The sequence below is a fragment of the Pyrus communis genome, chromosome 3 (assembly GCF_041283825.1).
Source record: "Pyrus communis isolate YQ-2024b chromosome 3, ASM4128382v1, whole genome shotgun sequence".
Taxonomy (NCBI): domain Eukaryota; kingdom Viridiplantae; phylum Streptophyta; class Magnoliopsida; order Rosales; family Rosaceae; genus Pyrus; species Pyrus communis.
The window spans coordinates 14,869,853-14,941,941 of NC_142567.1; the positions used below are offsets into that span (position 1 = coordinate 14,869,853).

At 38.1% G+C, this 72,089-nt stretch overlaps 1 protein-coding gene across 1 annotated transcript; it reads right to left on the reverse strand.

Moving 5' to 3' along the window:
• Positions 1–3,365: 3,365 nt before the first annotated feature.
• Positions 3,366–51,925, reverse strand: LOC148697996 (uncharacterized). The gene is made up of 3 exons (XM_088690353.1): positions 51,883–51,925; positions 4,186–6,599; positions 3,366–3,371 (listed from the first exon to the last, which is right to left on the reverse strand). Exons 1-3 carry the CDS (start codon positions 51,923–51,925, stop codon positions 3,366–3,368), a joined length of 2,463 nt encoding a protein of 820 aa, XP_088546479.1.
• Positions 51,926–72,089: the final 20,164 nt, after the last annotated feature.

Sequence of the window (72,089 nt, forward strand, 5' to 3'; positions counted from 1 at the left end):
CTTAAGCATTTACTTAATCATGGTCACTACTCATTAGTTCACAAATAACCAATTACAACATGATTTTGAATGTAGTAACATGCCTTAGAGAATTTCCTCAATTCCTTACTAGATATGCACTCAATTTTCACACAGATTTTCTGACTACACACCCTATACTAGTTATATGTGAGAAGATAGATGTAAATATGAAAACGAATGCTCACATATATGTATGACAAAGAAAGCACTTTTCGGAGTTAATAACATGTTTAGATATGATCTCATGAATGGAACGCTACTACTTAGATGCGAGAACCAGTGACACCATATGCTCGTACCAATTTTAAACTCCACAAATTGAAACACATAACACTCAAGATTAAAGTCAAGGGTTGTAACGGGGCTAGGGGTATTGGCTAACAAAGAAAGGTAAAGGATAAAACAAACGTTCTTTAAACAATAGTAAGCAAAGCAATGAACTTGATACTTAGAATTCAGTTTAGAGTGCAGAAAATAACTTTAAACACAAAGGGGAATACACGTGCATACTTAGGGTCAAATGCAACGTTTTGGACCCTTTCTTCAATAACCAACAACTTAGAGCTCATTTTATGCTCTTTCAACTCCTTTTCATACTTTTCACAACTTTTTCTTTTTTTCTTCTTATTTTCCACGAAATTTTTTTTTTTTTTTTTTCTTTCTCTCTCTTTTTTTTTCTTTTCTTTGCCGTGCCTCATTCAAGACTTTGGCACACCCATATATCAAGAATCCTTCCCCCACACTTGTTTTCTATAATGCAATGATCAAAAGGAATTCATCTTTGAGTTATGCTTTTACTATGCTTCAAGAACAAAGGTATGGGTGGTCCTACTCTAGGCTAGGTGAGGATAATTGTGGGTTAACAAAGAAAGTAGGCTACACAAGGCTCAACGGGGTTAAATCCTACAAACAAATGAAATAGGGAACTATGGCAATTTGGCTATGGTGGTCACTACTAACTTCATCTTGAATATGTGTTATGCAATTCAATAACATGTTTTGAATGAAATTGGCATGAGTTCTAGTATTTGGAACTAAATGATGAAACGCCTTCTAAGTAGTAACCAAGCAAAGAATAATGAGATCATGCAACGACTTTAGAAAACAAGAATGCACAGATTTTAACTCTCGAAATAAACGTTTAGGCTCAAGTCTCACAAGGTTGTAGCATTAGTTTGAGTTCCTTCCTTCAAGCATGTTACAAAAACTGATTTTTCTTTTTTTCTTTTTGATTACATGTGAAGTCATAAGTTATAACCACAACCAAGCATAACAAAGAGTAAATCAAACTTTCATCCATGTTAGTTATTCTCTTTAACAGTCATGCAATTACAAACCGAATCCTCATCATTGTGTTGGAAGGTACCCTAAGACACAAACAAACACACAAAAACAACTTAAAAACAACTCTTTTTGGGTTTTCAAAACAATTTTTTTAAATTTTTTCTGGGATTTTCGGATTTTTAGAACAACAAACTCTAGAACACTCTAAAACGGCTTAAAAACACTTAAAAACAGCAAGAAACAACATTTGAAATTATGGGTGACAAAACCCTACGAATTTGCATCAAAACACTTTGGTTACCCCCCCCCCCCCACACTTAAATCAAACATTGTCCTCAATGTTTCAAGCATAGACTCACACAAATAACAAACAAACAAACAAAACAACATCTAACAACCTAACATGGCAGAAACAAAATTAACAACAAAGAGAAGAGTTTAGGAACGCAAATCTGGAATTGGAGTGCTTTCTCGGTCTTCCTTTGTTGAATGCATGGGTTGCCTCCCAAGTAGCGCTTGCTTTAACGTCGTACAGCCGGACGAAGACCTCATTCACTCCTTACTAGGGCCCACGGCTTCCAAGGGTATGTCATCCACGGCATGCTCCACAAAGGTGTCATAATAGGGCTTCAAACGATGCCCGTTCACCTTGAATTCTTGTCCCGTTTTCAAGCTTTGGATTTGGACTGCACCATGAACAAAAACATTAGTAATAACAAATGGTCCAATCCACTTAGAACGTAACTTACCGGGAAATAAACGTAAACGGGAATTGAATAATAGCACTTTCTGCCCAATTGAGAATGATTTCCCACGGATCATGTTGTCATGGAAAGCTTTGGTCTTTTGCTTGTAAATGCTTGCATTATCGTACGCCTCGTGCCGTATTTCATCAAGCTCATTCAATTGGAATTTCCTAAGACTTCCCGCTTCATCTAAGTGCATGTTGAACTTCTTGACAGCCCAAAGAGCTTTATGCTCCAACTCCACGGGAAGATGGCACGCCTTGCCATAGACAAGTCTAAAAGGGGACATCCCAATGGGGGTTTTGTACGCCGTACGATACGCCCAAAGTGCATCATCTAACCGTAAGCTCCAATCCTTCCTTGTTGGCCCAACGGTCTTCTCAAGTATTTGCTTGATCTCTCGGTTGGAAACCTCGGCTTGGCCATTCGTTTGAGGATGGTAAGGTGTAGAAACCTTATGGGTGACATGGTATTTCCTCAATAACGCTTCAATGGTCCGATTGCAAAAGTGTGACCCTCCATCACTAATGATCACTCGTGGCATTCCAAACCTTGCAAAAATGTTAGTTCTAATAAAATCTGCAACCACTTTAGAATCATTAGTCCGGGTGGCCTTGGCTTCCACCCATTTTGACACATAATCAACCGCAAGCAAAATATACATGAAACCATACGATGAAGGGAAGGGACCCATAAAATCAATACCCCAAACATCAAAAATTTCAACATTTAGGATAGAAACCTGCGGCATTTGGTCCCTTGCACTAATACCACCCATTCTTTGGCATTTATCACATGTTAAGCAAAACGTTCTAGCATCCTTAAAAATACTAGGCCAATAAAATCCACATTGTAACACTTTGAGGGCTGTGCGTTGTGTGCCAAAGTGCCCTCCACATGCATATGTATGACAAAAACTCAAAATTGAATGACATTCAGAATCATGCACACAACGACGTATAATCTGATCGGGACAAAATTTCCATAAGTATGGATCATCCCACACATAAAATCGTGCATCATGCCTAAGTTTATCACGTTGGTGCCTAGTGAACTCACTTGGAATACGTTTTGACACCAAAAAATTAACAATATCGGCATACCAAGGTGCACTAACCTTAATGGACAGCAATTGTTCATCGGGGAATGTCTCGGCAATGGGTAAGGCCTCTTCATTGTGCACCATTCGGCTTAGGTGGTCAGCCACCACGTTTTCACTTCCCTTCTTGTCCCGAATCTCTATGTCGAACTCTTGAAGTAGCAACATCCATCGAATTAGCCGTGGCTTGGCCTCCTTTTTAGTGAGCAAGTACTTCAGAGCTGCATGATCAGTGAAAACAATTACTTTAGTACCAATTAGATATGATCGAAATTTATCTAAAGCAAAGACAACGGCAAGAAGTTCTTTTTCCGTAGTGGAGTAGTTCAACTGGGCATCGTTCAACGTTCGTGAGGCGTAGTAGATAACATGCGGCCTCTTGTCCTTTCTTTGTCCTAAAACTGCTCCTAAAGCATAGTCGGACGCATCACACATGAGCTCGAAAGGTAGACTCCAATCCGGTGGAACAATGATGGGTGCCGTGGTCAACAACTCCTTAAGTTGGTTGAATGATGCCGTGCACTCCTTGGTGAATTCAAACGTCACGTCTTTTTGTAGGAGACGGCAAAGAGGTTGTGCAACCTTCGAGAAATCCTTGATAAACCTACGATAAAATCCTGCATGGCCAAGAAAAGAACGAACCTCTCTAACCGAAGTTGGAGAGGGTAAGTGACGTACAAGATCTATTTTCGACTTATCAACCTCAATACCGTTTTCAGAGACTATATGACCTAAAACTATGCCTTGTTTAACCATGAAATGGCATTTCTCCCAATTAAGAACAAGGTTAGTTTCAACGCAACGTTTTAAGATTAAACTAAGATTATGCAAGCAACCATCAAAAGAATCACCAAACACGCTAAAATCATCCATAAATACTTCAATGATTTTCTCAACATAATCAGAAAATATGCTCATCATGCATCGTTGAAATGTAGCAGGTGCATTACATAAACCAAAAGGCATGCGACGATATGCAAAAGTACCGAAGGGGCATGTAAAAGTGGTTTTTTCTTGATCTTCGGGTGTTATGACAATTTGATTATAACCAGAATAACCATCAAGAAAACAATAGAAAGCATAACCGGCTAACCTCTCAAGCATTTGGTCGATGAACGGCAGTGGGAAGTGATCCTTCCTTGTTGCGGCGTTTAGCTTCCTATAATCGATGCACACCCTCCAACCGGTTTGAATGCGTTGAGGAACAAGTTCATTCTCGGCATTTGCAACCACAGTCACTCCAGATTTCTTCGGAACACATTGCACGGGTGAGACCCACTTACTATCCGAGATTGGATAGATTACTCCACAATCCAAAAGCTTGATTACCTCCTTCTTCACAACTTCCATCATCGGAGGGTTGAGACGGCGTTGAGCCTCTCTGGATGTTTTGGACCCCTCCTCTAGAAGTATGCGATGCATGCATGTAGTAGGGCTAATTCCCTTGATGTCGGCCAAGGTCCATCCAATTGCTGTTTTGTACTCCTTAAGCACTCGTACCAATTTGCTCTCTTCTTGTGCCGTGAGTGAGGATGAAATAATGACGGGCAACGTGTCATCCTCGCCCAAGAAAACGTACTTCAAATGACTAGGCAACGGCTTAAGTTCAAGTGTAGGTGGCTGCACAACTGAGGGAAGCATTTTATTAGCCGAAACTGAACTTAAAATAGGGTCCGAATACTTACCCGATTGTAATGGCAATGACTCAAGGGCAGCCACCATCTCAATAATATCCTCATTAGGGGGCACGGCCAAGGATTCCTCATGCATGCCGTGGGGTTCCTTGGTGGTTGTTTCTATGTTTTGCATGTTCCTTCCTTGTGCAATGACCAATTCAAGTGCATCATCCTTCAAATTGTCTAAATAGTCCTGCGCCAAAGAGTTAATTATATCAATAGCAAAACATGAATGATTCTCACTAGGGTACTTCATAGAATCAGAAAGATTGAAATTAATAACTTCCCCATCAAATTCCATGGTCAAAGTGCCATTATATACGTCAATCTTCGTACGAGCAGTTTTCATGAATGGCCTTCCGAGGAGGATGGGCAACGAAGGGGCATGGTCCGATTCATCCATCTCAAGTACGTAGAAGTCCGCCGGGAAGATCAAATGATTAACCTGCACTAACACATCTTCCAAAACTCCCTTTGGATAGGCATTAGATCTATCGGCTAATTGTATGATCACACCATCGTTTTTTAACGCTCCTAGGTTCATAGATGCATAAATTGAATATGGCATGACATTTATAGATGCACCTAGGTCTAACATGGCAGATTCAAACCTAGAATTACCAATAACACACGGAATTGTAAAACTACCCGGATCTTTGCATTTTGGGGGCAGCTTGCGTTGTAAGATGGCTGAGACGTTTTCACCTACTTTGACCACCTCCTTGGTCGAAATCCTCCTCCTATTGGTGCAAAGTTCCTTCAAGAACTTGGCGTACCTCGGGACTTGCTTGATTGCATCCAATAGGGGGATATTAACTTGAACTTTCCGAAACGTCTCCAAAATGTCCTTTTCCGCTTCTTCTTTCTTTGTTTGCTTAAACCTACTAGGAAAAGGAACATTCGCAGGAAAATCATTAGTAGGAACCGAACTTGACACGTTCTTACCTTTATTGGATGAATTGGACGACTTGGGATCACTTGGAACTTGCGGCACATTTGGTTCCACCTTGGCCGTGAGTGGCCTTTGCTCCTCCTCTTCAATTCTCAACTCATCCTCCTCGTTGGAACGTGATTTGGATGGGTTGAGGTCAGATCCGACTTGCTTTCCACTTCGCAAATGCATAGCTTTTGCAGATTCGAATCCACCTTTCGGATTGACCACCGTTGAGCTAGGCAACCTTCCTTGCTCACGAAATTGCCCCATGAACTCGGCAATCTGTCCCACTTGCTTCTCCAAGTTGTCCACCCTCTTGTCTTGGATTTGTCTCTCTTTGTTTTGAGTTTGGACTTCCTGCGTCAAAGTAGTGAGTAATTGAAAAATCTTATCATTATCACTTGAATTACCTACATTGCTTTGGGCAGGTTGTGCTTGGGCTTGTGGTGGTGCCAACGGCTTTTGATAGAAACCCGGGGGTTGTTGCCTAAATCCGCTTTGTTGTTGACCTTGTTGGGGGTCTCGCCATTTGAAATTCGGATGATCACGCCAACCGGGATTGTAAGTATTAGAAAACGGATCACCACGTGTTTGGTATTGGTTGCCATATCCCACGGCATTGAGTGTCTCCCACCCTCCATTCTCGATCAATTGTGGGCATTTGTCCGTAGGGTGTCCTTGCATGGAGCATACGCCACAAGAAGCTACGGTTTTGACTTTTGGACCTTCCACCACCTGAGAAAGCAACGTAGTAAGGTTAGCCATTTGATTTTGAAGTTCGGTTATGGTACTTACCTCATTGACTTGGTGTTGCCGTGGGGTACTCCTCTGTCCAACGCCTTCGTATTGTTGAGCATTCAATGCTCGATTAGCAATCAAGGTCTTTGCAGCCGTGGGGGTCTTGTCCACCAAGGCTCCACCCGCTGAGGCATCTAGCATTTGACGTTCAATAGGTAGAAGTCCCTCGTAAAAGTATTGTAGAAGTAGTTCCTCCTTCATTTGATGCTGTGGACATGAAGCAACCAGAGATTTAAAACGTTCATAATAAGTAGGAAAGGATTCACCTTCATCTTGTTGAATTCCACTTATCCTTTTTCGTAGGAGGATGACTCGAGAAGTTGGGAAAAACTTCTCCAAGAAAGCCCGTTTCATGCTCTCCCATGATGTGACAGTTCCGGGAGCCAATTCGTACAACCAATCTTTCGCTTTCTCTTGGAGAGAAAAGGGAAAGGCCTTCATCTTCAAGATGCTCTCATCTACGTTCACCGGAGTCATGCTTGAGCAAACGACTTCAAACTCCTTCAAATGCTTGTTCGGATCTTCCATGGATAGCCCATGGTACTTCGGAATGTGATGTAATAGGCTTGACTTCAATTCGAACTCGGCAGTCTTGTCTTGAGCCGCCCTTGGGTATTGGATGCACAAGGGTGCGGCATTGGCCAATCCCGAAGCGGAAAGCTCCTTGATTGTTCGGTTGTCCGCTGCCATGTCTACTTCACCCACTCTTGCCGTGGGTTCCTCTTCTTCAAATTCAGAAATGGACTTGGAACTTTCACTTGATTCGCTAGGTTCTGGGTTCTTTCTCTTTCGTCTCAACTCTCGCTCGAAATCGTCGTCAAAGTCCAAGATATGTTCACGAATCGGATGAGAACTCCGAGTCCTAAACTAGTACCTAAACAAGAAACAAAACAAGATGAAGAGTCTGGAATAAAATAAAACAAACGAAAATAAAACAATCCAAGGGATTAGCAAAGTTGCTAATCCCCGGCAACTGATAGGAGCATATTCATGCGACTTAAATGGCTTGTTCTCGTGCATTTACGTTATGTTTCTTTAGTTATTTTAGTACTTTAAGCTATTTTCGTGTGTTTGTAGGCCAAAAGGGCTAAAGGAGCAAAAAGATGCATTTTGGAGACGTTTGGAGCACTTTTGGGCTAAGGATGGATAGCTTATGCTTGGAGCCAAAGTGTTGGACGAAATTAAAAACCTAATTGAAGACCAAAGTGTTGGAACCTTGTTCCTTTTAGTTTTAGGATATTTAAACCTTTCCTATATCCTTAGTCGTGCATAACATTCCAACATTCCACTCCTTCATTCACCACTTATCATATCATACACTTATCTTATCATCACCACATATCATATATTTATTACTTATCATATCATTCATTCATCTACATATCAATAACCACTTATCTTATCACTCAACATATCATACACTTATCACTTATCACTTCCATTCACTTATCACTTATCACTTCCATTCACTTATCACTCACCACATATCATTCATTTATCACTTAACATATCATTCATTTATCACTTAACATATCATACACTTATCATAATCATTCACTTATCACTTATCATAATCATTCACTTATTCTTTCATCATTCAACCACCAATTCAACACATGCATTCCCTTCACATTCACCCACATGCACTCCCACTCTTTAATCATATGCACTCCCATCATAATTCCACCACCAATTCAGCCACAAAACATTATCATTGCACCACATTCAACCACTCCACATCCCTCACCAAGAAATCATTCAACACACATGCATCCTGAAATTCTTTGCCATGCAATCACATGCATTTCCCTTGACATTTTCAGCCATCACACTTCATCATTACACCACCATTCACTCTTTAACCCACACACACTTCACACAAACAACATTCACATGCATTCACATGCATTTCCAACACAAAACACACTCAAAACCGTGGCCACCTTTGCATTTCAGGATTCCCATTTGCATTTTCAGATTTCCAGCTTTCCCTTTTATTTTCCAGCTTTCATTCTTCATCATTGCAGCCATTCCACATGCAATTCTCCATCATTCCTCCACACAAACACCTTAAACAAATAGCCATATACATCTCCACTCCTCCTATAAATACCCTTGCATTCCCATCATTCAAAACATCTCATTTCATACACAACACACCACAAACACTTCCATTCCTTCTCTTTGCCGTGAGTTCCCTTGTAATCCAAACACCATTTTTCCATTTCCCTATTAATCCAAACACCACTCCCCAAACCATTCACACCATCAAACTATCCTTAGACCTTGTGCTACAACAACGAGGAAGAGAAGAGTGCCTAAACGTTCATACAATTCAAGTTTGAGTTGTTGGAATGTTTAGGTGTTTCTTTGATTTCAATGTTTAAATTCAATTCTCTTTGTTTGTACGTATGAGGAATGGAAGAGAAGAGTGCCTAAACGTTCATACAATTCAAGTTTGAGTTGTTGGAATGTTTAGGTATTTCTTTGATTTCAAAGTTATAATAAACTAAACCCCCTTTAGCTAGGGGGTGATTCGAAATATATGTTTATGCTTGCATTTTGATTTGATTAATTCTAATTGCGTTTCATAAGTTGTGGTTCAATTTGTTTAACCGTTTGATTGATAACTTATTTATGAATGTTTATTAAGAATGCGCGCTTAATTTTCATGCATCAATATGACGCTAGAATATAAGTGAGTTTCACCTAATAGTTACGAACTTATATTCACAAGTAGTGGAGGTTGCTTATAAACAATCGCGTTAAATAAATTCTTGGCATAAGTTTCATGCGTAGTCCATAGTAACGAATGCCTCGTCAACACTTAAAGTTTTCATGATGCTTAATGATCTTTGATTGTATCTTTATTGTGCTTTTCACGTAAAGGACTTTTGGAGAATGTTGTGAATTGCGTTGCGCTAACCCATCCAATTCATTAACTTAAGGAAAACTTGACGGTTAATTTAAGCGGACCTAATTGACCCGGGGCGTTGAGAATTAATGATTTGTTGAAATGCAATTGGAAATCGTTTTATTATGCAAGTATAACATATGTGGAGATGAACCCCGTAGCTAACTTTCCATCCATTTGTTCTTTCTTTTCTTGTTTCTGTTTTCATGTTTAATTTAACTTGTTATTCAATTATGTTAAACATGTGAAACTAATTTCTTTTTAGTTAGAGGCGAATTTGAAGCCATGGACATATGTTGGTTATGATTTGATTTACTCCAGTTATGAATTCATGAACTTTAGATGTGGGTTACTTTTCTGTTTTGATTAAGAACTTGTTTATGTATGTGGGTTGAGGGTCGACACTTAATTTGCATGCCTAAGACTTGATGCTAGGATATAAGGGAATTTCACCTAATCGTTATGAACTTATATTCATGAGTAGTAAAAATCGCTAGTCACGATTGTGTTTAGTAAACCCTAGGCTGGATTAACATGCGTATTCCATAGTTATGAATGCCTAGTCAATGTTTATGATTTCCGTTGAACTTAATGATCTTTGTTGAATGTCTCTATCATGCGTATTCCATGTGAGAGACTTTGATTAGGAATAATTTGGTTGTAATGCGTATCCCATTCAATCCAATGAATCTAGGGAAATCTGAAGGTTAATTTAAGCGGACCTAATTAACTTGGAGCATTGTCATTCATCGTTTGTTGAAGTCATAACTGGGAGTCAAATTATATGCTTATGTTCATGTGTGGATAAGGAACCCTCTAACTAGTTTTTCTTCATTCTATTCCATCAATTTCGTTTGTATAATCTGTTTTGTTTCCAAGTTTCTATTTTAGTTTAATTTCGTCCAAAACCAATCCCCCATTTATTTTAAAGTGTTAGATTAGTTAGAAATACATTTATTTTGTGTTTTTACGTTTTTTTTTTTAGTCAAATCCAAGTGATTAACAATCCCTCCTAATCCCCGGTCCAGAACGATCCCTACTTATACATATACTACAATTTGACGAAAAGAGGGTTTAATTTGTGTGCGTATAAATTTCGCATCAAATTTTGGCGCCGTTGCCGGGGATTAGCAACTTTGCTAATCCCTTAGTTCTTTTTTTTTTTTTTTTGGTTTAGTTGTTTTCGTTTTAGTTTCTAACTTAGTGTTGTTTTCTTTGTTTGTTGTTACTTTTGATTTTTGATTTAGTTCTCTTTCTTTTTAGGTACTAGAGAAGTAAGATATGGATTTTGCTAGCATTCAAGCTCAATTGGCAAATCTTACTTCTAAATTGTCGCCGTATGCCGAAAGGACCACAATGCAGAGTGTCCCTTTCAGATTTCCAGCTTTCCCTTTTATTTTCCAGCTTTCATTCTTCATCATTGCAGCCATTCCACATGCAATTCTCCATCATTCCTCCACACAAACACCTTAAACAAATAGCCATATACATCTCCACTCCTCCTATAAATACCCTTGCATTCCCATCATTCAAAACATCTCATTCACAACACAACACCCCTCAAACACTTCCATTCTTTCCTTAGCCGTGAGTCCCCCCTCCCTACTAATCCAAACACCAACCATCTTTCCATTTCCATCACTCCTCACTCCATTCCACAAAATTTGGTGCGAGATTTATACGCACACAAATTAAACCCTCTTTTTATCAATTGTAGTATAGGTGCAAGTAGGGATCGTTCTGGACCGGGGATTAGGAGGGATTGTTAATCACTTGGATTTGACTCAAAAACATAAAAACACAATATAAAACACTAAACTAGACTCAAAGAATTCAAAAATACTTTAAAACATAAACTAAACAGATTCTAAGCATTAAAGAACAAGAAAGTAAAGGGGGGTTTAGGTTTTACGAAAATTGAAATAACGAAACAAGTTAATAAACTAGACAGAATGTAATTATGAATGTGATGGAATTGAATGGATGAATGCTAGCTAAGGGGTTCATCTCCATACATGTTATACTTGCATAATAAAACGATTTCCAATTGCATTTCAATAAATCATTAATTCTCAACACTCCAAGTTAATTAGGTCCGCTTAAATTAACCGTCAAGTTTTCCTTAAGTTAATGAATTGGATGATTGCATACGACAACCCAAAGCATTCCTCACAAGTTCCCTACATGAATTGCATAATAGAGATACAAGCAAGAATCATTAAGTTCTTTGAAAACTATAAGTGTTGACGAGGCATTCGTTACTATGATTGCATGAAACTTATGCCAAGAATTCGTTTAACGCGATTGTTTATAAGCAACCTCCACTACTTGTGAATATAAGTTCATAACGATTAGGTGAAATTCACTTATATTCTAGCGTCAAATTCATGCATGAAAATTAAGTGTGCACTCTCAATAAACATACATAAATAGGTTATCAATAAAACAGTTAAACAAATTGAATTCACAACTTATGAAACGTAATTAGAAGTAATCAAATCAAAATGCAAGCATAAACATATATTTCGAATCACCCCTAGCTAAAGGGGGGTTTAGTTCCTCATACAAAACAAAGAGAATTGAAATTAAACATTGAAATCAAAGAAACGCCTAAACATTCCAACAACTCAAACTTGAATTGTATGAACGTTTAGGCTCTCTTCTCTTCCTCTTTATTGTAGCATAAGGTCTAGGGATAATTGGTTTGGGGGATGGAAGTGTGGAATGGAAGAGGAGTGGTGGAGAAGTGGAAGGGGAATGGAAAAATGGTGTTTGGATTATAAGGGGAGAGATGGGAAGCTCACGGCTAGGGAAGGGAGAATGTGTTTGTAATGTGTTGTGTATGAAATGAGATGTCCATGAATGAATGAATGCAAGGGTATTTATAGGAGTAGTGGAGGGAACATATGGCTATGTCATTTGTAGGTGAAGTAGGTGGATGTTGTAGGTGAAGTGGGTGGATGTTGTAGGTGAAGTGGGTGGATGTTGTAGGTGAAGTAGGTGGATGTTGTAGGTGAAGTAGGTGGATGTTATGTTAAGTGATAAGTGATAAGTGATATGATATGTGGTTATGATATGATAAGTGGTTAAGTGGTGATGATAAGTGATAAGTGCATGTGGGTTAACTAATGAAGGAAATGCATGTGCAATGACAATGTGTTAGAATGGATGTGTGTTATGCATGGCATGATTGGGATTAGGAAAGGTTTAAATGTCCTAAAACTAAAGAGAACAAGGTTCCAACACTTTGGCTCCAATTAGGTCTTCAATTTCGTCCAACACTTTGGCTTCAAGCATAAGCTATCCGTCCTTAGCCCAAAAGTGCTCCAAAAGTCTCCAAAATGCATCTTTTTGCTCCTTTAGCCCTTTGGACCTACAAACACACGAAAATAGCTTAAAGTACTAAAATAACTAAAGAAACATAACGTAAATGTACGAGAACAAGCCATTTAAGTCGCATAAATATGCTCCTATCAAATACCCCCACACTTAGCTTTTGCTAGTCCTCGAGCAAAACAGAAAAACAAAACAAAAAGAACAAAACACAACCTACACCTTCCAACAATCGTATCAGGGACTTCCAATGCACATGACAAGTTAAAAATCATTATTCTCACAGATTTGAGCTATCTTTACACTTAAGTACATTCTTAATCATAGTCACCACATACTAGTTCACAATTAAGCTATTAAAACACATTTCAAATGTAGTAACATGCCTTTAGAGAATTCCCTCAATTTCTTACTAGATGTACTCTCGTTTTTCACACAGATTTTCTGACTACACACCCTATACTAGGTATATGTGAGAAGATTGATGTAAACATGTAGACGAACACTCACATATGTTATAATAAGGAAAGCATTTTCTGGAGTTAATAAGCATGTTTAGATATGATCTCATGAATGGAATGCTACTACTTAGACGCGAGAACCAGTGACACCATAAGCTCATACCAAGTTCAAACTCCACAATTGAAATACATAACACTCAATATAGAAGTCAAAGGGTAGTAACGGGGCTAGGGTATTGGCTAACAATAAAAGGTGAAGGATAAACAAACATTCTTAAAGCAATAGTGAGCAAAGTATTGAATTAGGCACTTAGAATTCCCTTAAGAACGCAGAAGTCAACTTTGAACACCCAAGGGAAAATCACACAAAACTTAGGGCCATATTCAACTTTTTGGACCCTTTCTTCAACCATCAACGCTCGTGAGTTCATTCTTACTTATTTTCACTCCTTTTTTTTTTTTTTTTTTTTTTTTTTTTTTTTTTTCTTTTCTTCTTTTTCTTTTGAATCTCAAAACATACATATAAACGTAAGAACAAACTTTTACTCCCCCACACTCATTTTCTTGCATAATGTAACTCAAAAGGAATTCATTTCAGTCATGCTCACTAAACTTTAAGAACAAGGGTATAGGAAAGTCCTACTCTAAGCTAGGTAAGGGGTGATGTGGGTAAACAAGGAATAAAGGCAAAACGAGGCTCAACGGGGTTAAAACTTACAACATATACGAAGTATGGGAAGTAAGGCTATTTGGCTATGGTGGTGGTCACTACACAACTTCTTCTTGAATATGTGTTATGCAAATCAATAACATGCTTTGAATGAAATGGGCATGAGTTCTAGCATTTGGAACTATATGATGAAACGCCTTCTAAGTAGTAACCAAGCAAAGAATAATGAGATTATGCAACGACTTTAGAAAACAAGAAATCACAGATTATACTCTCCAAAGAACGTTATAGGCTCAAGTCTCTCAGGGTTGTAGCGTTTGTTTGAGTTCCTTCCTTCAAGCATGTTACAAAAACGAATTTTTTTCTTTTATGATTGCATGTGAAGTCATACATTATAACCATAACCAAGCATATACCAAGAGTAAATCAAACTTTTCTCTATGTTTATAACTCTTTCTAACCGTCATGCAATTATAAACCAAATCCTTATCATTGTGTTGGAAGGTACCCTAAGACACAAACACACAAAAACGACTCTTAAAACAACTCTTTTTGGGTTTTTCAAAACAATTTTTCAAATTTTTATGGGATTTTCGAATTATAAAACAAAACACACTAAAACACTCTAAAACAACTTAAAAACACCTTAAAACAGCAAGGAACAACATTTGAAGTTATGGGTGATAAAATCCCACGAATTTGCATTAAATATACTTAGTTACCCCCCCATACTTAAATCAAACATTGTCCTCAATGTTTTAAGCATATGGTTCACACAAAACATAAGTAAACACACAAAAAGCAACTAAACATACTAAACATGGCAGAATGTAATTAACAAAGAGAAGAGTTTAGGGACGCAAATCTGGTTATGGAGTGTAAATTCCCTCTTCTCCTTGGTGATTGTATTGAGGCATGATCTTGGTGATTCCACAGGCTTACTCTTGAACTGGTTTCCGCCCATCATTGATTTTCCTTTGTGTTACTCTTGAACTGGGCAGCAGGATTCCCTTTAGTGTCTCCCCCGAAGGTCTGAGCTTCCTCCTGCTATCTGTTTCTTTGTTCAATCTTTGCAGGAGTGGTCCCTTCTCTGGAAGTGTATCAACCGTTGAAGATGACTACTCGAGAGCAACGCTAGGTAAGCAATCAGGAATAGATTCCAGGCAGTTGGCTCCAGATCGGTAGACTGACTCCAAGTGCCGGCTGATTGCTTCTTTTACTTTGCCATGCAAGTAAGAACAAGAACAAAGAAAAAGACAGGGAAAGAGCATGATATGAGATATTTTTGCTTTTGACCTTGATGATATGAGATACCTTTGCTTTGAAGAAGCGGTGAATGAATCAGCACATGCTTCAATCCGCCGTTTTCTCCTGGGTCATATGTACTCCAGGCATCTGGTATCATCTTTGGGGAAGAAGAAAGAATTGAGTATTTCGAAAGGCTTTGCTGGGAGTGCGCCCTCAGAGGTGAGGGAGAGTTGGGCATTTTCTTCAGGTTTGCCCTGCCATAAAAGACGAAGGTCGACATATATAGAGATAATATCAAGTGGTGGTACTTTTTACCCTTGTCGACAAACGTTTTGATCCCGCAAATCCGGCTTTTTGAAATAGTGGCGCCTCTTCGATCTTTGAATACGCCTCTTCGATTTCTGAGCAGGCGCCCCTTCGATTTCTGAACGACGCCCCTTCGCTTTCTGAACGACACGTGGTAGTGCAGATGCGGCTCCTTTTGACAAAGCTGCACACGTCTTCTGAAAAGCAGAGAAAGCGTCGCCGAACTTTGCGCTTGTCGACTAAAGATGTGTAGTTGCGATGATGGCCTCCACGTGTTTTCAGCTTTGTCAGAAATCTTTTGACAAAGTTGAACGCGTCTTCTGAAAAGCCGAGAACGCGTCGCCTAAATTACGCCGGAAATTCCGGCTTCTTGAATCGGTGGACGCGTCGCCTTGGCTTTTATAGAGCTATCGATCACCACAACAAACACACTCTGAAGAATTCCCATTCTTGAAAATCGACTCCGGCCTTTTGAGAATTAACTCCATCCGCCCCTCTCTTTGAACACTTTTGAAAAATGGCAAACCCATCGAACCTTAGCTTGGAATTGAGCCTTAGCAGTGATACGGGCGCGCCGCGTCAAGGTAACGTATGGCGCCCTTCTTTCTTATCTTCTAACGGTCCTCTCACAGGTGAAGACTCCGTGATGCAGGACGCCACAACAGCTACAATAGTAGCTAGGAACCTCCTCACTCCAAAAGATAGTAGGCTGCTGTCAGGACGGTCCGATGAGTTGGCCGTTCAAGAGTCCCTCGCACTTAGTGTTCAGTGTGCGAGCTCTGTGTCCAACATGGGCCAACGCCTGCTTGCTCGGTCCCGCCAAGTGGAATCGTTGATGGCAGAGGTGGAAAGTCTTAAGCAGGAAATCAAACAGCTTAAGTACGAGAATAGAAGTTTGCATGTGCTTGCAAATAACTATTCGGCTGGAAATTTGATGCGAAATTTATACGCACACAAATTAAACCCTCTTTTCGTCAAATTGTAGTATATGTATAAGTAGGGATCGTTCTGGACCGGGGATTAGGAGGGATTGTTAATCACTTGGATTTGACTAAAAAAAAAAACGTAAAAACACAAAATAAATGTATTTCTAACTAATCTAACACTTTAAAATAAATGGGGGATTGGTTTTGGACGAAATTAAACTAAAATAGAAACTTGGAAACAAAACAGATTATACAAACGAAATTGATGGAATAGAATGAAGAAAAACTAGTTAGAGGGTTCCTTATCCACACATGAACATAAGCATATAATTTGACTCCCAGTTATGACTTCAACAAACGATGAATGACAATGCTCCAAGTTAATTAGGTCCGCTTAAATTAACCTTCAGATTTCCCTAGATTCATTGGATTGAATGGGATACGCATTACAACCAAATTATTCCTAATCAAAGTCTCTCACATGGAATACGCATGATAGAGACATTCAACAAAGATCATTAAGTTCAACGGAAATCATAAACATTGACTAGGCATTCATAACTATGGAATACGCATGTTAATCCAGCCTAGGGTTTACTAAACACAATCGTGACTAGCGATTTTTACTACTCATGAATATAAGTTCATAACGATTAGGTGAAATTCCCTTATATCCTAGCATCAAGTCTTAGGCATGCAAATTAAGTGTCGACCCTCAACCCACATACATAAACAAGTTCTTAATCAAAACAGAAAAGTAACCCACATCTAAAGTTCATGAATTCATAACTGGAGTAAATCAAATCATAACCAACATATGTCCATGGCTTCAAATTCGCCTCTAACTAAAAAGAAATTAGTTTCACATGTTTAACATAATTGAATAACAAGTTAAATTAAACATGAAAACAGAAACAAGAAAAGAAAGAACAAATGGATGGAAAGTTAGCTACGGGGTTCATCTCCACATATGTTATACTTGCATAATAAAACGATTTCCAATTGCATTTCAACAAATCATTAATTCTCAACGCCCCGGGTCAATTAGGTCCGCTTAAATTAACCGTCAAGTTTTCCTTAAGTTAATGAATTGGATGGGTTAGCGCAACGCAATTCACAACATTCTCCAAAAGTCCTTTACGTGAAAAGCACAATAAAGATACAATCAAAGATCATTAAGCATCATGAAAACTTTAAGTGTTGACGAGGCATTCGTTACTATGGACTACGCATGAAACTTATGCCAAGAATTTATTTAACGCGATTGTTTATAAGCAACCTCCACTACTTGTGAATATAAGTTCGTAACTATTAGGTGAAACTCACTTATATTCTAGCGTCATATTGATGCATGAAAATTAAGCGCGCATTCTTAATAAACATTCATAAATAAGTTATCAATCAAACGGTTAAACAAATTGAACCACAACTTATGAAACGCAATTAGAATTAATCAAATCAAAATGCAAGCATAAACATATATTTCGAATCACCCCCTAGCTAAAGGGGGTTTAGTTTATTATAACTTTGAAATCAAAGAAATACCTAAACATTCCAACAACTCAAACTTGAATTGTATGAACGTTTAGGCACTCTTCTCTTCCATTCCTCATACGTACAAACAAAGAGAATTGAATTTAAACATTGAAATCAAAGAAACACCTAAACATTCCAACAACTCAAACTTGAATTGTATGAACGTTTAGGCACTCTTCTCTTCCTCGTTGTTGTAGCACAAGGTCTAAGGATAGTTTGATGGTGTGAATGGTTTGGGGAGTGGTGTTTGGATTAATAGGGAAATGGAAAAATGGTGTTTGGATTACAAGGGAACTCACGGCAAAGAGAAGGAATGGAAGTGTTTGTGGTGTGTTGTGTATGAAATGAGATGTTTTGAATGATGGGAATGCAAGGGTATTTATAGGAGGAGTGGAGATGTATATGGCTATTTGTTTAAGGTGTTTGTGTGGAGGAATGATGGAGAATTGCATGTGGAATGGCTGCAATGATGAAGAATGAAAGCTGGAAAATAAAAGGGAAAGCTGGAAATCTGAAAATGCAAATGGGAATCCTGAAATGCAAAGGTGGCCACGGTTTTGAGTGTGTTTTGTGTTGGAAATGCATGTGAATGCATGTGAATGTTGTTTGTGTGAAGTGTGTGTGGGTTAAAGAGTGAATGGTGGTGTAATGATGAAGTGTGATGGCTGAAAATGTCAAGGGAAATGCATGTGATTGCATGGCAAAGAATTTCAGGATGCATGTGTGTTGAATGATTTCTTGGTGAGGGATGTGGAGTGGTTGAATGTGGTGCAATGATAATGTTTTGTGGCTGAATTGGTGGTGGAATTATGATGGGAGTGCATATGATTAAAGAGTGGGAGTGCATGTGGGTGAATGTGAAGGGAATGCATGTGTTGAATTGGTGGTTGAATGATGAAAGAATAAGTGAATGATTATGATAAGTGATAAGTGAATGATTATGATAAGTGTATGATATGTTAAGTGATAAATGAATGATATGTTAAGTGATAAATGAATGATATGTGGTGAGTGATAAGTGAATGGAAGTGATAAGTGATAAGTGAATGGAAGTGATAAGTGATAAGTGTATGATATGTTGAGTGATAAGATAAGTGGTTATTGATATGTAGATGAATGAATGATATGATAAGTAATAAATATATGATATGTGGTGATGATAAGATAAGTGTATGATATGATAAGTGGTGAATGAAGGAGTGGAATGTTGGAATGTTATGCACGACTAAGGATATAGGAAAGGTTTAAATATCCTAAAACTAAAAGGAACAAGGTTCCAACACTTTGGTCTTCAATTAGGTTTTTAATTTCGTCCAACACTTTGGCTCCAAGCATAAGCTATCCATCCTTAGCCCAAAAGTGCTCCAAACGTCTCCAAAATGCATCTTTTTGCTCCTTTAGCCCTTTTGGCCTACAAACACACGAAAATAGCTTAAAGTACTAAAATAACTAAAGAAACATAACGTAAATGCACGAGAACAAGCCATTTAAGTCGCATGAATATGCTCCTATCAAATACCCCCACACTTATCTTTTGCTAGTCCTCGAGCAAAACAAAACAAAAGAAACTAGAAACAAAACAAAACGAACAAGTAAAACACAACCTAAACCTTCCAACAAACGTCTCAGGGATTTCCAAAACACATGACAAGTTAAAAATCATTATTCACACAGATTTTAGCCATCATTACACTTAAGTACATTCTTAATCATAGTCACCACATACTAGTTCACAATTAAACATTTAAAACACATTTCGAATGCAGTAACATGCCTTTAGAGAAATTGCTCAAATCCTTACAAGATATGCACTCGTTTTTCACACAGATTTTCTGACTACACACCCTACACTAGTTATATGTGAGAAGATTGATGTAAACATGTAGACGAACACTCACATATGTTATAACAAGGAAAGCATTTTCTGGATTTACGATAATGACATGAATATGATCTCATGAATGGAATGCTACTACTTAGAATGAGAACCAGTGATTCCATAAGCTCATATCAATTTCAAACTCCACATTATTGAACACATAACGATCAAGATAGAAGTCAAAGGGGTGTAACGGGGCTAAAGGTGTTGGCTAACAATGAAAGGTGAAGGATAAACAAACATTCTTAAAGCAATAGTGAGCAAAGTATTGATTTAGGCACTTAGAATTCCCTTAAGAACGCAGAAGTCAACTTTGAACACCCAAGGGAAAGTCACACAAAACTTAGGGCCAAATTCAACTTTTTTGGACCCTTTCTTCAACCATCAACGCTCGTGAGTTCATTCTTACTTATTTTCACTCTTTTTTTTTTTTTTTTTTTTTTTTTTTTTTTTTTTTTTTTCTTCTTCTTTTTCTTTTGAATCTCAAAACATACATATAAACGTAAGAACAAACTTTTACTCCCCCACACTCATTTTCTTGCATAATGTACTCAAAAGGAATTCATTTTAGTCATGCTCACTATCAATTAAGAACAAGGGTGTGGACTGTCCTACACTAGGCTAGGTGAGGATAATGTGGGTAAACAAAGAATAAAGGCTAAACAAGGCTCAACGGGGGTAAAACTTACAACATATACGAAATATGAGAAGTAAGGCTATTTGGCTATGGTGGCAACTACACAACTTCATCTTGATATATGTTATGCAATTCAATGTCATGCTTTGAATGAAACGGATATAAGTTCTAGCATTTAGTTCTATCATGATACAATTGCATTCTAAGTAGCAGCCAAGCAAGGAATAATGAGATCATGCAACAACTTTAGAAAACACAGAATCACAGATTATAACTCTCCAAAGAAGGTAATAGGTCGAGTCTCACAAGGTTGTAGCGTTTGTACGAGTTCCTTCCTTCAAGCATGTTACAAAAACCAATTTTTCTTTTATGATTGCATGTGAAGTCATACATTATAACCATAACTAAGCATATACCAAGAGTAAATCAAACTTTTCTCCATGTTTATAACTCTTTTTAACAGTCATGCAATTACAAACCAAATCCTTATCATTGTGTTGGAAGGTGACCTACGACACAAACACACAAAAACAACTTTAAAACAACTCTTTTTGGGTTTTTCAAGACAATTTTTCAAATTTTTATGGGATTTTCGAATTTTTTAGTCAAAACACACTAAAACAGTTTAAAAACATTTTTAAAACAGCAAGGAACAACACTTGAAGTTATGGGTGATAAAATTCAACGAATTTGCATCAACATACTTAGTTACCCCCCCACACTTAAATCAAACATTGTCCTCAATGTTTTAAGCATAGATTCACACAAAACATAAGTAAACACACAAACAACAACTAAACATACTAAACATGGCAGAATGTAATTAACAAAGAGAAGAGTTTAGGGACGCAAATCTGGTTATGGAGTGTAAATTCCCTCTTCTCTTTGTTGATTGCATTGAGGCTTGATCTTGATGATTCCACAGGCTTACTCTTGAACTGGTTTCTGCCTATTGTTGATTTTCCTTTGTGCTACTTCTTGAACTGGGCAGCAGGATGGTTCTTTTGGTCTCCCCCGAAGGTCTGAGCTTACCCTTTTGGTCTGTTTCTTTGTTCAATCTTTCCAATTCGTATTGAAAAGGGTTGGAGGATAACTCAGCCTATGTTTGTCTCCACATGCTTCAATGTATCATTTTCACTTGCCTTACTCGCTCCCCTTTGCAGAAGTGGTCCCTTCTCCGGAAGTGTATCAACCGTTGAAGATGACTACTCGAGAGCAACGCTAGGTAAGCAATCAGGAATAGATTCCAGGCAGTTGGCTCCAGATCGGAAGATTGACTCCAAGTGCCGGCTGATTGCTTCTTTTACTTTGCCATGCGAGTAAGAACAAGGACAAAGAAAAAGACAGGGAAAGAGCATGATATGAGATACTTTTGCTTTTGACCTTGATGATATGAGATACCTTTGCTTTGAAGAAGCGGTGGATGAATCAGCACATGCTTCAATCCGCCGTTTCCTCCTGGGTCATATGTACTCCAGGCATCTGGTATCATCTTTGGGGAAGAAGAAAGAATTGAGTATTTTGAAAGGCCTTGCTGGGAGTGCGCCCTCAGAGGTGAGGGAGAGTTGGGCATTTTCTTCAGGTTTGCCCTGCCATAAAAGACGAAGGTCGACATATATAGAGATAATATCAAGTGGTGGTACTTTTTACCCTTGTCGACAAACGTTTTGATCCCGCAATTCCGGCTTTTTGAAATAGTGGCGCCTCTTCGATCTTTGAATACGCCTCTTCGATTTCTGAGCAGGCGCCCCTTCGATTTCTGAACGACGCCCCTTCGCTTTCTGAACGACACGTGGTAGTGCAGATGCGGCTCCTTTTGACAAAGCTGCACGCGTTTTCTGAAAAGCAGAGAAAGCGTCGCCGAACTTTGCGCTTGTCGGCTAAAGATGTGTAGTTGCGATGATGGCCTCCACGTGTTTTCAGCTTTGTCAGAAATCTTTTGCCAAAGTTGAACGCGTCTTCTGAAAAGCCGAGAACGCGTCGCCTAAATTACGCCGGAAATTCCGGCTTTTTGAAATGGTGGACGCGTCGCCTTGGCTTCTTATAGAGCTATCGATCACCACAACAAACATACTCTGAAGAACTCCCATTCTTGAAAATCGACTCCGACCCTTTTGAGAATTAACTCCATCCGCCCCTCTCTTTGAACACTTTTGAAAAATGGCAAACCCATCGAACCTTAGCTTGGAATTGAGCCTTAGCAGTGATACGGGCGCGCCGCGTCAAGGTAACGTATGGCGCCCTTCTTTCTTATCTTCTAACGGTCCTCTCACAGGTGAAGACTCCGTGATGCAGGACGCCACAACAGCTACAATAGTAGCTAGGAACCTCCTCACTCCAAAAGATAGTAGGCTGCTGTCAGGACGGTCCGATGAGTTGGCCGTTCAAGAGTCCCTCGCACTTAGTGTTCAGTGTGCGAGTTCTGTGTCCAACATGGGCCAACGCCTGCTTGCCCGCTCCCGTCAGGTGGAATCATTGATGGCAGAGGTGGAAAGTCTTAAGCAGGAGATCAAACTGCTTAAGCATGAGAATAGAAGTTTGCACGTGCTTGCCAAGAACTATTCGACGGGCATGAAGAGGAAGCTTGATGAACTGCAAGAGTCTGAAGGTCGGATTCAAAGTGACCGTCAAAGGTTTTCGTCTTTCCTCCAGAGGCACCTTTTTCCTGGATCATCCAGCGTTTGGCCAAGTATTGAGGCCTCGAATGCTCTATCTTCGATGCCTCCAGCTCCGATGCCTTCCGCTTCTATGCCTCCTGCTTCTATGCCTTCTGCTCCTATGCCTTCCGCTTCTATTCCTTCTGCTTCGACGCCTCGTAGTGGGGCTTCACGTAAACATCCTCTGTGAAGGCTCCATCTTTCTCCATGTTTAGTATCTTTTTTTTTTTTTTTTTTTTTTTAACATAAATAAAATCAAACGGCATGGAATTGGTCCTTGAATGGAAGGTGATACTTGAAGTGAACCGGCATTGGTTTGAATTCTAATGTAGGTGCCTGATTCATAAAAAACAACAAGTTAGTATAAAATGTAATGGAATTTGAAAAAAATGACTTACTTGTTTTGTCTGACAAGAACTCAATGACAAACACCACTCCTTTGAATGTTTCAGGGATATTGGACTTGGCCAGATTGCATGTGATGGTTATGACTTGTCCAATGTCATCAAATTCAACTTCTTTGGGCATTGTTGTCTCAAGTATATCCCCTTTGATGAATTCATGAAATTCCCTACTTTGCACCTTTGGAAGGTCTTCCAAGATGTCTTTTTCACTTTCTTCTTCCTTGGAATTCATGAACCTGCAAGGAATAGGGATATTAGGTGGAATGGGGTTAGAACTAATTGGAACAACCTTACTTGAATTAGATGGCGTAGGAGCAATAAGTGCTTCCGGCAAAGGTGCTTCAAATCCTCCCTTCGGATTTACAATGGTTGAACTAGGGAGTTTGCCTTGGTCGCAAAATTGTCCTACGAACTCCGCTATCTGCCCAATTTGCTTTTCCAAGTGATCCAACCTTTTGTCTTCTTGTCGAGCCTCATTGTCTTGATTTTGTGAGCCCTGCACCAAACAAATTAATTCGTTAAGCTTTTGATTATAATCTATTGACCAACTTAAATTTGGTTGGGCATATTGAATATGAGGTTGTGGTGGCTGCCAATATCCTCCTTGTTGAGCATTTTGAGGTTCCCACCACATAGAGTTTGAATGATCACTCCAATCCGAATTGTAAGTATTGGAAAACACGTTATTCCTTGATTGAAGATTAAATATATCAACTCTTTGCATTTGGGACCTTTCCATGAGCTGTGACAAAAGAGAAGCGTTATCAAGTGCCATGTTGTTCTTAACAAACAAAACACAAATAAAAAAACACTAAATCTAAAAGACAATACAGAAACAAACAATCCAAGGGATTAGCAAATTTTCTAATCCCCGGCAACGGCGCCAAAATTTGGTGCGAGATTTATACGCACACAAATTAAACCCTCTTTTTATCAATTGTAGTATAGGTGCAAGTAGGGATCGTTCTGGACCGGGGATTAGGAGGGATTGTTAATCACTTGGATTTGACTCAAAAACATAAAAACACAATATAAAACACTAAACTAGACTCAAAGAATTCAAAAATACTTTAAAACATAAACTAAACAGATTCTAAGCATTAAAGAACAAGAAAGTAAAGGGGGGTTTAGGTTTTACGAAAATTGAAATAACGAAACAAGTTAATAAACTAGACAGAATGTAATTATGAATGTGATGGAATTGAATGGATGAATGCTAGCTAAGGGGTTCATCTCCATACATGTTATACTTGCATAATAAAACGATTTCCAATTGCATTTCAATAAATCATTAATTCTCAACACTCCAAGTTAATTAGGTCCGCTTAAATTAACCGTCAAGTTTTCCTTAAGTTAATGAATTGGATGATTGCATACGACAACCCAAAGCATTCCTCACAAGTTCCCTACATGAATTGCATAATAGAGATACAAGCAAGAATCATTAAGTTCTTTGAAAACTATAAGTGTTGACGAGGCATTCGTTACTATGATTGCATGAAACTTATGCCAAGAATTCGTTTAACGCGATTGTTTATAAGCAACCTCCACTACTTGTGAATATAAGTTCATAACGATTAGGTGAAATTCACTTATATTCTAGCGTCAAATTCATGCATGAAAATTAAGTGTGCACTCTCAATAAACATACATAAATAGGTTATCAATAAAACAGTTAAACAAATTGAATTCACAACTTATGAAACGTAATTAGAAGTAATCAAATCAAAATGCAAGCATAAACATATATTTCGAATCACCCCTAGCTAAAGGGGGGTTTAGTTCCTCATACAAAACAAAGAGAATTGAAATTAAACATTGAAATCAAAGAAACGCCTAAACATTCCAACAACTCAAACTTGAATTGTATGAACGTTTAGGCTCTCTTCTCTTCCTCTTTATTGTAGCATAAGGTCTAGGGATAATTGGTTTGGGGGATGGAAGTGTGGAATGGAAGAGGAGTGGTGGAGAAGTGGAAGGGGAATGGAAAAATGGTGTTTGGATTATAAGGGGAGAGATGGGAAGCTCACGGCTAGGGAAGGGAGAATGTGTTTGTAATGTGTTGTGTATGAAATGAGATGTCCATGAATGAATGAATGCAAGGGTATTTATAGGAGTAGTGGAGGGAACATATGGCTATGTCATTTGTAGGTGAAGTAGGTGGATGTTGTAGGTGAAGTGGGTGGATGTTGTAGGTGAAGTGGGTGGATGTTGTAGGTGAAGTAGGTGGATGTTGTAGGTGAAGTAGGTGGATGTTATGTTAAGTGATAAGTGATAAGTGATATGATATGTGGTTATGATATGATAAGTGGTTAAGTGGTGATGATAAGTGATAAGTGCATGTGGGTTAACTAATGAAGGAAATGCATGTGCAATGACAATGTGTTAGAATGGATGTGTGTTATGCATGGCATGATTGGGATTAGGAAAGGTTTAAATGTCCTAAAACTAAAGAGAACAAGGTTCCAACACTTTGGCTCCAATTAGGTCTTCAATTTCGTCCAACACTTTGGCTTCAAGCATAAGCTATCCGTCCTTAGCCCAAAAGTGCTCCAAAAGTCTCCAAAATGCATCTTTTTGCTCCTTTAGCCCTTTGGACCTACAAACACACGAAAATAACTAAAGAAACATAACGTAAATGTACGAGAACAAGCCATTTAAGTCGCATAAATATGCTCCTATCAGCAACGGCGCCAAAATTTGATGCGAGAATTATACGCACACAAATTAAACCCTCTTTTTATCAATTGTAGTGAAGAATGTAAGTAGGGATCGTTCTGGACCGGGGATTAGGAGGGATTGTTAATCACTTGGAAACTGACTCAAATACGTAAAAACAAGTTTAAAACACTATACTAGACTCAAAGAATGCAAAACTAAACTTTAAAACACCAAAACAAACCAAAAGACTCAAAACAGCACCAAAACACTCAAAACTGCCTTAAAAACACAATCTGGGCAGTTTTGAACACTAGACACAACTTTGGACGAAAATTGGTTTTACTTTGACCTAAGACACTTAAAAACACAAACTAAAGTGATTTCTAACTACTATGACTCAACAAAGTAAAGGGGGATTGAGGTTTTGACGAATTTGAAAACAAACTTAAAACTTTGTAAAACGAACAGATTTTAAAACGAATTTGGTTTTAATGAATGGAATGAAGGCTAGCTAAGGGGTTCATCTCCACACATGTTATACTTGCATATAAAACGATTTCCAATTGCTTTTCAATAACCCATGAATTCTCAACGCCCCAAGTTAATTAGGTTCGCTTAAATTAACCTTCAGATTTTCCTAACGTTATTGAATTGGATGATTGCATACGACAACCCAAAACATTCCCCACAAGTCCCCTACATGATTGCATAATAGAGATACAAGCAAGAATCATTAAGTTCTATGAAAACCATAAGCATTGACGAAGCACTTGTTACTATGATTGCATGAAACTTATGCCAAGAATTTACTTAACGCGATTGAGATCATCAACCTTTACTACTTGTGAATATAATTCCATAACGATTAGGTGAAATTTCCTTATATCCTAGCATCCAATTTATGCATGATAATTAAGCGTGCACTCTCAACCAACACACACAAATCAATGTAATTAACATAGATAAGTAAATTGAATTCACAACTTATGAAACGCAATTAGAAGTAATCAAATCATATCGCAAGCATAAACATGTATTTCGAATCCCCCCCTAGCCAAGGGGGGGTTTAGTTCCTCATACGCACAAAACAAAGAGAATTGAAATTAAACATTGAATTCAAAGGAAAAGAAACACCTAGAAATTCCAGCGACGCGAACTCGAATTGCATGAACTTCCGAGCTTCCTTCTCCTCCTCCTTGGTGCGGCAAAGGTCTAGGGACAGGTTTAGGGCCTTAGGTGTATGGATGCATGGTTATGGAGGGATGTAGTAGTGTTTAGGGGAAGGGGATGGTGCGGCAAAGCTTAAAACTAAGGATAAAGGTGTTTGGTGGCTGCGGCAAGGGTGTGGAGAGGGTTGGACGAATTTCTGGAGTTAATGAATGTGTATGAGAGGTGGTTATCTGATCTAGGGGTTAATATGAGTATATATAGGCACTTAAAACCCTAGGGTAATCAGATATGGACTTGAATAACCCAAATCCACAAGGAAATAAGCTTAGAAATCAGAAATAGAAAGGGATAATGCTTCCTAGGTGCGGCAGGTAAGGAGATAAGGTGATAAGGCTTCTAGAATGCCTTGCAAGGCAAGGGAAATCAGCTTTCTAGAAGGATTTGGGGCGCCACTTTTGTAGGAGATAAGATAAGGTTCCTAGAATCATGTTTTAAGGGCCAAATTTGTAGGGAAAAAGAGATAAGGGTGCAGCACTTTTGTAGGGATAATGTTAGGGCTTCTAGAAAGCCTAAAAACTAAGGGGATTTGGATAAAACCCATGGCAAAGATAGGATAGGGCATCTAAGGCTTCTAGAAACCCTCCAAGATAAGGTAAAGTGCATGGCATCCCTATAAGATTAGGATAAGGTGTCCTAAATGGATAAGGTGCCCTAAATGGATAAGGACTCCTCATTGCACTTGGAAACTTTGCCTATTAGGATTAGGAAACCTTGTCTTCATCATTCCTTCTTCATCTTGGACTCCTTTTCCTTCTTGGACTTGGAAAACTTCTTTGTTGCTTCACTTGAGACCATTTGGACTTTGACTTTCCTTCATCAAGTAGGAAACCTTATTTGAGTAGGAATCTTCATTCTTCTAGGAATCCTAATTCAACTAGGAAACCCATTTTAACTAGGAATCCTAATTCAACTAGGAAACCCATCTTAACTAGGAATCCTAATTCAACTAGGAAACCATCTTCCATTTAGGGACTTTCCTACTTCAACTAGGAAACCTTGCTCAAGTAGGAATCATCATCTTCAAGTCTTCAATTTCGTCCATCCTCTTGGCTCCAAGCATATGATGTCCATTCCAAGCTCTAATTTGCTCCAAAAGGCTCCAAAATGCATCCTTTTGCATACTTTGCCCTTAAAACCTGAAAATACATAAAACTAGCTTAAAAGACTACTTTACTAAGGAAAAATACTATAAATGCACAAAAACAAGCTAAACTAAGGTGCGTAAATATGCTCCTATCACGTACAAAACAAAGAGTATTGAAATTAAACATAGAAATCAAAGAAACACCTAAACATTCCAACAACTCAAACTTGAATTGTATGAACGTTTAGGCACTCTTATCTTCCTCTTCGTTGTAGCACAAGGTCTAAGGATAGTTTGATGGTGTGAATGGTTTGGGTAGTGGTGGAGGAATGGAAGGATGGTGTTTGGATTTGTAGGGAAGACTCACGGCACAAAGGGGGTGGTTTGATGGTCTACATTTCTGCAATGGATGAGTTTATGGAAGAGTGTTTGGAATGGGTGAATTTCTGGCACAAAGGCCTTATTTCTGTGGTGAATGGATTGTGTATGAATGAGAATGAATGAATGAGTATTTATAGGTGAAATGGGGGGAACATGACAGCTAGGAACTTGGTGGAAATCTGAAATGGTGATGGGAGATGCATGTGCTGTTTGTGCAAGTGATTAAAGGGTGGAAATGCATGTGCTTTGACAGAAATGAAAGGGAATGCACGGTTTTGGTTGGTTTCTGGTGGTTGTGAGGTGGAAATCTAGGTGGAAATGCATGTGGATTAAAGCTATGTGAATGATTAAGGTGAATGTGCATGAGTGCATGTGAAATCTGCCAAGATGCATGTGTTATGAAGTGGATTTTCTGCAAAGCAAGGTGAATGTGCATGTGATTAAATTAAAAGATGGAATGCATGTGAATATGATGGAAATCTGATTTATTTGAAGATGCATGTGCAATGAAGTGGAACGACAGCTAGGTTATGATGATGAATGCATGTGGCTGATTTAATTGAATAGGAAAGCATGTGAAATGTTTGTGGTGAGTGAATGTGCATGTGAATTAAAGCTAAAGTGATGATGATAAGTGATAAGTGATAAGTGATATGATATGTGATGATGATAAGTGATAAGTGATAAGTGATATGATATGTGGTTATGATAAGTAATGGGAGCATGTGGGTTAATTAATGAAGGAAATGCATGTGCAATGACAATGTGTTAGAATGGATGTGTGTTATGCATGGCATGATTGGGATTAGGAAAGGTTTAAATGTCCTAAAACTAAAGAGAACAAGGTTCCAACACTTTGGCTCCAATTAGGTCTTCAATTTCGTCCAACACTTTGGCTCCAAGCATAAGATATCCATCCTTAGCCCAAAAGTGCTCCAAAAATCTCCAAAATGCATCTTTTTGCTCCTTTAGCCCTTTGGACCTACAAACACACGAAAATAGCTTAAAGTACTAAAATAACTAAAGAAACATAACGTAAATGCACGAGAACAAGCCATTTAAGTCGCATGAATATGCTCCTATCACTAAGGCCCTAAACCTGCCCTTAGACCTTGTGCCGCAACAAAGAGGAGGAGAAGAGGGCTTGGAAGTTCATGCAATTCAAGTTCGAGTGGCTGGAATATTTAGGTGTTTCCTCTCCTTTGATTTCAATGTTTAAATTTATTTCTCTTTGTCTTGTACGTATGAGGAACTAAACCCCCCCTTGGCTAGCGGGGGATTCGAAACCATGAACATACTTGCTATATGATTTGATTACTTCTAATTGCGTTTCATAAGTTGTGAATTCAATTTACTTATCTATGTGAATTACATTGATTTGTGTGTGTTGCTTGAGAGTGCACGCTTAATTATCATGCATAAATTGGATGCTAGGATATAAGGAAATTTCACTTAATCGTTATGGAATTATATTCACAAGTAGTAAAGGTTGATGATCTCAATCGCGTTAAGTAAATTCTTGGCACAAGTTTCATGCAATCATAGTAACAAGTGCTTCGTCAATGCTTATGGTTTTCATAGAACTTAATGATTCTTGCTTGTATCTCTATTATGCAATCATGTAGGGGACTTGTGGGGAATGTTTTGGGTTGTCGTATGCAATCATCCAATTCAATAACGTTAGGAAAATCTGAAGGTTAATTTAAGTGAACCTAATTAACTTGGGGCGTTAAGAATTCATGGGTAATTGAAAAGCAATTGGAAATCGTTTTATATGCAAGTATAACATGTGTGGAGATGAACCCCTTAGCTAGCTTCCCATCCATTCAATTCCATCAAATTCGTTTTTACAATCTGTTCTAATTTAAAAAGTTTGTTTTGTTTTTAAATTCGTCCAAAACCAATCCCCCTTTACTTTGTTGAGTCATAGTAGTTAGAAATCACTTTAGTTTGTGTTTTTAAGCGTCTTAGGTCAAAGTAAAACCAATTTTCGTCCAAAGTTGTGTCTAGTGTTCAAAACTACCCAGATTGTGTTTTTAAGGCAGTTTTGAGTGTTTTGGTGCTGTTTTGAGTCTTTTGGTTTGTTTTGGTGTTTTAAAGTTTAGTTTTGCATTCTTTGAGTTTAGTATAGTGTTTTAAACTTGTTTTTACATATTTGAGTCAGTTTCCAAGTGATTAACAATCCCTCCTAATCCCCGGTCCAGAACGATCCCTACTTACATTCTTCACTACAATTGATAAAAAGAGGGTTTAATTTGTGTGCGTATAAATCTCGCATCACATCCACACCTCCATACATCATCCCACCACCTTGCCGCACCACCATCACCCCATAAACCCATCCCTAAACCAGAAAATCATCCAAACTCACCATAAACCTTCTCTGCCGCAGCAAGAAGAAAGGAGAAATAGAAATTTGAAACGTGCAGAAATTCAAGTGGATTCCTTGGCCGTTTTAGGTGTAATCAATCTTTTGTTCTTTATGTTTAATTTCAATTTTGTTTCTCTTTTTGTGAACATGAGAGGCTAAATCCCTAGTTAGCTAGGGGGTGATTCAAAACCATGTTTATGCTTGCAATATAAATTGATTACCTTTGGTTGGAATTTCATGAGTTGTGGATTCAATTTGTTTAACTGCTTGATTGATAACTTATTTGTGTATGTTTATTGAGAGTGCACGCTTAGTTTTCATGCATGAATATGATGCTAGAATATAAGTGAGTTTCACCTAATAGTTACAAACTTATATTCACAAGTAGTGGAGGTTGCTTATAAATAATCGCGTTAAATGAATTCTTGGCACTAGTTTCATGCTCATCATAGTAACGAATGCCTCGTCAACACTTATAGTTTTCATGTTGCTTAATGATCTTTGATTGTATCTTTATAGTGCGTTTCACGTAAAGGACTTTTGGAGAATGTTTTGAATTGTGTATGCGCTGTCCCATCCAATTCATTAACTTAAGGAGAACTTGAAGGTTAATTTAAGCGAACCTAATTAACCTGGGGTGTTGAGTTTCATGATTCATCGAAAGACCAACTAAAAATCATCTTGTATGCAAGTGTGACATGTGTGGAGAAGAACCTTCTAGCTAGCATTCCATCCATATTTTCATCAAATTCATCTTTACAATCTGTTTTAATTACAATCTGTGCATTTTATTTAATTGCGTCAAAAACTAAATCCCCCTTTACTTTAGTGTCCAATTTAGTTAGAAAGTGTCTTAGTTTGTGTTTCTAATTGTTTTGATTCAAGTTATTACCCAAATTCTTCCAAATTAGTGTAAGTGCTCTGATGCGAAATATTTAAGCACACAAATTAAAACCCTCTTTTGACAATTGTAGTATATGTATAAGTAGGGATCGTTCTAAACCGGGGATTAGGAGGGATTGCTAAATCACTTGGAAACTGACTCAAAACCGTAAAACAAAGGTTAAAACACTAAACTAGACTCAAAGAATGCAAAACTAAACAATAAAAACACTAAAACAAACCAAAAGACTCAAAACAGCCCCAAAACACTCAACACTGCCTTAAAAACACTTTCTGGGCAGTTTTGAGCACTTTCACTAATTTGGGTAATAACTTGAATCAAAACACTTAGAAACACAAACTAAGACACTTTCTAACTAAATTGGACACTAAAGTAAAGGGGGATTTAGATTTTGACGAAATTAAATAAAATGCACAGATTTTAAAGATGAATTTGATGAAAATATGGATGGAATGCTAGCTAGAAGGTTCTTCTCCACACATGTCACACTTGCATACAAGATGATTGCAGTTGGTCTTTCGATGAATCATGAAACTCAACACCCCGGGTTAATTAGGTCCGCTTAAATTAACCTTCAAGTTCTCCTTAAGTTAATGAATTGGATGGGACAGCGCATACACAATTCAAAACATTCTCCAAAAGTCCTTTACGTGAAAAGCACAATAAAGATACAATCAAAGATCATTAAGCAACATGAAAACTATAAGTGTTGACGAGGCATTCGTTACTATGATGAGCATGAAACTAGTGCCAAGAATTCATTTAACGCGATTGTTTATAAGCAACCTCCACTACTTGTGAATATAAGTTTGTAACTATTAGGTGAAACTCACTTATATTCTAGCATCATATTCATGCATGAAAATTAAGCGTGCACTCTCAATAAACATACACAAATAAGTTATCAATCAAGCAGTTAAACAAATTGCAAGCATAAACAGGGTTTTGAATCACCCCCTAGCTAGCTAACTAGGGATTTAGCCTCCCATGTTCACAGAAAGAGAAACAAAATTGAAATTAAACATAAAGAAAAAAAGATTGATTACACCTAAAACGGCCAAGGAATCCATTTGAATTTCTGCACGTTTCAAATTCCTCTTTCTCCTTTCTTCTTACTGCGGCAGAGAAGGTTTATGGTGAGTTTGGATGATTTTCTGGTTTAGGGATGAGTTTATGGGGAGATGGTGGTGTGGCAAGGTGGTGGGATGATGTATGGAGGTGTGGATGGTGGCTGGAATGGTGGGGGAAGGCTGCGGATTGAAGGGATTTAGGTGATAGTGGCTGCAGCAAAAGGGAGAAAGTGGAAGGGTGGCTGCGGCTTAGGGGGAAATTAGGTTTTTGGTGGCTGAATGAAAGAATGAATGAATAAGGTTCTAGGGTGAATTAAAGGGTGCAGCTGAGATGGGAATTAGAAGGCTTAGGGTGAATGGATGGGGAGAGTGAATAATAAGGTTCTAGGGTCAATTAAAGGGTGCGGCTGAGATGGGATGATGAATGAATGAAAATTGTGAATCAAGAGAATAGGGTGCGGCTAGGGTTTGAAATATGCATGATTTCAGAAAATAAAACCCTGGCTAATTTTTATTAACTAAAATAAAATCAAAGGCTTCTAGAAAAAGGAAATAAATCAGAAATTAAAGAGGGAATGGCTGCAAGGTGCGGCTAGGGTTTTAAATTAGGAGAGGAGCATGTGTTTATTTGCACAACCTAGGACAAAACTACCCCCCTTGCACGGCAAGGGAAGGGAATTAGGGGAGAGGCACAACAAAGAGGTTTAAGGGGCCTAGGGCCTTTGTTTTGTGTCCTAAAGTGCCTACAAGGCCTTCAAAGTGGCTAGAAAATACGGACGTTTAAGATTAGGAAAGGTTACCAAAACGGGAAACCTAGGGTTAACTTTCCTACTTCAAGTAGGAATCCTTATTTGAGTAGGAATCCTCGTTGGAGTAAGAATTCATCGTTGGAGTAGGAATTCATCGTTTCTTCAAGTCTTCAACTCATTCATTCCTCTTTTGCTCCAAAAGACTCCAATTTGCATCTTCTTGCACACTTTGGCTTTATAATCTGAAAATGCACAAAAGTGACTTTAAACACTAAAATAGCTAAGGAAACACAACATAAATGCACGAGAACAAGCTAATTAAGTCGCATGAATATGCTCCTATCATGCTCAAAACTGCCCAGATTGTGTTTTTAAGGCAGTTTTGAGTGTTTTGGGGTTGTTTTGAGTCTTTTGGTTTGTTTTAGTGTTTTATTGTTTAGTTTTGCATTCTTTGAGTCTAGTTTAGTGTTTTAACTTTTGTTTTACGTTTTTGAGTCAGTTTTCAAGTGATTTAGCAATCCCTCCTAATCCCCAGTCTAGAACGATCCCTACTTATTCATATACTACAATTGTCAAAAGAGGGTTTTAATTTGTGTGCTTATATATTCCGCATCACTAATCTAGGCTAGGTAGGGATGATATGGGTAAACAAAGAACAAAGGCTAACAATGGCTCAATGGGGGTTATGACCTACAATATATAGTGCATGGGTTGGTTGTTTGGTTGATGGCTTCACTACACGCTTCATCTTGATATATATTATGCAATCATGCTTTGAATGGAATGGATGCAAGTTCTAGCATTTGGAACTAAGTGATGAAACGCCTTCTAATTAGCAACCAAGCAAGAATAATGAGATTATGCAACGAGTTTGGAAACAAGAATCACAGATTAATACTCTCCAAAGAATGTTTAAAGCTCAAGTCTCTCAGGGTTGTAATGTTATTCTAAGTTCCTTCCTTCAAGCATATTACAAAAACTTATTTTTTTTCTTTGGGATTAAACATGAATTCATAAACAACAACTATAACCAAGTATAAACCAAGAATATATCAAACTTCCATCCATGTTTATAACTCTCTTTCACAGCCATGCACATAAAAATCAAATCCTCATCATTGTGTTGGAAGGTATCCTAAGACACAAACACACAAAAACAAACACAAAACTGACTCAAACTGACTCTTTTTAGTTGTTTCAAACTGTTTTTCGGATTTTTTCAAAGTAACACATAAAAAGACTTCAAAACATGTTAAAAACACTTAAAACAGTGGGAAACAAGTTTAGACATGTTAGGTGGTAATACCCTACGAATTTCATGCAAAAATAGTTCAAAACAGAATGTTACCCCCCCCCCCCCACACTTAAACTAAACATTGTCCTCAATGTTTTAGACTAAACTAACAGCAAAGGAACACACAAATAAACACATCACACATAACATAAAGGAAGCACAAAGGAAAAGGTTTAGGGACGCAAATCTGAGTTTGGAGCGATTCCTAAGTTCTTCCTTTGTTGATTGCATGGGTTGCCTCCCAAGTAGCGCTTTCTTTTACGTCTTGCAGCCGGACGATGCCACATTGATCAACCTTCATGGGAACCCACGGCATAGTGGGTGGTCTCCTCCACATCATGTTCTACAAAGCTCTCGTAGTAAGGCTTCAATCGATGCCCATTCACCTTGAACTCTTGACCTGTTTTGAAACTACGAACTTGGACTGCACCATGAGGAAAAACATTAGTAATAACAAAGGGTCCAATCCAACGTGAACGTAACTTACCCAGAAATAGACGAAGACGAGAATTAAACAACAACACTTTATGTCCAATAGAGAAGGACTTGGTGCGAATCATCTTGTCATGAAAGGCCTTCGTCTTTTCCTAGTAAATGCGAGCATTCTCGTAAGCTTCATTCCGTATCTCCTCAAGTTCATTCAATTGAAGCTTACGATGAATTCCCGCCTCATCTACATCCATGTTGAACTTCCTCACGGCCCAATGAGCTCTGTGCTCCAACTCCACAGGTAAGTGACATGGTTTGCCATAAACAAGCCGAAAAGGGGACATTCCTACGGGTGTTTTGTAGGCGGTCCTATAAGCCCACAATGCATCCTCTAACCTCAAGCTCCAATCTTTTCTTGTTGGCCCAACCGTCTTCTCAAGAATCTATTTGATCTCCCGATTCGACACCTCGGCTTGCCCGTTTGTTTGAGGATGATAGGGTGTCGAAACCCTATGTGTAACGTCGCACTTCTTGAGCAGTGCCTCGATTGTACGATTACAAAAATGTGAACCACCATCACTTATGTGGACTGATACGTGAATTATACGCAAACAAACTAAACCCTATTTGTGACAATTGTAGTAATGATGTAAGTAGGGATCGTTCTAATCGGGGATTAACTAGGGGTGCCAATCTATTTTGAATTGACTTGAAAACACAAAAACTAAATGTAAATACTCTTAACAAGACTACTATGACTCAGAATGGCTTTGAAAAACTCAAACTGCCTAAAACAATCAAATTGACTCAAATAGAACTAGAACTTGATTTAGACGAATTTGAAAGTGTTTATGACTCCAAAAGCTTAAAGATAGAAAAATAAAACAAATACGAATGATTAAGACTCAACGAAATATGGGGGAAATGTGTTTGGACGATATTAAATTAAATGGACAAAATATAATTAAAGGCAAAATGTAAATATGAATGTGATGAAAATATGGATGATGGAATAGCCAAGGGGTTCTTCTCCACACATGTTACACTTGCATACAATATTGATTCTCAGTTGGTCTTTCGATAAGTTGTGAAACTCAACACCCCGAGTTAATTAGGTCCGCTTAAATTAACCGTCAAGTTCTCCTTAAGTCAATGAATTGGATGGTTAGCGCAACGCAATTCACCACATTCTCCAAAAGTCCTTTACGTGAAAAGCACAATAAAGATACAATCAAAGATCATTAAGCATTATGAAAACTATAAGTATTGCAGAGGCATTCGTTACTATGGAATACGCATGAAACTTATGCCAAGAATTCGTTTAACACGATTGTTTATAAGCAACCTCCACTACTTGTGAATATAAGTTCATAACGATTAGGTGAAATTCACTTATATTCTAGCATCATATTTATGCATGAAAATTAAGCGCGCATTCTTAATAAACATTCATAAATAAGTTATCAATCAAACGGTTAAACAAATTGAATCCACAACTTATGAAATTCCAACGAAAGTTAATCAATTCATATTGCAAATATAAACATAGTTTCGAATCACCCCCTAGCTAAAGGGGGTTTAGTTCCTCATAACTTTGAAATCAAAGAAACCCCTAAACATTCCAACAACTCGAACTTGAATTGTATGAACGTTTAGGCACTCTTCTTTTCCATTCTCATACGTACAAAACAAAGAGAATTAAATTTAAACTTTGAAATCAAAGAAACACCTAAACATTCCAACAACTCAAACTTGAATTGTATGAACGTTTAGGCACTCTTTTCTTCCTCGTTGTTGTAGCACAAGGTCTAAGGTGAGCTTTGGGGATTATGTGAAGTGTTTTGGAGGGATGGGAAGTGGTTGGATAGTGGCTGCAATGGAGGAGAAAAACTGCACAGAAATGGAAGGGGATTTGCGGCACAAGGGTTGTGTTTGTGTTCTGTTTGTGTTGTGAATGGAAATGAGATGGAGTGGGGAGTGAATGAATGACAAATGAATGAGAATGCAAGGGTTTTTATAGGAGAAATGGAGGTGTATATGGCTGTTTTTTTAGGATGCAAGTGGCTAATTAATGATGGAAAACAGTTAGGAAAGCATGTGAAAGCTGGAAATGCATAAGGGCTACACGGCAATGATGCTTGTTGGTGCTGAAATTGCATGTGTGTGAGGTGTGTAGGTGCTGAAAATGCATGTGAATGCATGATAGGAGCATATTCATGCGACTTAAATGGCTTGTTCTCGTGCATTTACGTTATGTTTCTTTAGTTATTTTAGTCCTTTATGCTTCTTTTGTGTGTTTTCAGGTTCTAAGGGCAAAGTATGCAAAAGGATGCCTTTTGGAGCCTTTTGGAGCAAATTAGAGATTGGAATGGATATCATATGCTTGGAGCCAAGAGGATGGACGAAATTGAAGGATTCCTCCTCCATTGCAGCCACATGCACATTCAATCATTCACACCAAAACCTTGCACATGCTTTCCCATTTCATTATTCATTCACCTTGCAGCCACTCCACATGCATTTCTAGCTTTTCCTTTGCATTCCCCCTTTAATCAACACATGCATCCACTCACCAAGAAATCATTCATTCCACATGCACCCAAAACACCACCAGAAATCATCATTGCCGTGGGTACCTATCCCATTTCAGATTGTCATTCCACTTCATTGCACATGCATCTTCATAATTCAACACATGCATTCATTATTTATTTACTTTGCATTCTTTAATTTAATCACATGCACATTCAAACAAACACAATCATTCCAGCCATACCTTGCATTTTCAGATTGTTCCTCCATCATTGCACCACAATGCAGCCACATGCACTTGTTCCTCTAACATTTCAGCCACTTGCACTCCCATTCTCTCCCAAAACCGTGCACATGCCTTCTCCTTGCATTTCCAGCCATTCCACATGCTATTTCAGCCACATGCACTCATAATCATTCAACCAACATGTGCACATGCAACCTAGCTGTCATGTTCCCCCCATTTCACCTATAAATACTCATTCATTCACACTCATTCATACACAATTCATTTCACAACAGAAATTGGTCCCTTGGGGCCGTGCCCTTCACAAAGTCCATCCATTCCATTCATACACTTCATCCATTGCAGAAATGTAGACCATAAACCACCTTTGTGCCGTGAGTCTTCCCCTACAAATCCAAACACCATCCTTCCATATTCCACCACTCCTCTTCCATTCCTCCACCACTCCCCAAACCATTCACACCATCAAACTATCCCTAGACCTTGTGCTACAACGAAAAGGAAGAGAAGAGTGCCTAAACGTTCATACAATTCAAGTTTGAGTTGTTGGAATGTTTAGGTGTTTCTTTGATTTCAATGTTTAATTTCAATGCTCTTTGTTTTGTACGAATGAGGAATGGAAGATAAGAGGGCCTAAATGTTCATACAATTCAAGTTTGAGTTGTTGGAATGTTTAGGTGTTTCTTTGATTCTCTTTGTTTTGTACCATGAGGAACTAAACCCCCCTTGGTTAGGGGGTGATTCGAATATATGTTTATGCTTGCATTTTGATTTGAATACTTCTAATTGCGTTTCATAAGTTGTGGATTCAATTTGTTTAACCGTTTGATTGATAACTTATTTATGTATGTTTATTGAGAATGCGCGCTTAATTTTCATGCATGAATATGACGCTAGAATATAAGTGAGTTTCACCTAATCGTTATGAACTTATATTCACAAGTAGTGGAGGTTGCTTATAAACAATCGCGTTAAACAAATTCTTGGCATAAGTTTCATGCAATCCATAGTAACGAATGCCTCGTCAACACTTATAATTTTCATAGAGCGTAATGATTCTTGCTTGTATCTCTTCTATGCATTCATGTTGAGGACTTGTGGGGAATGTTTTGAATTGTTGTATGCGCTAACCCATCCAATTCAATAACGTTAGGAAGATTTGAAGGTTAATTAGTGCATCACGGTTAACCCGGGGTGTTGAGTTTCATGGTTTATTGAAATGCAATTGGAAATCATTTTATTATGCAAGTATAACATGTATGGAGATGAACCCCTTAGCCATTCTATCATCCATTCATTCCATTCCATCAAATTCGTTTTACAATCTGTTTAGTTTATTAACTTGTTTTGTTATGTCAATTCTCGTCAATTTAAAACCCCCCTTTACTTTCTTGTTCTTTAGTGTTTAGAATTTGTTTAGTTTATGTTTTAAAGTGTTTTGATTCATTTTATTTCCCAATTTCGTCCAAATTCACCAAAGTGCTCAAAACTGCCCAGAAAGTGATTTTAAGGCAGTTTTGAGTGTTTTGGGTGATGTTTGAGTCTTTTGGTTTGTTTTAATGTTTTAAGTGTTTAGTTTTACATTCTTTGAGTTAGTTTAGTGTTTTATATTGTGTTTTTACGTTCTTGAGTCAAGTTATTACTTAATTTCGTCCAAATTTGTGTTTGTGCTCAAATCTGCCCAGAAAGTGGTTTTTAGGCAGATTTGAGTGTGTTTGTGTTGTTTTGAGTCTTTTGGTTTGTCTTAGTGTTTTAAAGTTTAGTTTTGCATTCTTTGAGTCTAGTATAGTGTTTCATATTGTTATTTTACGTTTTTGAGTCAAATCCAAGTGGTTAACAATCCCTCCTAATCCCCGGTCCAGAACGATCCCTACTTATATCTATACTACAATTGTCAAAAAGAGGGTTTAATTTGTGTGCGTATAAATCTCGCATCAATGCATGGCATTTGAAATGATTGTTGTTTGGAAATGAATGTGAAGACATGTGAAAGCTGGAAATGCATGTGAAGATGTTGGAAATGGAAATGAAGGCCACGGCAAAGGGGAAGTTTTTTTTGATTAATTAAAATGTGGATGCATGATGAAGAGTTAATAAATAATGCATGTAGGGTTAGGAAATAAAATCATAACTTAAAGGGGAATAATTAAAGGGTGTATGAGTGAATGATTGAATGTGCAAGTGGGTGAATGTGAAGGGAATGCATGTGTTGATGAATGGGTTATGGATTTACACGGCTAAGAATGGCTGTTTTGATTGTGATGATGAATGCATGTTGAAATGGTGATGAATGTGCATGGCAAAGAATGGATTTGGCTGCAATGGAGTGTAATTTGGGCTAGGTTTTAAGTGCATGAAATGGACCCAAATTGCTCCCCCTTGCATGGCAAGGAATGGTGTTTGTGTTAAGCCCATGGCAAAGTGAATGTAATTGGGTTAGGGCCATTGTTTTGTGTCCTCAAGTGCATACAAGGCCTTCAAGTTCATCCAACACTTGTGCTCCAAGCATAAGCTATCCATCCTTAGCCCAATAGTGCTCCAAAAAGCCCCAAAACGCTCCACAATGCATCCTTTCGTCAAACACGTCTTATTATCCTGAAAACACACAAAAGAAGCAAAAAGGACTAAAATAACTAAAGAAACATAACGTAAATGTACGAGAACAAGCCATTTAAGTCGCATGAATATGCTCCTATCAAATACCCCCACACTTAACTTTTGCTAGTCCTCGAGCAAAACAAAACAAAAGAAACCAAAAACAAAACAAAACGAACAAAACACAACCTTCCAACAATTGTCTCAAGGATTTCCAATGCACATGACAAGTTAAAAATCATTATTCCCATAGATTTTAGTCATCTTCACACTTAAATACATTCTTAATCATAGTCACCACATATTATTTCACAATTAAGCATTTAAAACCATGTTTTGAATGTAGTAACATGCCTTAGAGAATTTGCTCAAATCCTTACAAGATATGCACTCGTTTTTCACACAGATTTTCTGACTACACTCCCTACACTAGGTATATGTGAGAAAATTGATGTAAACATGTAGACGAACACTCACATAGGTTATAACAAGGAAAGCATTTTCTGGATTTACGATAACGACATGAATATGATCTCATGAATGGAATGCTACTACTTAGAATGAGAACTAGTGATTCCATAAGCTCATATCAATTCCAAACTCCACATTATTGAACACATAACGATCAAGATAGAAGCATAAGGGTTGAAACGGGGCTAAAGGTGTTTGGCTAACAAAGAAGGGATATGGAAAACAAAGGTTCTTAAAGAAATAGTGAGCAAAGCATTTGAATTAACTTAGAATTCACTTTTGAATTAAAACTCAACTTTTGAACAACAAGGGGGAACAAGCTCTTTTTCCTTTCTTTTCTGTTTTTTTTTTTTTTTTTTTTTTTTTTTTTTTGAATCTCAAAACATACATATAAACTTAAGAACAAACCTTCCTTCCCCCACACTCATTTTCTTGCATAATGTAACTCAAAAGGAATTACATTTAAGTCATGCTCACTATCTTTTAAGAACAAGGGTGTGGACAGTCCTAAACTAGGCTAGGTTAGGATAATGTGGGTTAACAATGAATAAAAGCTAACAAAGCTCAACGAGGTTAAAACTTACAACAAGTACGAAAAATAGGAAGTAAGGCTATTTGGCTATGGTGGCAACTACACAACTTCATCTTGATATATGTTATGCAATTCAATGTCATGCTTTGAATGAAACGGATATAAGTTCTAGCATTTAGTTCTATCATGATACAATTGCATTCTAAGTAGCAACCAAGCAAGGAATAATGAGATCATGCAACAACTTTAGAAAACAAAGAATCACAGAAAATAACTCTCCAAAGAAGGTAATGGCTCGAGTCTCACAGGGTTGTAGCGTTTGTTTGAGTTCCTTCCTTCAAGCATGTTACAAAAACGAATTTTTCTTTTATGATTGCATGTGAAGTCATACATTATAACCATAACCAAGCATATACCAAGAGTAAATCAAACTTTCATCCATGTTTATAACTCTCTGTAACAGTCGTGCAATTACAAACCAAATCCTTATCATTGTGTTGGAAGGTATCCTAAGACACAAACACACAAAAACGACTCAAAACACTCTTTTTAGGCTTTTCAAAACATGTTTTTCAAATTTTTATGTGATTTTCAAAGTTATAAAACAAAACATACTAAAAACACTCTAAAACAACTTAAAAACACCTTAAAACAGCAAGGAGCAACATTTTAAGTAATGGGTGATAAAATCCCACGAATTTGTATCAAATATACTCAAATATACTTAATACCCCCACACTTAAATCAAACATTGTCCTCAATGTTTTGAGCATAGATTCACACAAAACATAAGTAAACACACAAAAAGCACTTAAGCATGCTAAACATGGCAGAATGTAATTAACAAAGAGAAGAGTGTAGGGACGCAAATCTGGTTATGGAGTGTAAATTCCCTCTTCTCCTTGGTAATTGCATTGAGGCTTTGATCATAGTGACTTCACAGGCTTACTCTTGAACTGGTTTCCGCCCATCATTGATTTTCCTTTGTGCTACTCTTGATCTGGGCAGCAGGATTCTTTTGGTCTTCCCCCGAAGGTCTGAGCTTACCCCTTTGGTTTGTTTCTTTGTTCAATCTTTCCAATTCGTATTGAAAAGGGTTGGAGGATAACTCAGCCTATGTTTGTCTCCACATGCTTCAATGTATCATTTTCACTTGCCTTACTCGCTCCTCTTTGCAGAAGTGGTCCCTTCTCTGGAAGTGTATCAACCGTTGAAGATGACTACTCGAGAGCAACGCTAGGTAAGCAATTAGGAATAGATTCCAGGCAGTTGGCTCCAACTCGGAAGACTGACTCCAAGTGCCGGCTGATTGCTTCTTTCACTTTGCCATGCGAGTAAGAACAAGGACAAAGAAAAAGACAGGGAAAGAGCATGATATGAGATACTTTTGCTTTTGACCTTGATGATATGAGATACCTTTGGTTTTGAAGAAGCGATGAATGAATCAGCATACTTCAATCCGCCGTTTCCTCCTGGGTCATCTTTACTCCAGGCATCTGGTATCATCTTTGGGGAAGAAGAAAGAATTGAGTATTTCAAAAGGCTTTGCTGGGAGTGCGCCCTCAGAGGTGAGGGAGAGTTGGGCATTTTCTTCAGGTTTGCCTTGCCATAAAAGACGAAGGTCGACATATATAGAGATAATATCAAGTGGTGGTACTGTTCTTTTACCCTTGTCGACAAATGTCTCTTCGATATCTGAACGACGCCTCTTCGATTTCTGAGCAGGCGCCCCTTCGATTTCTGAACGACGCCTCTTCGATTTCTGAACGACACGTAGTAGTGCGGATGCGGCTCCTTTTGACAAAGCTGCACGTGATGCGAAAATTATACGCACACAAATTAAACCCTCTTTTTATCAATTGTAGTGAAGAATGTAAGTAGGGATCGTTCTGGACCGGGGATTAGGAGGGATTGTTAATCACTTGGAAACTAACTCAAATACGTAAAAACAAGTTTAAAACACTATACTAGACTCAAAGAATGCAAAACTAAACTTTAAAATACCAAAACAAACCAAAAGACTCAAAACAGCACCAAAACACTCAAAACTGCCTTAAAAACACAATCTGGGCAGTTTTGAACACTAGACACAACTTTGGACGAAAATTGGTTTTACTTTGACCTAAGACACTTAAAAACACAAACTAAAGTGATTTCTAACTACTATGACTCAACAAAGTAAAGGGGGATTGGTTTTGGACGAATTTAAAAACAAAACAAACTTTTTAAATTAGAACAGATTGTAAAAACGAATTTGATGGAATTGAATGGATGGGAAGCTAGCTAAGGGGTTCATCTCCACACATGTTATACTTGCATATAAAACGATTTCCAATTGCTTTTCAATAACCCATGAATTCTCAACGCCCCAAGTTAATTAGGTTCGCTTAAATTAACCTTCAGATTTTCCTAACGTTATTGAATTGGATGATTGCATACGACAACCCAAAACATTCCCCACAAGTCCCCTACATGATTGCATAATAGAGATACAAGCAAGAATCATTAAGTTCTATGAAAACCATAAGCATTGACGAAGCACTTGTTACTATGATTGCATGAAACTTATGCCAAGAATTTACTTAACGCGATTGAGATCATCAACCTTTACTACTTGTTAATATAATTCCATAACGATTAGGTGAAATTTCCTTATATCCTAGCATCCAATTTATGCATGATAATTAAGCGTGCACTCTCAACCAACACACACAAATCAATGTAATTCACATAGATAAGTAAATTGAATTCACAACTTATGAAACGCAATTAGAAGTAATCAATTCATATAGCAAGTATGTTCATGGTTTCGAATCCCCCCCTAGCCAAGGGGGGGTTTAGTTCCTCATACGCACAAAACAAAGAGAATTGAAATTAAACATTGAATTCAAAGGAAAAGAAACACCTAGAAATTCCAGCGACGCGAACTCGAATTGCATGAACTCCCGAGCTTCCTTCTCCTCCTCCTTGGTGCGGCAAGGGTCTAGGGACAGGTTTAGGGTGGTATTTGTATGGAGGAATGGATGTGTGATGGTAGGGTAGTGTTTAGGAGGGATGGGATAGTGCGGCAAAGCTTAAAACTAAGGAGAAAAGTGTTTGGTGGCTGCGGCAAGGGTGTGGAGAGGGTTGGACGAATTTCTGGAGTTAATGAATGTGTATGAGAGGTGGTGATCTGATCTAGGGGTTAATATGAGTATATATAGGCACTTAAAACCCTAGTGTAATCAGATATGGACTTGAATAACCCAAATCCACAAGGAAATAGGCTTAGAAATCAGAAATAGAAAGGGATAATGCTTCCTAGGTGCGGCAGGTAAGGAGATAAGGTGATAAGGCTTCTAGAATGCCTTGCAAGGCAAGGGAAATCAGCTTTCTAGAAGGATGTGGGGCGCCACTTTTGTAGGAGATAAGATAAGGTTCCTAGAATCATGTTTTAAGGGCCAAATTTGTAGGGAAAAAGGGATAAGGGTGCGGCACCTTTGTAGGGATAATGTTAGGGCTTCTAGAAACCCTCCAAGATAAGGTAAAGTGCATGGCATCCCTATAGGATTAGGATAAGGTGTCCTAAAGTGTTTAGGACTCCTCTTTGTGGCTGAAAACCTTGTGCATTAGGATTAGGAAAGCTAATCCTTCTTCATCTTGGAATTCTTCTCCTTCTTGGACTTGGAAAGCTTCTTTGTTGCTTCACTTGAGACCATATGGATTTTGACTTTCCTTCATCAAGTAGGAAACCTTATTTGAGTAGGAATCTTCATTCTTCTAGGAATCCTAATTCAACTAGGAAACCCATTTTAACTAGGAATCCTAATTCAACTAGGAAACCATCTTCCATTTAGGGACTTTCTTACTTCAACTAGGAAACCTTGCTCAAGTAGGAATCATCATCTTCAAGTCTTCAATTTCGTCCATCCTCTTGGCTCCAAGCATATGATGTCCATTCCAAGCTCTAATTTGCTCCAAAAGGCTCCAAAATGCATCCTTTTGCATACTTTGCCCTTAAAACCTGAAAACACATAGAACTAGCTTAAAAGACTACTTTACTAAGGAAAAACACTATAAATGCACAAAAACAAGCTAAACTAAGGTGCGTAAATATGCTCCTATCAAATTCCCCCACACTTAGCTTTTGCTAGTCCTCGAGCATAACAAAATGAAACAAAGTAAATAACGAAGTAAAACGAGTAAAACGCAACCTACACCTTCCAACAATCGCCTCAGGGATTTCCAATGCACATGACATGTTAAAAATCATCATTCCCACAGATTTTAGCCATCTTTACGCTTAAGCATTTACTTAATCATGGTCACTACTCATTAGTTCACAAATGACCAATTAAAACATGATTTTGAATGTAGTAACATGCCTTAGAGAATTTCCTCAATTCCTTACTAGATATGCACTCAATTTTCACACAGATTTTCTGACTACACACCCTATACTAGTTATATGTGAGAAGATAGATGTAAATATGAAAACGAATGCTCACATATATGTATGACAAAGAAAGCACTTTTCGGAGTTAATAACATGTTTAGATATGATCTCATGAATGGAACGCTACTACTTAGATGCGAGAACCAGTGACACCATATGCTCGTACCAATTTTACACTCCACAAATTGAAACACATAACACTCAAGATTAAAGTCAAGGGTTGTAACGGGGCTAGGGGTATTGGCTAACAAAGAAAGGTAAAGGATAAAACAAACGTTCTTTAAACAATAGTAAGCAAAGCAATGAACTTGATACTTAGAATTCACTTTAGAGTGCAGAAAATAACTTTAAACACAACGGGGAATACACGTGCATACTTAGGGTCAAATGTAACGTTTTGGACCCTTCCTTCAATAACCAACAACTTAGAGCTCATTTTATGCTCTTTCAACTCCTTTACATACTTTTCACAACTTTTTCTTTTTTTCTTTTTATTTTCCACGATTTTTTTTTTTTTTTTTTTGTTTTTCTTTTCCTTGCCGTGCCTCATTCAAGACTTTAGCACACCCATATATCAAGAATCCTTCCCCCACACTTGTTTTCTGCAATGCAATGATCAAAGGGAATTCATCTTTGAGGTATGCTTTTACTATGCTTCAAGAACAAAGGTATGGGTGGTCCTACTCTAGGCTAGGTGAGGATAATTGTGGGTTAACAAAGAAAGTAGGCTACTGATGCGTGAATTATGCGCACACAAATTAAACCCTCTTTTCGTCAAATTGTAGTATATGTATAAGTAGGGATCGTTCTGGACCGGGGATTAGGAGGGATTGTTAATCACTTGGATTTGACTCAAAAATGTAAAAACACAATATAAAACACTATACTAGACTCAAAGAATTCAAAAATACTTTAAAACATAAACTAAACAGATTCTAAGCATTAAAGAACAAGAAAGTAAAGGGGGGTTTAGGACTTGACAAAAATTGAAATAACGAAACAAGTTAATAAACTAGACAGAATGTAAATATGAATATGATGAAAGTATGGATGAATGGATGCTAGCCAAGGGGTTCATCTCCACACATGTTACACTTGCATAATAAAATGATTTCCAATTGCATTTCAATAAATCATTAATTCTCAACACTCCATGTTAATTAGATCCGCTTAAATTAACCTTCAAATCTTCCTAACGTTATTGAATTGGATGATTGCATACGACAACCCAAAACATTCCCCACAAGTCCCCTACATGATTGCATAATAGAGATACAAGCAAGAATCATTACGCTCTATGAAGATTATAAGTTTTGACGAGACATTCGTTACTATGGAATACGCATGAAACTTATGCTAAGAATTCGTTTAACGCGATTGTTTATAAGCAACCTCCACTACTTGTGAATATAAGTTCATAACGATTAGGTGAAATTCACTTATATTCTAGCGTCAAATTCATGCATGAAAATTAAGTGTGCACTCTCAATAAACATACATAAATAGGTTATCAATAAAACAGTTAAACAAATTGAATTCACAACTTATGAAACGTAATTAGAAGTAATCAAATCAAAATGCAAGCATAAACATATATTTCGAATCACCCCCTAGCTAAAGGGGGGTTTAGTTCCTCATACAAAACAAAGAGAATTGAAATTAAACATTGAAATCAAAGAAACGCCTAAACATTCCAACAACTCAAACTTGAATTGTATGAACGTTTAGGCTCTCTTCTCTTCCTCTTTATTGTAGCATAAGGTCTAGGGATAATTGGTTTGGGGGATGGAAGTGTGGAATGGAAGAGGAGTGGTGGAGAAGTGGAAGGGGAATGGAAAAATGGTGTTTGGATTATAAGGGGAGAGATGGGAAGCTCACGGCTAGGGAAGGTTAAATGTGTTTGTAATGTGTTGTGTATGAAATGAGATGTTTATGAATGAATGAATGCAAGGGTATTTATAGGAGTAGTGGAGGGAACATATGGCTATGTCATTTGTAGGTGAAGTAGGTGGATGTTGTAGGTGAAGTAGGTGGATGTTGTAGGTGAAGTGGATGTTGTAGGTGAAGTAGGTGGATGTTGTAGGTGAAGTGGGTGGATGTTGTAGGTGAAGTAGATGGATGTTGTAGGTGAAGTGGGTGGATGTTGTAGGTGAAGTGGGTGGATGTTGTAGGTGAAGTGGATGTTGTAGGTGAAGTAGGTGGATGTTATGTTAAGTGATAAGTGATAAGTGATATGATATGTGGTTATGATATGATAAGTGGTTAAGTGGTGATGATAAGTGATAAGTGATTAAGTGATATGATATGTGGTGATGATAAGTGATAAGTGCATGTGGGTTAACTAATGAAGGAAATGCATGTTCAATGACAATGTGTTAGAATGGATGTGTGTTATGCATGGCATGATTGGGATTAGGAAAGGTTTAAATGTCCTAAAACTAAAGAGAACAAGGTTCCAACACTTTGGCTCCAATTAGGTCTTCAATTTCGTCCAACACTTTGGCTTCAAGCATAAGCTATCCGTCCTTAGCCCAAAAGTGCTCCAAAAGTCTCCAAAATGCATCTTTTTGCTCCTTTAGCCCTTTGGACCTACAAACACACGAAAATAGCTTAAAGTACTAAAATAACTAAAGAAACATAACGTAAATGTACGAGAACAAGCTATTTAAGTCGCATGAATATGCTCCTATCAGCTACACAAGGCTCAACGGGGTTAAATCCTACAAACAAATGAAATAGGGAAATATGGCAATTTGGCTATGGTGGTTACTACTAACTTCATCTTGAATATGTGTTATGTAATTCAATAACATGTTTTGAATGAAATTGGCATGAGTTCTAGTATTTGGAACTAAATGATGAAACGCCTTCTAAGTAGTAACCAAGCAAAGAAAAATGAGATCATGCAACGACTTTAGAAAACAAGAATGCACAGATTTTAACTCTCCAAATAAACGTTTAGGCTCAAGTCTCACAATGTTGTAGCATTAGTTTGAGTTCCTTCCTTCAAGCAAGTTACAAAAACTAATTTTTTTCTTCTTTTTGATTACATGTGAAGTCATAAGTTATAACCACAACCAAGCATAAACAAAGAGTAAATCAAACTTTCATCCATGTTAATCATTCTCTTTAACAGTCATGCAATTACAAACCGAGTCCTCATCATTGTGTTGGAAGGTACCCTAAGACACAAACAAACACACAAAAACAACTTAAAAACAACTTTTTTTTGGGTTTTCAAAACAATTTGTTTCAATTTTTTCTGGGATTTTCGGATTTTTAGAACAACAAACTCTAAAACACTCTAAAACGGCTTAAAAACACTTAAAAACAGCAAGAAACAACATTTGAAATTATGGGTGACAAAACCCTACGAATTTGCATCAAAACACTTTGGTTACCCCCCCACACTTAAATCAAACATTGTCCTCAATGTTTCAAGCATAGACTCACACAATTAACAAACAAACAAACAAAACAACATCTAACAACCTAACAAGGCAGAAACAAAATCAACAACAAAGAGAAGAGTTAAGGAACGCAAATCTGGAATTGGAGTGCTTTCTCGGTCTTTCTTTGTTGAATGCATGGGTTGCCTCCCAAGAAGCGCTTTCTTTAACGTCGTGCAGCCGAACAAACATTCTTCTTATCCTCTCTTGGAGCCCACGGCATGGAGTGGGATGTCCTCCACAACTTGCCCTTCCACACTTTCGTAATATGGCTCTATGAATGGGAGGGGATAGTGATCCTCCCTAATGGTGGTATTTTGGTTCCTATAGTTCATGTAGACGCTCCCACCACCTTGAAATCGATTTGGAACCTGCACCAAAGAAGGTAACAACCTTTTAGTTGAAATGGGAATTGGAATTGGGATTGGAGACTTACTAGGATGTTGTGGCAATGCCCCTAGGGCAGCCACCATCTTGCCAATTTTATCCTTAGGTACGGCCAGATTGGGTGTTTGTAGGGTAGTGGCGTGCTCCCTATGCTCTCCTTCAATTCCTTCCTCGATGGTGGTTCTAGACGCATCCTTCTTAATTGGTGTTGAATGTTCCTGCCCTATATTTTTAATTGTACCAATGGCAAAACAAGAACGAACATCATTAGGATTCTCAATGTATTCAGAAACTTTAAAGTTAATTGTATCACCGCCAAACTCCATAGTTAAGGCTCCCTTGGCCACGTCAATCTTGGTATGGGCTGTTTTCATGAAAGGTCGTCCAAGTAAGAGTGGCGATGGTGGAGAGTGGGTTGAATCCTCCATGTCAAGCACATAGAAATCTGCAGGAAAAATCAAGTGGTCTACCTGCACCAAAACATCTTCCAAAACTCCTCTTGGGTATGCATTAGATCGATCAGCTAATTGAATAATAACACCATCATTTTTAAGCTCTCCTAGATTCATAGATGCATAAACAGAGTATGGCATGACATTAATTGATGCACCTAAATCTAGCATAGCATGTTCGAACCTTGTATTACCAATTACACAAGGGATAGTGAAACTACCTGGATCTTTGCATTTAGGTGGCAGCTTTCTTTGCAACATTGCAGAGACATTCTCACTTACATGTACCACCTCTTTCTCCCGAATCCGTTTCCTCGTTGTACAGATCTTCCTCAAAAACTTAGCGTACTTCGGAATTTGCTTTATTGCATCAAGGAGCGGGATATTGACATGCACCTTCCTAAACGTCTCGAGGATGTCTTTTTCATCCTCCTCTGTCTTAGATTGCATAAACCTGCTAGGAAAGGTGATAGGAGCATATTTATGCGCCTTAGTTAGCTAGTTCTTATGCATTTTTGTTATGTTTTCTTCGTTAAAGTAGTCTTTTAAGCTACTTTCATGTGTTTTCAGGTTTAAAGGACATATTACATGAAATGATGCAATTTGGAGCTTTTGGAGCAAAACTGAGCTGGAATGTGGTGTACGCAAATAGAGCACGAGGAATGAACGTCCAAAACTATGCATCACACAATCTTCCTCCTAAGCCGTGCATCCCACCATTCCTATCCATCATCCATAAACCCTAATTCCCTTTAATCCAAAACCGTGCATTAATCAGCCACCATAATTCCATAACCCTAATATTCTATTCCCTAATTCGGAGCACCCATTCATGCCATTTTATTATCTATTCCATCACCCTAATATGCCATTATACCTTCCCACTAAACCCCCCCCATTTAACAAAAGAAAAGTTTCAAGCCGTGACCTCCCATTATTAATAAAAACCTAACACTCCCATTATTCAACCATTAAGCCATTCACTCCATTATAATACTCCCATTATTCATTCAGCCGCACCACCCCTTAATTCCCTTTAATCCATAGCCATCCATTTAATCCACCCAAAACCGTGCAAACCATCTCTCCACTTCCCATTAATCGTCCACTTCTCATTATCCATTATCCATGCATTGCCATTATCTCCCACTAATCTTCATCAATCCATGCACTTCCACCTATATATACCTATCACTCATTCATGTTTAAGGGGAGAGGAATCCGCACCATAATCTCATTTTTCCATTGTAATACACAAACATTTCCCCTTCTCCATTTTCTCCATTTCCACTCCATTCCACACTTCCATCCCATCAACCAACCTATCCTTAAACCTTGTGCTACAACAACGAGGAAGAGAAGAGTGCCTAAACGTTCATACAATTCAAATTTTGAGTTGTTGGAATGTTTAGGTGTTTCTTTGATTTCAAAGATATGAGGAACTAAACCCCCTTTAGCTAGGGGGTGATTCGAAATATATGTTTATGCTTGCATTTTGATTTGATTAATTCTAATTGCGTTTCATAAGTTGTGGTTCAATTTGTTTAACTGTTTGATTGATAACTTATTTATGAATGTTTATTAAGAATGCGCGCTTAATTTTCATGCATAAATATGACGCTAGAATATAAGTGAATTTCACCTAATCGTTATGAACTTATATTCACAAGTAGTGGAGGTTGCTTATAAACAATCGCGTTAAATGAATTCTTGGCACGAGTTTCATGCTCATCATAGTAACGAATGCCTCGTCAACACTTATAGTTTTCATAATGCTTAATGATCTTTGATTGTATCTTTATTGTGCTGTTCACGTAAAGGACTTTTGGAGAATGTGGTGAATTGCGTTGCGCTAACCCATCCAATTCATTAACTTAAGGAAAACTTGACGGTTAATTTAAGCGGACCTAATTGACCCGGGGCGTTGAGAATTAATGATTTGTTGAAATGCAATTGGAAATCGTTTTATTATGCAAGTATAACATATGTGGAGATGAACCCCGTAGCTAACTTTCCATCCATTTGTTCTTTCTTTTCTTGTTTCTGTTTTCATGTTTAATTTAACTTGTTATTCAATTATGTTAAACATGTGAAACTAATTTCTTTTTAGTTAGAGGCGAATTTGAAGCCATGGACATATGTTGGTTATGATTTGATTTACTCCAGTTATGAATTCATGAACTTTAGATGTGGGTTACTTTTCTGTTTTGATTAAGAACTTGTTTATGTATGTGGGTTGAGGGTCGACACTTAATTTGCATGCCTAAGACTTGATGCTAGGATATAAGGGAATTTCACCTAATCGTTATGAACTTATATTCATGAGTAGTAAAAATCGCTAGTCACGATTGTGTTTAGTAAACCCTAGGCTGGATTAACATGCGTATTCCATAGTTATGAATGCCTAGTCAATGTTTATGATTTCCGTTGAACTTAATGATCTTTGTTGAATGTCTCTATCATGCGTATTCCATGTGAGAGACTTTGATTAGGAATAATTTGGTTGTAATGCGTATCCCATTCAATCCAATGAATCTAGGGAAATCTGAAGGTTAATTTAAGCGGACCTAATTAACTTGGAGCATTGTCATTCATCGTTTGTTGAAGTCATAACTGGGAGTCAAATTATATGCTTATGTTCATGTGTGGATAAGGAACCCTCTAACTAGTTTTTCATCATTCTATTTCATTAATTTCGTTTTTTTTTTAGAATCTGTTTTAATTCCAAGTTTCTGTTTTAGTTTAAATTCATCCAAAACCAATCCCCCATTTATTTTAAAGTGTTAGATTAATTAGAAATACATTTAGTTTGTGTTTATAAGTGCTTTGGGTACCGTTTGAGTCTTTTGGTTTGTTTGAGTGTTTTAAAGTTTAGTTTTGCAATTCTTTGAGTCTAGTATAGTGTTTTAAAATTTATTTTACGTTTTTGAGTCAAATCCAAGTGATTAACAATCCCTCCTAATCCCCGGTCCAGAACGATCCCTACTTGCATACTTACTACAATTGATAAAAGAGGGTTTAATTTGTGTGCGTATAAATCACGCATCAAATTTTGGCGCCGTTGCCGGGGATTAGAAAATTTGCTAATTCCTTGGATTGTTCGTCTTTATTATGTATTTTAGTTTTAGTTTCTGATTTGTGTTTTGTTTCTTGTTCTAGGTACTAGTTTATGACTTGGAGTTCTCATCCGATTCGTGAACATATCCTGGAGTGATTGGGTTCTTCGTCCGGCTGCAAGACATAAAAGAAAGCGCTACTTGGGAGGCAACCCAATGCACTAAATAAAACAAAGCATGTTCATAAAAAAAAAAAAAAAAAAAAAAAAAAAAAAAAAAAAAGATACTAAACATGGAGAAAGATGGAGCTTCACAAAGGTTGTTTACGTGAAGCCCCGCTACGAGGCGTCGGAGCGGAAGGCATAGGAGCAGGAGGCATAGAAGCAGGAGGCATAGAAGCGGGAGGCATCGGAGCGGAAGCCCTCGGAGCGGAAGGCATCGGAGCTAGAGCATTCCAGGCCTCAATACTTGGCCAAGCGCTGGATGACCCAGGAAAAATATGCCTCTGGAAGTAAGCCGAAAGCCTTTGACGGTCACTTTGACGGTCACTTTGCATTCGAACATTGGATTCTTGCAGCTCATCAAGCTTCCTCTTCATGCCCGTTGAATAGTTGTTTGCAAGCACATGCAAACTTCTATTCTCATACTTCAGCTGCTTGATCTCTTGCTTGAGACTTTCCACCTCTGCCATCAATGATTCCACCTGACGGGAGCGGGCAAGCAGGCGTTGGCCCATATTGGACACAGAGCTCGCACACTGAACACTAAGTGCGAGGGACTCTTGAACGGCCAACTCATCGGACCGTCCTGACAGCAGCCTACTATCTTTTGGAGTGAGGAGGTTCTTAGCTACTATTGTAGCTGTTGTGGCGTCCTGCATCACGGAGTCTTCACCTGTGAGAGGACCGTTAGAAGAAAAGAAAGAAGGGCGCCATACGTTACCTTGACGGGGCGCGCCCGTATCACTGCTAAGGCTCAATTCCAAGCTAAGGTTCGATGAGTTTGCCATTTTTCAAAAGTGTTCAAGGGGTGGATGGAATTAATTCTCAAAGGGCCGGAGTCGATTTTTCAAGAATGGGATTTCTTCAGAGTGTATTTGTTGGGGTGATCGATAGCTCCATAAAAAGCCATGGCGACGCGTCCACCGATTCAGAGATCCGGATTTTCCTCCGCAAATTTCGACGACGCATTCGCGGCTTTTCAGAAAACGCGCTCAGCTTTGTCAAAAGATATCTGACAAAGCTGATAACACGTGGAGGCCATCATCTCAATTACACGTCTTTAGCCGACAAGCGCAAAGTTCGGCGACGCTTTCTCTGCTTTTCAGAAAACGCGTGCAGCTTTGTCAAAAGAGCCGCACCCGTGACTACTTTTGCCATGCAGAAATCGAAGAGCCGTTCGTTCAGAAATCGAAGAGACGTCTGTCGACAGAGGGTAAAAGAGCAGTACCACCACTTTCTATTCAGAAAATCCCTATATTTGTCGACCTTCATCTCTTATGGCAAGGCAGACTTGAAGAAAATGCCCACCAACTCTCTCTCACCTCTGAGGGCGCACTCCCAGCAAAGCCTTTTGAATTACTCAAAATTTTCTTCTTCCCCAAAGATGATACCAGACGCCTGGAGTAAAGATGACCCAGGAGGAAATGCATGTGCTGATTCATGCACCGCTTCTTCAAAAGCAAAGGTATCTCATATCATAAAGGTCAAAAGCAAAAGTATCTCATATCATGCTCTTTCCCTGTCTTTTTCTTTGTCCTTGTTCTTACTCGCATGGCAAAGTGAAAGAAGCAATCAGCCGGCACTTGGAGTCAGTCTTCCGATCTGGAGCCAACTGCCTGGAACCTATTCCTGATTGCTTACCTGGCGTTGCTCTCGAGTAGTCATCTTCAACGGTTGATACACTTCCAGAGAAGGGACCACTCCTGCAAAGATTGAACAAAGAAACAGATAAAGGGGAAAAGCTCAGACCTTCGGGGAAGACCAAAAGAACCATCATGCTGCCCAGTTCAAGAAGTAGCACAAAGGAAAATCAACGATGGGTAGAAACCAGTTCAAGAGTAAGCCTGTGGAATCACCAAGATAAAGCCTCAATGCAATTATCAAGGAGAAGATGGAATTTACACTCCATAACCAGATTTGCGTACCTAAACTCTTCTCTTTGTTAATTACATTCTGCCATGTTTAGTATGTTTAGTTGCTGTTTTATATGTTTTCTTTTGTTTGGTGTGTTTTAAGCTTAAAACATTGAGGACAATGTTTGATTTAAGTGTGGGGGGGTAACTAAGTATGTTGATGCAAATTTGTTGGATTTTATCACCCATAACTTCAAGTATTGATCCTTGCTGTTTTAAAATGTTTTTAAACTGTTTTAATGTGTTTTGACTTAAAAATTCGAAAATCCCATAAAAATTTGAAAAATTGTTTTGAAAAAACCAAAAAGAGTTGTTTTTGTGTGTTTGTGTCGTAGGTTACCTTCCAACACAATGATGAGGATTTGGTTTTTAATTGCATGACGGTTAAAGAAAGTTACAAACATGGATGGACGTTTGATATACTCTTTGGTTTATGCTTGGTTGTAGTTATAGTTCACGAATTCACATGCAATCACAAAGAAAAAAAAAATTAGTTTTTATAACATGCTTGAAGGAATGAGCTCAAACTAACACTACATCCCTGTGAGACTTGAGCTTAAATGTTTATTTGGAGAGTTAAAATCTGTGCATTCTTTGTTTTCTAAAGTCGTTGCATGATCTCATTATTCTTTGCTTGGTTGCTACTTAGAAGGCGTTTCATCACTTAGTTCCAAATGCTAGAACTCATGCCCATTTCATTCAAAGCATGTCATTGATTTGCATAACACGTATTCAAGATGAAGTTGTGTAGTGAACACCATAGCCAAATTGCCATATTTCCCTTTTCATTTGTTTTATAGGATTTAACCCCGTTGAGCCTTGTCTAGCCTACTTTCTTTGTTAACCCGCATTATCCTCACCTAGCCTAGATTAGGACCATCCTTACCCTTGTTCTTGAAGCATAGTAAGCAATGAATTCCTTTTGATTAATGTGTTGCAGGAAATAAGTGTGGGGGAAAGTGTATTTATGTGAGTTTTTTTTTTTATGCCATAGGCACGGTTAAAAAAAAAAAAAAAAAAAAAAAAAAAAAAAAAATTTGAAAAGTATTGGTTGTTGAAGTAAGGGCCCAAAACAATGAATTAGGCCCTAAGAGTTGTTTGTGTTTCCCCTATTTGTCTAAAAGTTGATTTTTGCATTCTAAGGGAATTCTAGGTCTTAATTTCATTGCTTTACTTGCTATTGCTTAAAGAACTTTTGTTTATCCCTACCTTCCCTTGTGAGCCAATACCCCAAGCCCCGTTACAACCCTTGACTTCTATCTTGAGTGTTGTGCATTTCAATTGTGGAGTTTGAATTTGGTATGAGCATATGGTATCACTGGTTCTCGCATCTAAGTAGTAGAATCCCATTCATGAGATCATATCCATACACGTTTAATTACTCCCGAAATTGCTTTCTTTGTATAACGTATGTGAGTACTAGTCTTTCATGTTTACATCAATCTTCTCACATATAACTAGTGTAGGGTGTGTAGTCAGAAAATTTGAGTGAAAATTGAGTGCATAACGAGTGAGGAATTGAGGGAATTCTCTAAGGCATGTTACTACATTCAAAATATGTTTTAATTGATTAAATGCGAACTAGTGAATGGTGACTATGATTAAAGTATGTGCTTAAGGGGAAGTAGGACTAAAAGCTATGTGAGTAATGATCTTTGACATGTCATGTTTCATTGGAAATCCCTGAGGCAAACGTTGGAAGGTTTAGGTTGTTTTCTTTGTTTTGTTTCGTTTTGTTTACTTTAGTTGTTTTGTTTTGCTCGAGGACTAGCAAAAGTTAAGTGTGGGGGAATTTGATAGGAGCATATTTATGCGCCTTAGTTAGCTAGTTCTTATGCATTTTTGTTATGTTTTCTTCGTTAAAGTAGTCTTTTAAGCTACTTTCATGTGTTTTCAGGTTTAAAGGACATATTACATGAAATGATGCAATTTGGAGCTTTTGGAGCAAAACTGAGCTGGAATGTGGTGTACGCAAATAGAGCACGAGGAATGAACGTCCAAAACTATGCATCACACAATCTTCCTCCTAAGCCGTGCATCCCACCATTCCTATCCATCATCCATAAACCCTAATTCCCTTTAATCCAAAACCGTGCATTAATCAGCCACCATAATTCCATAACCCTAATATTCTATTCCCTAATTCGGAGCACCCATTCATGCCATTTTATTATCTATTCCATCACCCTAATATGCCATTATACCTTCCCACTAAACCCCCCCCATTTAACAAAAGAAAAGTTTCAAGCCGTGACCTCCCATTATTAATAAAAACCTAACACTCCCATTATTCAACCATTAAGCCATTCACTCCATTATAATACTCCCATTATTCATTCAGCCGCACCACCCCTTAATTCCCTTTAATCCATAGCCATCCATTTAATCCACCCAAAACCGTGCAAACCATCTCTCCACTTCCCATTAATCGTCCACTTCTCATTATCCATTATCCATGCATTGCCATTATCTCCCACTAATCTTCATCAATCCATGCACTTCCACCTATATATACCTATCACTCATTCATGTTTAAGGGGAGAGGAATCCGCACCATAATCTCATTTTTCCATTGTAATACACAAACATTTCCCCTTCTCCATTTTCTCCATTTCCACTCCATTCCACACTTCCATCCCATCAACCAACCTATCCTTAAACCTTGTGCTACAACAACGAGGAAGAGAAGAGTGCCTAAACGTTCATACAATTCAAATTTTGAGTTGTTGGAATGTTTAGGTGTTTCTTTGATTTCAAAGATATGAGGAACTAAACCCCCTTTAGCTAGGGGGTGATTCGAAATATATGTTTATGCTTGCATTTTGATTTGATTAATTCTAATTGCGTTTCATAAGTTGTGGTTCAATTTGTTTAACTGTTTGATTGATAACTTATTTATGAATGTTTATTAAGAATGCGCGCTTAATTTTCATGCATAAATATGACGCTAGAATATAAGTGAATTTCACCTAATCGTTATGAACTTATATTCACAAGTAGTGGAGGTTGCTTATAAACAATCGCGTTAAATGAATTCTTGGCACGAGTTTCATGCTCATCATAGTAACGAATGCCTCGTCAACACTTATAGTTTTCATAATGCTTAATGATCTTTGATTGTATCTTTATTGTGCTGTTCACGTAAAGGACTTTTGGAGAATGTGGTGAATTGCGTTGCGCTAACCCATCCAATTCATTAACTTAAGGAAAACTTGACGGTTAATTTAAGCGGACCTAATTGACCCGGGGCGTTGAGAATTAATGATTTGTTGAAATGCAATTGGAAATCGTTTTATTATGCAAGTATAACATATGTGGAGATGAACCCCGTAGCTAACTTTCCATCCATTTGTTCTTTCTTTTCTTGTTTCTGTTTTCATGTTTAATTTAACTTGTTATTCAATTATGTTAAACATGTGAAACTAATTTCTTTTTAGTTAGAGGCGAATTTGAAGCCATGGACATATGTTGGTTATGATTTGATTTACTCCAGTTATGAATTCATGAACTTTAGATGTGGGTTACTTTTCTGTTTTGATTAAGAACTTGTTTATGTATGTGGGTTGAGGGTCGACACTTAATTTGCATGCCTAAGACTTGATGCTAGGATATAAGGGAATTTCACCTAATCGTTATGAACTTATATTCATGAGTAGTAAAAATCGCTAGTCACGATTGTGTTTAGTAAACCCTAGGCTGGATTAACATGCGTATTCCATAGTTATGAATGCCTAGTCAATGTTTATGATTTCCGTTGAACTTAATGATCTTTGTTGAATGTCTCTATCATGCGTATTCCATGTGAGAGACTTTGATTAGGAATAATTTGGTTGTAATGCGTATCCCATTCAATCCAATGAATCTAGGGAAATCTGAAGGTTAATTTAAGCGGACCTAATTAACTTGGAGCATTGTCATTCATCGTTTGTTGAAGTCATAACTGGGAGTCAAATTATATGCTTATGTTCATGTGTGGATAAGGAACCCTCTAACTAGTTTTTCATCATTCTATTTCATTAATTTCGTTTTTTTTTTTAGAATCTGTTTTAATTCCAAGTTTCTGTTTTAGTTTAAATTCATCCAAAACCAATCCCCCATTTATTTTAAAGTGTTAGATTAATTAGAAATACATTTAGTTTGTGTTTATAAGTGCTTTGGGTACCGTTTGAGTCTTTTGGTTTGTTTGAGTGTTTTAAAGTTTAGTTTTGCAATTCTTTGAGTCTAGTATAGTGTTTTAAAATTTATTTTACGTTTTTGAGTCAAATCCAAGTGATTAACAATCCCTCCTAATCCCCGGTCCAGAACGATCCCTACTTGCATACTTACTACAATTGATAAAAGAGGGTTTAATTTGTGTGCGTATAAATCACGCATCAAAAGGGCACATTCAAAGGAAAAGCATTAGTAGGAACTGAACTTGACACGTTTTTACCTTTATTGGGTGAATTGGACGACTTGGGATCACTTGGAATTTGCGGCACATTTGGTTCCACCTTGGCCGTGAGTGGCCTTTGCTCCTCCTCTTCAATTCTCAACTCGTCCTCCTCGTTGGAACGTGATTTGGATGGTTTGAGGTCAGATCTGACTGGCTTTCCACTTCGCAAATGCATAGCTTTTGCAGATTCGAATCCACCTTTTGGATTGACCACCGTTGAGCTAGGCAACCTTCCTTGCTCACGAAATTGCCCCATGAACTCGGCAATTTGTCCCACTTGCTTCTCTAAGTTGTCCACCCTCTTGTCTTGGATTTGCCTCTCTTTGTTCTGAGTTTGAACTTCCTGCGTCAAAGTAGTAAGTAATTGAAAAATCTTATCACTATCACTTGAATTACCTACATTGCTTTGGGCAGGTTGTGCTTGGGCTTGTGGTGGTGCCAACGGCTTTTGATAGAACCCCGGGGGTTGTTGCCTAAATCCGCTTTGTTGTTGACCTTGTTGGGGGTCTCACCATTTGAAATTCGGATGATCACGCCAACCGGGATTGTAAGTATTAGAAAACGGATCACCACGTGTTTGGTATTGGTTGCCATATCCCACGGCATTGAGTGTCTCCCACCCTCCATTCTCCATCAACTGTGGGCACTTGTCCGTAGGGTGTCCTTGCATGGAGCATACGCCACAAGAAGCTACGGTTTTGACTTTTGGACCTTCCACCACCTGAGAAAGCAACGTAGTAAGGTTAGCCATTTGATTTTGAAGTTCGGTTATGGTACTTACCTCATTGACTTGGTGTTGCCGTGGGGTACTCCTCTGTCCAACGCCTTCGTATTGTTGAGCATTCAATGCTCGATTAGCAATCAAGGTCTTCGCAGCCGTGGGGGTCTTGTCCACCAATGCTCCTCCCGCTGAGGCATCTAGCATTTGACGTTCAATAGGTAGAAGTCCCTCGTAAAAGTATTGTAGAAGTAGTTCCTCCTTTATTTGATGTTGTGGACATGAAGCAACAAGAGATTTAAAACGTTCATAATAAGTAGGAAAGGATTCACCTTCATCTTGTTGAATTCCACTTATCCTTTTTCGTAGGAGGATGACTCGAGAAGTTGGGAAAAACTTCTCCAAGAAAGCCCGTTTCATGCTCTCCCATGATGTGACAGTTCCGGGAGCCAATTCGTACAACCAATCTTTCGCTTTCTCTTGGAGAGAAAAGGAAAAGGCCTTCATCTTCAAGATGCTCTCATCTACGTTCACCGGAGTCATGCTTGAGCAAACGACTTCAAACTCCTTCAAGTGTTTGTTCGGATCTTCCATGGATAGCCCATGGTACTTCGGAATGTGATGTAACAGGCTTGACTTCAATTCGAACTCGGCAGTCTTGTCTTGAGCCGCCCTTGGGTATTGGATGCACAAGGGTGCGGCATTGGCCAATCCCGAAGCGGAAAGCTCCTTGATTGTTCGGTTGTCCGCTGCCATGTCTTCCACTTCTTCTTCAAATTCAGAAACGGACTCGGAACTTGCACTTGATTCACTAGGTTCCGGGTTCTTCCTCTTACGTCTCAACTCACGCTCAAAATCGTCGTCAAAGTCTAAAATATGTTCGTGAACCGGATTAGAACTCCGAGTCATAAACAAGTACCTAAAACAAGAAACAAAATAACATAAGAATCTGATCTAATAAGAAAAACGAAAATAACAATCCAAGGGATTAGCAAAGTTGCTAATCCCCGGCAACGGCGCCAAAATTTGATGCGAAAATTATACGCACACAAATTAAACCCTCTTTTTATCAATTGTAGTGAAGAATGTAAGTAGGGATCGTTCTGGACCGGGGATTAGGAGGGATTGTTAATCACTTGGAAACTAACTCAAATACGTAAAAACAAGTTTAAAACACTATACTAGACTCAAAGAATGCAAAACTAAACTTTAAAATACCAAAACAAACCAAAAGACTCAAAACAGCACCAAAACACTCAAAACTGCCTTAAAAACACAATCTGGGCAGTTTTGAACACTAGACACAACTTTGGACGAAAATTGGTTTTACTTTGACCTAAGACACTTAAAAACACAAACTAAAGTGATTTCTAACTACTATGACTCAACAAAGTAAAGGGGGATTGGTTTTGGACGAATTTAAAAACAAAACAAACTTTTTAAATTAGAACAGATTGTAAAAACGAATTTGATGGAATTGAATGGATGGGAAGTGATGCGTGATTTATACGCACACAAATTAAACCCTCTTTTTATCAATTGTAGTATAGGTGCAAGTAGGGATCGTTCTGGACCGGGGATTAGGAGGGATTGTTAATCACTTGGATTTGACTCAAAAACGTAAAAATGCAATATAAAACACTAAACTAGACTCAAAGAATGTAAAACTAAACTTTAAAACACTAAAACAAACCGAAAGACTCAAACAACACCCAAAACACTCAAAACTGCCTAAAAAACACTTTCTGGGCAGTTTTGAGCACTTTGAGTACTTTGGACGAATTTTGGAAATAAATTGATTCAAAACACTTAGAAACACAAACTAAGACACTTTCTAACTAATTTGGACAATAAAGTAAAGGGGGATTGAGGTTTTGGACAAAATTAAACTAAATGCACAGATTGTAAATCAAAACAGATTGTAAAAACGAAATTGATGAAATGGAAGGAATGGATGATAGAATAGCTAAGGGGTTCATCTCCACACATGTTACACTTGCATAATAAAATGATTTCCAATTGCATTTCAATAAACCATGAATTCTCAACGCTCCAAGTTAATTAGGTCCGCTTAAATTAACTTTCAAATCTTCCTAACGTTATTGAATTGGATGATTGCATACGACAACCCAAAACATTCCCCACAAGTCCCCTACATGATTGCATAATAGAGATACAAGCAAGAATCATTACGCTCTATGAAAATTATAAGTGTTGACGAGGCATTCGTTACTATGGAATACGCATGAAACTTATGCCAAGAATTCGTTTAACGCGATTGTTTATAAGCAACCTCCACTACTTGTGAATATAAGTTCGTAACTATTAGGTGAAACTCACTTATATTCTAGCGTCATATTCATGCATGAAAATTAAGTGTGCACTCTCAATAAACATACATAAATAAGTTATCAATCAAACAGTTAAACGAATTGAATCCACAACTTATGAAACGCAATTAGAAGTAATCAAATCAAAATGCAAGCATAAACATATATTTCGAATTCCCCCCTAGCCAAGGGGGGTTTAGTTGAATTTAAACATTGGAATCAAAGAAACACCTAAACATTCCAACAACTCAAACTTGAATTGTATGAACGTTTAGGCCCTCTTCTCTTCCATTCCTCATTCGTACAAAACAAAGAGTATTGAAATTAAACATTGAAATCAAAGAAACACCTAAACATTCCAACAACTCAAACTTGAATTGTATGAACGTTTAGGCCCTCTTATCTTCCTCTTCGTTGTAGCACAAGGTCTAAGGATAGTTTGATGGTGTGAATGGTTTGGGGAGTGGTTGGAGTGGCTGCAATGGAGGAGAAAAGTGTTTTGGTGGCTGTTGCAAGGGTGTGGAGAGGTTTTGACGAATTTCTGGAATATGGAAGAGTGAATGAGAATGAATGAGAATGAATGCTTATTTATAGGTGAAATGGGGGGAACATGACAGCTAGGAGGGAATGTGGCTGCATGTTTGAATGATTAAAGGATGCATGTGGGTTGGAATTGCATGTGCAATGAATATGTGGCTGCATGTGCAAGGGGACAATCTGAAAATGCATGTGAAAGCATGTGTTCGCTGCAATGATGAAATGGATGGGAATGCATGTGGCTTAATTAATTAAAGGGAGTGCATGTGCAATGTTTTAAAGGATGGAATGCATGTGAATATGATGGAAATCTGATATGGTGATGGGAGATGCATGTGGCTGCAATGGATTAGGAATCCTTCAATTTCGTCCATTCCTTTTGCTCCAAACATAAGCTATCCATTCCAAGTCCAATTTTGCTCCAAAATGCTCCAAAATGCATCTTTTTGCTTCCTTAGCCATATGAACCTAAAAACACACGAAAATGGCTTAAACGACTAAAACAACTATGAATTAACAATATAAATGCACGAAAACAAGCTAAGTAAGTCGCCTAAATATGCTTCTATCAAATTCCCCCACACTTATCTTTTGCTAGTCCTCGAGCAAAACAAAACAAAAGAAACCACAAACAAAACAAAACGAACAAAACACAACCTATACCTTCCAACAATCGTCTCAGGGATTTCCAATGCACATGACAAGTTAAAAATCATTATTCCCACAGATTTTAGCCATCTTTACACTTAAGTACATTCTTACTCATAGTCACCACATACTAGTTCACAATTAAGCATTTAAAACCATGATTTGAATGTAGTAACATGCCTTTAGAGAATTCCCTCAATTCCTCACTAGATGTACTCTCGTTTTTCACACAGATTTTCTGACTACACTCCCTACACTAGGTATATGTGAGAAGATTGATGTAAACATGTAGACGAACACTCACATATGTTATAACAAGGAAAGCATTTTCTGGATTTATGATAATGACATGAATATGATCTCATGAATGGAATGCTACTACTTAGGATGAGAACCAGTGATTCCATAAGCTCATATCAATTCCAAACTCCACATTATTGAACACATAACGATCAAGATAGAAGCATAAGGGTTGAAACGGGGCTAAAGGTGTTTGGCTAACAAAGAAGGGATATGGAAAACAAAGGTTCTTAAAGAAATAGCGAGCAAAGCATTTGAATTAACTTAGAATTCACTTTTGAATGAAAACTCAACTTTTGAACAAGGGGAACAAGCTTTTTTTTTTTTTTTCTTTCTTTCTTTCTTTTCTTTTCTGTTTTTTTTTCTTTTTCATATGTTTTTCAGAATTTTTTTCTTTTCTTTTGACTCTCAAAACATACATAAACGCTTAAGAACAAAACATTCTCTCCCCCACACTCATTTTCTTTCATAATGTACTCAAAAGGAATTCATTTAAGTCATGCTCACTATCTTTTAAGAACAAGGGTGTGGACAGTCCTAAACTAGGCTAGGTTAGGATAATGTGGGTTAACAATGAATAAAGGCTAAACAAAGCTCAACGGGGTTAAAACTTACAACAAATACGAAAAATGGGAAGTAAGGCTATTTGGCTATGGTGGCAACTACACAACTTCATCTTGATATATGTTATGCAATTCAATGTCATGCTTTGAATGAAACGGATATAAGTTCTAGCATTTAGTTCTATCATGATACAATTGCATTCTAAGTAGCAACCAAGCAAGGAATAATGAGATCATGCAACAACTTTAGAAAACAAAGAATCACAGAAAATAACTCTCCAAAGAAAGTAATGGCTCGAGTCTCACAGGGATGTAGCGTTATTATGAGTTTCTTCCTTCAAGCATGTTACAAAAACGAATTTTTCTTTTATGATTGCATGTGAAGTCATATATTATAACCATAACCAAGCATATACCAAGAGTAAATCAAACTTTTCTCCATGTTTATAACTCTTTTTAACAGTCATGCAATTACAAACCAAATCCTTATCATTGTGTTGGAAGGTACCCTAAGACACAAACACACAAAAACGACTCACAACACTCTTTTTTAGGCTTTTTAAAACATGTTTTTCAAATTTTTATGTGATTTTCGGAGTTATAAAAACAAAACATACTAAAACACTCTAAAACAACTTTAAAACACCTTAAAATAGCAAGAAACAACATTTGAAGTTATGGGTGATAAAATCCCACGAATTTGCAATAAATATACTTAGTTACCCCCCCACACTTAAACCAAACATTGTCCTCAATGTTTTAAGCATATGGTTCACACAAAACATAAGTAAACACACAAAAAGCAATTTAAACATACTAAACATAGCAGAATATAATTAACAAAGAGAAGAGTTTAGGGACGCAAATCTGGTTATGGAGTGTAAATTCTCTCTTCTTCTTGGTAATTGCATTGAGGCTTTGATCATAGTGACTCCACAGGCTTACTCTTGAACTGGTTTCCGCCCATCATTGATTTTCCTTTGTGCTACTGGGCTGGAGGATTCTTTTGGTCTTCCCCGAAGGTCTGAGCTTACCCCTTTGGTCTGTTTCTTTGTTCAATCTTTCCAATTCGTATTGAAAAGGGTTGGAGGATAACTTAGCCTATGTTTGTCTCCACATGCTTCAATGTATCATTTTCACTTGCCTTACTCGCTCCCCTTTGCAGAAGTGGTCCCTTCTCCGGAAGTGTATCAACCGTTGAAGATGACTACTCGAGAGCAACGCTAGGTAAGCAATCAGGAATAGATTCCAGGCAGTTGGCTCCAGATCGGAAGATTGACTCCAAGTGCCGGCTGATTGCTTCTTTTACTTTGCCATGCGAGTAAGAACAAGGACAAAGAAAAAGACAGGGAAAGAGCATGATATGAGATACTTTTGCTTTTGACCTTGATGATATGAGATACCTTTGCTTTTGAAGAAGCGGTGAATGAATCAGCACATGTATTTGTTGTGCTGTTTCCTCATGGGTCATCTGTACTCCAGGCATCTGGTATCATCTTTGGGGAAGAAGAAAAAAATGAGTATTTCGATAGGCTTTGCTGGGAGTGCGCCCTAAGAGTTGAGGAAGAGTTGGGCATTTTCTTCATGTCTGCCTTGCCACAAAAGATGAAGGTCGACATATATAGAGATAATATCAAGTGGTGGTACTGTTCTTTTACCCTTGTCGACAAACGTCTCTTCGATCCCCCAAATTCGGCTTTTTGAAATAGTGGCGCCTCTTCGATTTCTGAATACGCCTCTTTGATTTCTGAACGACGCCTCTTCGATTTCTGAGCCGGCGCCCCTTCGTTTTCTGAACGACACGTGGTAGTGCAGATGCGGCTCCTTTTGACAAAGCTGCACACGTTTTCTGAAAAGCAGAGAAAGCGTCGCCGAACTTTGCGCTTGTCGGCTAAAGACGTGTAGTTGCGATGATGGCCTCCACGTGTTTTCAGCTTTGTCAGAAATCTTTTGACAAAGTTGAACGCGTTTTCTGAAAAGCCGAGGGAGCGTCGCCTAACTTACGCCGGAAATTCCGGCTCTTTGAATCGGTGGACGCGTCGCCTTGGCTTTTTATAGAGCTATCGATCACCGCCAACATACACACTCTGAAGATTTCCCATTCTTGAACATCGTCTCCGGCCCTTTGAAATTTTGAACTCCATCCACCCCTTCTCTTTGAACACTTTCGAAAAATGGCAAACTCATCGAACCTTAGCTTGGAATTGAGCCTTAGCAGTGATACGGGCGCGCCGCGTCAAGGTAACGTATGGCGCCCTTCTTTTTTATCTTCTAACGGTCTTCTTACAGGTGAAGACTCCGTGATGCAGGACGCCACAACAGCTACAATAGTAGCTAGGAACCTCCTCACTCCAAAAGATAATAGGCTGCTGTCAGGACGGTCCGATGAGTTGGCCGTTCAAGAGTCCCTCGCACTTAGTGTTCAGTGTGCGAGTTCTGTGTCCAACATGGGCCAACGCCTGCTTGCCCGCTCCCATCAGGTGGAATCATTGATGGCAGAGGTGGAAAGTCTCAAGCAGGAGATCCAGCAGCTGAAGTATGAAAATAGAAGTTTGCACGTGCTTGCAAACAACTATTCGACGGGCATGAAGAGGAAGCTTGATGAGCTGCAAGAGTCTGAAGGTCGGATTCAAAGCGACCGTCAGAGGTTTTCGGCTTATCTCCAGAGGCACCTTTTTCCTGGGTCATCCAGCGTTTAGCCAAGTATTGAGGCCTGGAATGCTCTAGCTCCGATGCCTTCCGTTCCTATGTCTTCTGCTCCTACGCCTTCCGTTCCGATGCCTTCTGTTCCTACGCCTTCCGCTCCGATGCCTTCTGTTCCTATGCCTTCCGCTTCAAGAGTATTGCCACGTAGTGGGGCTTCAAGCAAACAACCTCTGTGAAGGCTACATCTGCTTTATTTTATTTATTTTTTCTTTTTTTTTTTTTTTTTTTTTTTTTTTTTTTTTTCTGAATCAATCGGCATGGAATTTATCTTTGAATGGGCGGTGATACTTGAAATGATCCGGTAATGGTTTAAATTCAAGATTGGATGCCTGAATCATTAACAACATGTTAGTATAAAAGAAAATTGAAATTGGAGGAGGTGGCTTACTTATGTGCTCCGACATGAACTCAAGGATAAACACAACTTCTTTGAACATTTCAGGAACTTTCCCCTTGGACAGATTTGATGTGAGGATTGGTCCTTGTCTTGTGTCATAAAATTCAACTTCTTTGGGGTTGTTTGCCTCAAGAACGTCCTCTTTGATGAATTCATGATATTCCCTACTTGGCACCTTTGGAAGGGCTTCCAAGATGTCTTTTTCACTTTCTTCTTCCTTGGAATTCATGAACCTGCAAGGAATAGGGATATCTGTTGGAACGGGGTTAGAAATAATGAAATTTGGAACAACCTTACTTGAATTAGATGGCGTAGGAGCAATAGGTGCCTCTGGCAAAGGTGTTTCCACCCTTGCCGTGGGTTGGGTGTATTCCTCTTCCTCAAATTGCAACTCCTCATCCACTTCTAGGCTATGTTTGGACATTTTTAGGTCAACTCCAACCTTCATAGCACTTCCCAAAGTGATAGCATTATGGATTTCAATATCTTCCTTCGAGTTTTCAATGGTTGAACTAGGGAGTTCGTCTTGGTCTCGAAACTGTCCTACGAACTCCGCGATCTGCCCAATTTGCTTTTCCAAGAGGTCCAACCTTTGTGGTGTCTGCATAGGCGTTGAATAGAACTCCTCATATGGCTGCCAATATCCTTCTTGTTGAGCCTCATTCTCTTGATTTTGTGAGCCCTGCACCAAACAAATTAATTCATTAAGCTTTTGATTATAATCTATTGATGAACTTGAATTTGGTTGGGCATATTGAATATGAGGTTGTGGTGGCTGCCAATATCCTTCTTCTTGAACATGTTGAGCTTCCCACCACATAGAGTTTGAATGATCACTCCAATCTGAATTGTAAGTATTGGAAAACACGTTATTCCTTGATTGAAGATCAAATATATCAACGCTTTGCATTTGGGACCGTTCCATGAGCTGTGACAAAAGAGAAGCATTATCAAGTGCCATGTTGTTCTTCTCTAGTACTTGAATTCAACAAATAAAACACAAATCAAAAACTAAAACTAAAATACAAAACAGAAACGAACAATCCAAGAGATTAGCAAATTTGCTAATCCCCGGCAACGGTGCCAAAATTTGATGCGTGATTTATACGCACACAAATTAAACCCTCTTTTTATCAATTGTAGTATAGGTGCAAGTAGGGATCGTTCTGGACCGGGGATTAGGAGGGATTGTTAATCACTTGGATTTGACTCAAAAACGTAAAAATGCAATATAAAACACTAAACTAGACTCAAAGAATGTAAAACTAAACTTTAAAACACTAAAACAAACCGAAAGACTCAAACAACACCCAAAACACTCAAAACTGCCTAAAAAACACTTTCTGGGCAGTTTTGAGCACTTTGAGTACTTTGGACGAATTTTGGAAATAAATTGATTCAAAACACTTAGAAACACAAACTAAGACACTTTCTAACTAATTTGGACAATAAAGTAAAGGGGGATTGAGGTTTTGGACAAAATTAAACTAAATGCACAGATTGTAAATCAAAACAGATTGTAAAAACGAAATTGATGAAATGGAAGGAATGGATGATAGAATAGCTAAGGGGTTCATCTCCACACATGTTACACTTGCATAATAAAATGATTTCCAATTGCATTTCAATAAACCATGAATTCTCAACGCTCCAAGTTAATTAGGTCCGCTTAAATTAACTTTCAAATCTTCCTAACGTTATTGAATTGGATGATTGCATACGACAACCCAAAACATTCCCCACAAGTCCCCTACATGATTGCATAATAGAGATACAAGCAAGAATCATTACGCTCTATGAAAATTATAAGTGTTGACGAGGCATTCGTTACTATGGAATACGCATGAAACTTATGCCAAGAATTCGTTTAACGCGATTGTTTATAAGCAACCTCCACTACTTGTGAATATAAGTTCGTAACTATTAGGTGAAACTCACTTATATTCTAGCGTCATATTCATGCATGAAAATTAAGTGTGCACTCTCAATAAACATACATAAATAAGTTATCAATCAAACAGTTAAACGAATTGAATCCACAACTTATGAAACGCAATTAGAAGTAATCAAATCAAAATGCAAGCATAAACATATATTTCGAATTCCCCCCTAGCCAAGGGGGGTTTAGTTGAATTTAAACATTGGAATCAAAGAAACACCTAAACATTCCAACAACTCAAACTTGAATTGTATGAACGTTTAGGCCCTCTTCTCTTCCATTCCTCATTCGTACAAAACAAAGAGTATTGAAATTAAACATTGAAATCAAAGAAACACCTAAACATTCCAACAACTCAAACTTGAATTGTATGAACGTTTAGGCCCTCTTATCTTCCTCTTCGTTGTAGCACAAGGTCTAAGGATAGTTTGATGGTGTGAATGGTTTGGGGAGTGGTTGGAGTGGCTGCAATGGAGGAGAAAAGTGTTTTGGTGGCTGTTGCAAGGGTGTGGAGAGGTTTTGACGAATTTCTGGAATATGGAAGAGTGAATGAGAATGAATGAGAATGATTGCTTATTTATAGGTGAAATGGGGGGAACATGACAGCTAGGAGGGAATGTGGCTGCATGTTTGAATGATTAAAGGATGCATGTGGGTTGGAATTGCATGTGCAATGAATATGTGGCTGCATGTGCAAGGGGACAATCTGAAAATGCATGTGAAAGCATGTGTTGGCTGCAATGATGAAATGGATGGGAATGCATGTGGCTTAATTAATTAAAGGGAGTGCATGTGCAATGTTTTAAAGGATGGAATGCATGTGAATATGATGGAAATCTGATATGGTGATGGGAGATGCATGTGGCTGATTTATGCATGTGAATGCATGTGGCTGCAATGGATTAGGAATCCTTCAATTTCGTCCATTCCTTTTGCTCCAAACATAAGCTATCCATTCCAAGTCCAATTTTGCTCCAAAATGCTCCAAAATGCATCTTTTTGCTTCCTTAGCCATATGAACCTAAAAACACACGAAAATGGCTTAAACGACTAAAACAACTATGAATTAACAATATAAATGCACGAAAACAAGCTAAGTAAGTCGCCTAAATATGCTTCTATCAGGAAGCTAGCTAAGGGGTTCATCTCCACACATGTTATACTTGCATATAAAACGATTTCCAATTGCTTTTCAATAACCCATGAATTCTCAACGCCCCAAGTTAATTAGGTTCGCTTAAATTAACCTTCAGATTTTCCTAACGTTATTGAATTGGATGATTGCATACGACAACCCAAAACATTCCCCACAAGTCCCCTACATGATTGCATAATAGAGATACAAGCAAGAATCATTAAGTTCTATGAAAACCATAAGCATTGACGAAGCACTTGTTACTATGATTGCATGAAACTTATGCCAAGAATTTACTTAACGCGATTGAGATCATCAACCTTTACTACTTGTGAATATAATTCCATAACGATTAGGTGAAATTTCCTTATATCCTAGCATCCAATTTA

Excerpts from the sequence above, each read along its gene's own strand:
- LOC148697996 (XM_088690353.1), bottom strand. The coding sequence starts at position 51,925 with ATGGATAATGAGAAGTGGACGATTAATGGGAAGTGGAGAGATG. Across the intron at positions 6,600-51,882 it reads TAATGGGAAGTGGAGAGATG|GCGTTGGACAGAGGAGTACC; the intron begins GTTTGCACGGTT and ends AACAATACGAAG.